At 45.7% G+C, this 63,800-nt stretch overlaps 6 protein-coding genes, 1 long non-coding RNA gene and 1 pseudogene across 7 annotated transcripts; 5 read left to right on the top strand and 3 right to left on the bottom strand.

The window, feature by feature from the left end:
* Positions 1-2,603: 2,603 nt before the first annotated feature.
* Positions 2,604-7,823, top strand: LOC124652838 (annotated as a pseudogene).
* Positions 7,824-15,301: 7,478 nt separating this feature from the next.
* LOC124652947 (U11/U12 small nuclear ribonucleoprotein 35 kDa protein-like) lies at positions 15,302-18,351 on the top strand. Its single transcript, XM_047191996.1, has 8 exons — positions 15,302-15,539; positions 15,664-15,761; positions 15,853-15,904; positions 16,321-16,391; positions 16,499-16,589; positions 16,672-16,747; positions 16,838-16,916; positions 17,400-18,351. Exons 1-8 carry the CDS (start codon positions 15,386-15,388, stop codon positions 18,159-18,161), a joined length of 1,383 nt encoding a protein of 460 aa, XP_047047952.1. The 5' UTR covers positions 15,302-15,385; the 3' UTR covers positions 18,162-18,351.
* Positions 18,352-19,368: 1,017 nt separating this feature from the next.
* Positions 19,369-22,325, bottom strand: LOC124653827. The gene is made up of 2 exons (XR_006988039.1): positions 20,759-22,325; positions 19,369-19,678 (listed from the first exon to the last, which is right to left on the bottom strand). It is a non-coding gene; the product is annotated as an uncharacterized LOC124653827 (long non-coding RNA).
* A 1,570-nt stretch (positions 22,326-23,895) lies between these two features.
* On the top strand, positions 23,896-24,507 carry LOC124657330. The gene has a single exon (XM_047195900.1). The coding sequence runs from the start codon at positions 23,896-23,898 to the stop codon at positions 24,505-24,507; it is 612 nt and encodes a 203-aa protein (XP_047051856.1).
* A 2,712-nt stretch (positions 24,508-27,219) lies between these two features.
* Positions 27,220-33,802, top strand: LOC124653000 (probable E3 ubiquitin-protein ligase ARI5). The gene is made up of 15 exons (XM_047192049.1): positions 27,220-27,412; positions 28,521-28,642; positions 28,933-29,035; positions 29,121-29,211; positions 29,751-29,923; positions 30,055-30,156; positions 30,259-30,347; positions 30,853-30,960; positions 31,080-31,170; positions 31,341-31,430; positions 32,131-32,178; positions 32,391-32,462; positions 32,567-32,660; positions 32,732-32,870; positions 33,258-33,802. Exons 1-15 carry the CDS (start codon positions 27,245-27,247, stop codon positions 33,436-33,438), a joined length of 1,671 nt encoding a protein of 556 aa, XP_047048005.1. The 5' UTR covers positions 27,220-27,244; the 3' UTR covers positions 33,439-33,802.
* Positions 33,803-39,862: 6,060 nt separating this feature from the next.
* LOC124652114 (glycine oxidase) lies at positions 39,863-47,013 on the top strand. Its single transcript, XM_047191138.1, has 10 exons — positions 39,863-40,227; positions 40,319-40,471; positions 40,862-41,076; positions 41,164-41,234; positions 41,440-41,599; positions 42,130-42,322; positions 42,527-42,682; positions 43,046-43,134; positions 44,093-44,186; positions 46,586-47,013. Exons 1-10 carry the CDS (start codon positions 39,927-39,929, stop codon positions 46,588-46,590), a joined length of 1,437 nt encoding a protein of 478 aa, XP_047047094.1. The 5' UTR covers positions 39,863-39,926; the 3' UTR covers positions 46,591-47,013.
* Positions 44,831-48,170, bottom strand: LOC124652112 (calcium-dependent protein kinase 22-like). Its single transcript, XM_047191137.1, has 6 exons — positions 47,315-48,170; positions 47,069-47,221; positions 46,807-46,922; positions 46,548-46,715; positions 45,883-46,113; positions 44,831-45,563 (listed from the first exon to the last, which is right to left on the bottom strand). The coding sequence occupies exons 1-6, from the start codon at positions 48,168-48,170 to the stop codon at positions 45,441-45,443; spliced, it is 1,647 nt and encodes a 548-aa protein (XP_047047093.1). The 3' UTR covers positions 44,831-45,440.
* Positions 48,171-52,375: 4,205 nt separating this feature from the next.
* Positions 52,376-53,580, bottom strand: LOC124654265 (cytosolic sulfotransferase 12-like). The gene has a single exon (XM_047193279.1). It carries the CDS (start codon positions 53,510-53,512, stop codon positions 52,505-52,507), a length of 1,008 nt encoding a protein of 335 aa, XP_047049235.1. The 5' UTR covers positions 53,513-53,580; the 3' UTR covers positions 52,376-52,504.
* Positions 53,581-63,800: the final 10,220 nt, after the last annotated feature.

Consider the following 63,800-nt stretch of genomic DNA (forward strand, 5'->3'; position numbering starts at 1 on the left):
GCGCGGCTGCTGATTTAGAGAAATGGAAGGCAAGCGTCCGTAAGAAAATAGAGGGCGAGCCCAAGCCAGTATATTCGACAAGGAAAAGCAATGGGCTAAGTCATTTTTGAACACACCGTCCCAAGCCGCGAAGAATCTGCTCGACGACTATTTACGTGAACTTCGTAGGCAAGCACTCGCGTTCAAGAACAGGAAAGAGTTGGCGGAGAAGAAAGCCTTGAAGGACGAGGCCGAGTCAAAATTAGAAAGGGGGAAAGAAGTTGCCCAGCTCGGGGAACAAAGTAAACAATCGATCGCCCCGCTCATAGTGCAAGCCGCCGGTCCGGATGCCCCCGATATCATAGCAGCTGCGGCAGCACATGGATTGACTCGTAGAAAGTGCCGGAAAACAAGCGGCCGACTTAGGTATCACTCTTCGTGCAGTGTTAGGCCTTGATGAGGCGCCAATGAAGGACGTAGTATTTACATATGTGAAGAATGGCCCTCTCATCGAGCCTGCGCAGGAAGAGGATCTACCTCGACAAATGAAAGGTCTGCTAAATTGGTACAAGGGTTACATAAAACATGAAAACGCCAAAGACTATATCTATGCGGAAGTTAAATATGTGCATCACTTCAAACGTTACTGGGTACAAATTCCTCTGAGTGAATTGTTCCAGCTGTTCAATCTGCGCGAGCTCGACAAATCTATCATCAGTTGCTACGTTCTTTAAGTGATTTATTAATTTCTACCCCATCTCGTTCATTGCCTGCACTATATATATATATATATTGTCCTAACTATCTTGTTGTGTACGCTATATATTATGCGAGAATGAAGAAGCGGGAAATGCGAATAAGGAACATCCATGATGTTGGGTTCATTGACCCACACATCGTTAATTCATATGTGTTAGAACACCACCCCGCCGACGTGGAGGAAGACTCGTGGCGGTTTATTAGAAAACAGCAAGAGAAAAGTGATATTCTATTTCCTTACCATTTTGGGTGAGTGTTTCTGTCTTGAGCACATTCTCTTTTGTTTACTCCATGCATGGTATGTGGCTAATCGATGAGTTATGCATGATCGTGCATGTATCGTGTCCGCAGGTTCCACTGGATTCTTATGGTAATTAAAGTTCAGACCTCCTCCGTTCTCGTCCACGACTCTCTGAATATGGATCCGGCGCTTTGGGGCGACATGAGAAAAATGATGCAAAAGTAATTATTTTCATTCATTTGCGCTCTATATCGATCGGCCTATTTCGTTCATCATTTCCTAATATCAAGTAACTAATTAATAACTCTCTTGTTTATTTAATTTTCTTTGCCTCGTAGGGTTTGGAGACGGTTCGTAGATACCAAGGTCGGTGAATTCAAAAAAGAGCTACATTTTAAAATGGCGAGTGCCGACGATCGGGGATACTCAGCCACCGGGGACCAATCTATGTGGATACTATGTTTGTGAGAGGATCCGGAGATACCGCAATGAGCGGGACCGGACGTGTGAGAACAACATCCCGAGGAATAACCTCCGGAAGACGCTTAGTCCGAAGCTCGCTTCCGACCACTTCAAGAGGAACTAGCTGGATGGTTGGCGAGGGAAGTCATCGATCCTAGAGGAGAACACTATTACGATGACGTAGATCTTTATGTGCACCGGAATTTGTAACTAACTTGTTCAAAATTGTATATGGTCATCCGATATTGAATATATATTGTATATGGTCATCCGATATTGAATATATATTGTATATTCCTCTTGAATTCTTTTTGGTTCTAATTTCAAATTTGTTTGAAATTGTACATTCATATGCATGTATGTATACAGTACCATAGAATATGTGAAACTCCTTCAAAATTAAAACCCAAAAGAAATAAAATAATACAAATTAAAAAGAAACCAGATTTAGGGCGAGGGGGGGCTAAACCCTAAACCCTGCGGAGGCCTTTAGTCGCGGTTGGCCAGAAGAACCGCGACTAAAGGTCCTCCGCCCTGGCGCTCGCCTGCGGCCCACGTGGATGGGCCTTTAGTCGCGGTTCGTAAGGAACCGCGACTAAAGGGGGGGGCCTTTAGTCGCGCTACTTTGGTCGCGGTTGGGCCACCGCGACTAATGGCAGTTGCCAACCGCGACCAAAGCCCCTTTTTCCACCAGTGGGAGGTCTGCGCAGAGAGAGGATAATATCGTTAAGCCTGGAGTTGAATAGTCAAATGGACCGGGCCATCAATTTGTTGTAAACTAGTATTGGGCAAAACAGGGTTGGTAGAATTAAACCAGTTGCCATTTCAGCTGGCCCATGTCGTTCAGCGAACAAGTATTTAAACCCCTCTCCTCCGAGTCTCCCACCCACGACCACCACCACGAGAGGATCCGTTCCGCCAGCTCGTCGCCCGCTGCTTTATTCTCCTCTTCATCTCGCGGGTGCCCACCCAGCCCAGCCAACCTCCCGGTTCAGGTGACGCTTCCTCCCTTCTGTCCTCCACCTTCCTCCCTGGCTCCCTTCCGTGCTTCCTCAGTTCCTTCCACGCGGCGGGTCTGTGCCTGCTCACTGCTGGTATAGGATACTTCACTTGCAGAGGACAGGATGAAAACCTCGCCTTGGTTTACCAGCCAGAGCACATGTAATCGTTGCTCCACGGATGATGCATGCCCACAATCTTATGCAATAGTTTTTCTCACTGGAAAGTTTCCATGATGGCTATGGCCTACGGCTGTCCTGATTGAGATTAGTACTCGTACTAAACATCTGCATTGACCTTTATAAAAAAAAGGAATCTGCATTGATGCCAAAATATTCTTGTGTTTCCCTTAGGATTAATCAGAGGCATATAGATAGGAATAACTAAAAGGAGGTCTTCATCATGTGCCGGTGGTTTTGCGGCAGAAATTTTCATCCTTCACAAGGTCATGGTGAATATCATGAACGTGAAAATCAATCCCGTTCCCGCCCGGATGAGAAAGAGCTATGTAGGCGTGGGAAGAGGAAAGAAGGTACCACTCAATCCTCTATTGACTTTTTTTTGCTGTTTAGTGTAATTTAACCTTCCTATATTCAATTCCATTGAATTTGAGGCTCTTAATGCCACCGGGGAATGGGTTTGCAACTCTTTTGGAAACTTGAGGTTTAGTTGCTTGGTTTAAACATAGTCGTTTTGGGTTCTCCAGAATCATATCATCCACACTTTCGGTGATTTTATCTTACATATATCCAGGGCATCACGGTGTGCTGAAAAAGTTGTGGTATCTCTACTTTTTTCGGGAAAAAAAGATATCGTTGACTCATAGGGAGATTGCAATAATCGTTTCATACAATTTGATGCATGATATCTGCTGGGAAGACTTGCAGGGAACCGGTAAATTATTAATTGGAGATTAGCACACTCTTAAACACGATCTGAAAATATGTAGCAGGCAGAACTAATGGAACCGTAAACTTTAACTCACGGATCGTTGCTGATGTCGGAAGGAAACATATCCATAAAACATATACGTATAAATAAGACACGTCTACCTCTTTATAAAGACACACTGATGAGGCTGTGCTTTATGTTAACCAAGCTTAATCATAAGCGACTCGAACTTTTTGTACCACTTCCAAGTAGCTTGCTTCAAGCCATACAAGCTCTTCTTCAATCTGCACACTTGCTTCTTATCTACAATCATGAATCATTTTGGTTGCTCCATGTATATCTCCTCCTCTAGGTCACCATGTACAAATACTGTCTTCGCATTAAATTGTTCAATTTCCAAGTGTATGGGGGCAGCAATGCCAAGCACAACTCTGATCGAAGACCTCTTGACCACCAGAGAGAATATCTCATCGAAGTCAATACCTTTATTCTGTCTAACCAATCTAGCGATACACCTTGGATGTGAGGTACACCCACTCAGTGCTTTCTTGCCCTTTTGAAAAGACACCAGCTCAAAAGTGTCATTCTCATACTAGGATTTCATCTCATCCTGCATGGGTTCTGACCATTCATTCTTGTGCTCATCAGACACTACCACTTCATAGCATGAGGGCTCATCTGCATCAGTCATCAACACATATTGATGTAGTGGATATTTGGTGGAAGGTATTGGATCTCCTCCACTTCTATCCAATTGTTGCAACGGTGGGGAATTAGGTGGATTATCATAAACTTCATCACCATCTCCATCAGATGGCTGGTCATGTCCTTGACTTATACTGCCTTCATCAGTTGCATCATCACTATCTTCTCTTTCTTCAATTTCTTCTCTTTCTTATCCCTTCGTTTTCTTTTCCAATAGAGGCTAACATGGTTTTTCGTCACTCCACCTAGTGGTGGCTCGATGGGAGGTTTATCCTCTCCATTCCCTCATGTGCAATGTTCAAAATAACCATCGGTCATAACCGACGAAAAAAAATAGTACGCTATTTTTGTTTTTTAACGGCGCTATAGCGTATTTAGAGAGTGAACACTACACTATGCATATTTGTCTCACTACGACTCTAATCCCACTATTAGCGGCACTATGCATGCTATTTTTCATAGCGTTATAGAAGCGCTATTTTTCGCAGAGAAATAGAGCAGTCAATTAGCCATTTTAACCTTTCAGCCCACTAGTTCTAGACTATGGTTGCTGAATTGTTGACGTTACTAGTTAGGCTATAACAATTCTTTGTCTTTCATTGTGATATGAACTGTTTCATTTGATTTATTGATCATTGCCATTTGAACATTTAGTTGCCAAAATCCTTCGTATACATGCTATATTTATCTTTTTTTTGTGAAACTCTAGTTTGTTAAATAGCGTGCTATTAGCACATTATAACGTGCATAGCGTATTTTGGAATGCCACGCTATTTCATTTAGCGCGTTTTTTTTCCTTGGTTATAACCCTAACGGGTAGTGGGAATTTGCACTTGTTTGAGCCGCTTAAAAGGCTTCATAAGGCCATCTCCTCACAGCCCACATGAGGAGAATACCCAACAAGTCCTTCCCAGGTATTCCATGAAATGACTAGCAACACTTTACCATCTTTTGTCAATTGATTTAGAACAATTTAAGCATGAGCACAAAATTTTGATCTATGATCTTTAATGTTACGACATACTCCCTCCGTTTGAGATTATAAGGCCGGTGCGGATCCCTTGATCATCAATTTGACTAACATAATATGAATTTTAAGGCACACAAATTATATCATTAGAAAGTAGAGTGCTTGAACTTTTTAATCATATATATTTTGTAATATATATTGTGTATTACGTTGATCAAATTTACAATCTAGGTATACGTGCCGGCCTTATAATCCCTAACAGAGATAGTACAAGCAAAGCGAAATATATGTATTGTGTAATGCAAAGTCGCACATTCTCGACATTGTTTTTGACACCTTTTGTGATTATCTTACCTATCAGCTGAACCATCTAACAATTTTTCATGTGTTAAATATTTTTATTTAATTTGTGTTTCTTATGATAAGTGCTTTGTTTCTAGGTATCCTATAATTTTCTGCTGTGCTTTTTTTGTTCGGGCCTAAAGTTGTATGTAAACATATGGTTAACAGAAAATGGCTTTGTTTCCAAAAGTGAGACAACAAAAGCACCTCCTCCCATTGAAGTACCTGAAATTTCACTTGACGAACTGAAAGGAAAGACAAAAACTTTGGGTCAAAAGCTTTGATCGGTGAAGGTTCAAACGGGAGAGTGTATTATGCTATTCTAGACAGCGGAGAACCTGTTGCTATTAAAAAGCTTGATACTTCATCAGACCCTGAGCACGATAATGAATTTCTTACACAGGTATAACATGAAGCTTTTGCTACTTATGATAGCTTTACTCATGATTAACTTCTTTTTTTTTTTTTTTTGGTTGTAGCTCTCGATTGTGTCAAGATTGAAACATGAAAATTTTCTGCAAATGCTTGGCTACTGCGTGGAAGGAAATCAACATGTGGTGGTCTATGAATTTGCTACAATGGGTTCCCTACATGATATTTTGCATGGTACGCTTGCTATGTCTTGGGAAATGATTGCATGTTTTTTCATTAGACCTACCATAATCAAAACAATTCATCTTGGAGACTGGTCTGATTTGAAATTGTTTCTGCTTTTTAATGGCAAACAAGGAAGGAAAGGTGTCCTTGGTGCACAGCCTGGCCCAGTACTTGACTGGATGCAGCGGGTCAAAATTGCTGTAGATGCTGCTAAGGGGATTGAATATCTCCATGAGAAGGTTCAACCTTCGATAGTCCATCGGGACATACGATCTAGCAATGTCCTTCTATTTGAGGACTACAGAGCAAAACTTGCAGATTTTAATCTTTCGAATCAGTCTCCTGACATGGCTGCTCGTTTGCACTCCACCCGTGTCCTTGGAAGTTTCGGCTATCATGCTCCTGAGTAATTATTCAACTTGAATACTTGAGAACATCATATGTATTTGCAGATTAGTTCCTTTCGAGCATAGAGATATCACCCCATAATTTTTTTTAAACCATGTTTATTTTCTTTCATATTAGGCACTCGTGAGTCGTGATAGAATGATAGTATTATTCAGAAAACATTCAATAGCTAAACAAGACTATCATTTCAAAACAATATTTATGGTGGAATGAATAGCTTTAGTTCCACCTCCTCTTTATTTTTACATATGCAGATCTGCCATTGCACTAGGTTTGATTTAATTATTAATTCACACTATTTCTTGCTTCATTTACGAAGTGCTCTTTATTGACAATGCAGGTATGCCATGGCTAGCCTGCAAAGCCAGAAAAGTGATGTATATAGCTTTGGAGTTGTCCTTTTAGAGCTTCTGACAGGAAGGAAACCAGTCGATCATACAATGCCTAGAGGTCAGCAGAGTCTAGTTACATGGGTGAGTATTTCTGTATTTTGTTCCTAACAATTGATCTCACAATATCGCAATACTACAGTATTCAATATACGATTTGTTTGCCTACTAGTACAACTTAATGGTAAAGACAATAACTTCAAGTAAAAAATCTAAATAAAACGAAGAAAACAGCAACAAGAATCTAGGGTCTAAAACACCGACAAAATTACCCGGTTTGAACTTCTGGGAGTCTGAAATTAGACTCCTGCAACATAAGTGTAAGGTAAACGATCATCGAAAAAATGGGCAGAATTTGAATCAAAATTTGCATATTTCTGAATGGTTGATACTACTTTTTGTGGACACAGGCAATACCTCGTTTGACTGAGGATAGAGTGAAAGAATGTGTTGACCCCAGGTTGAAGGGCAAGTACCCCCCAAAAGGCGTTGCTAGGGTCTGCCTCTTCTTCCCTCCCTTCTCTGTGCACGCACGCACCCTTACACTGTCACTACCTAAGAAACAACTTGAAACAAATTTGAACACTGAATGGTTTTTTCCTGTTGATTGCAGCTTGCAGCGGTGGCAGCGCTCTGCTTGCAGTACGAATCAGATCATAGGCCTAGCATGAGCATTGCCGTCAAGGCACTCTCTCCCCTTTTTCAGCATAAACCTCAACCTTCATCAGCTGTTGCGCCTAATACAACAGATGACTTTTGTAGTGCCGATACATCCTTTTCAGCATGAGTTCACAGTACCCCTCCTTTTACCGAGTTCAGCAGCTGGCTTCTGTTCTCGTTGATTTTCTGTGTGGTTTTGCTGAATGATGTGTTGTCGCATTCGTTTGGCCCAGGCGTGCGAGATGTGTTTTCTTGATGATCACCTCAGTAATCGTGTTCTGGGTTATATATAGTGTACTGTGGGGATTGGGGAAGGATCTAATAATTGGTTCATGGCTTGATGTTCCTGGGTTTTCCTTTATATTGTGAATTTGAGCTGATAGTGCACCCACCGATTGTATAAACTGTCGAACCTAATTCTTTTGCGAGACAATGAGAAATGCCCACATTCTTGTCCATTTTATTACCCTTTTCTGTTATGAGTTATGTCCGAACTCCGTACACCGGATACTATTGTTGGCCTAAGCGGAGGCAGATATCTAGGAACTGTGGTAAAATCTCCATTTTCCAATTAATAAACTCATGTAAATGGGTTGAATTGTCCATGCAATTCTGTGGTGAGAGATGGTGCGGAAAATACCTTATGATGCATATGGGATGATAATGTGATATCTAGTTCTGTGATTTTAATAGGTTATGAGTCTCTTTGGTTCAAAGGATTTCGAAGAAAATTTTGTAGGATTTTAATCTACAGGATTGCCTATAGAGTATATTTGGTTCAAAGGAATAAATCCTCAATAATTACTATGGACTAATTTTCTACACTACAATTTCATATGATTGCTAGCAAGAGATAAACCTCTTATAAAATTTTCCTACGTGTTCATAATAACTATGATATGTACTTAATTAATATAGAAACTCATGTAGAATTCTACATGTGATCATGACATTCTAGTCATGTGTTTCTTCTATCCATTTGTTTTTCATATTCTGCAAACCAAAGAAGCCCTAAATCTTCCTAATGTGTCGTATCTTTGGGTAGATGATAGACATGCTAAGAAGGTTTATCACTAGGAGAATCTCTCTGTTCTAGAAATGGCCAAAATAAGGAGAGGATGGGTATGAATCGGTTGACGGTGTCACCTTGATGAGACATATTGAGTTAATAAACGATTTTTATAATAATAAAAACTGAGCAAAATAATAAGCTGTCTGAAACTGAAAGCCTGGAATTCGAAGCATGTTTCACTACGCGCACCACACTACATGCCTCTTTGATTCATATGATTCTACAAATGTAGGAATATGAAAAACGCAATATCTTAATGTCATGCACATTTCAATCCATGTCATCAAAGTTTGTTTTATTTCATCACAGAATAAACAAAGGATTCCAAGAAATAGGCTCGAGTGGATGTCAGATTTCCTATTAATCCTACTACAAATAATTCCTTAAAAAATCGTTTTCAATCCTATAAACTAAACAACCACCATAGAAACATTTGAAAATATTTAAATCCTCTAAAATCTCTATGAAAATCCTTTGAATCAAAGACGAAATACCGTAAAATCGCAAGGAGTTAAATACATGGTTAGTAATTTAACTTGTCACGTCGGATCGAATTAGTCACCGTACATCGGAAATACGCTGTGGCGGTAACGGAATACGCACAAAATGTTTTCTACGGTCACTCCTGCATGTAGAGCCTGTGTACGAGCTGAGCTGGCGTTGATAGGGGTCCACTTGACAGAAGTTTTGTGTCTGTCCTCGAGCACTCCGCGGGAACATTGCAGAAAAGACCTTGCACTTCGAAACGCCGCGCACAGATCAGCCCCTCCACCTCCTCCACTTCAGCCCCGTGCCACCTCCGCCTTTGTCGTCGATCACGTCCGCCACCAACGCGCTGGTGTAGAGACAGAGAGGTAGAGAGGCGGCGGTGTTGTTGTCGTGGCGACGGAGGCGGCGGTATTGTCATCGCGAGGGAGGCGGCGCAGCTCCGGCGATGACGCCGCGCCGGCGGTCAGATGGTGCTCCACCGCCCGTATACGGTACCGCCCTTGTCAATGTACTGTCGATTCAAAGAATTTTGCATTCATTATGTATTAGGGTTGCGGATTTGGTGTTTGATTTTGGAGTTCATGCGGTTGGTTGGACAGAACAGAGGATTCGAAAAGCACTTCTTTTTTCTGATGGAGTTCATGCGGTTGTTTAGGGGGTTAGTGTAGGGTTTATGAGATCCAAAGGTTCATGCTTTTATTTGGATGATTATCACAGGTCCTCGAAGCAGTTATTTTTCTGTTGAAGTTAATCATGGCGGCTACTTTCTTGGTGAAGGCAAGAACAGAAGTTATGCCAGTGGTGTGTCTCAATGGATTGATCATGTGGATAGTATGACCTGGTCTGCTCTTATGCTTGAGAATTTGATTGAAGAAATGGGGTATGAGATGTCAGGGAGGATAACAGTGCATTTTTGTGATCCCTTTCGCTCTGTTAGCACTGATGGACTGAGGAAAATTAGTGGTGATGAGGATTGTCAGGCCATGCTCTATTTCTTGGGCATGGGGCAACATTTCTTCAGTCTTTACCTTGATCATGATGACAGTCTTCTGGCTAGGAATTGGGATGATGTGGTCCATTTTCCAGTGATTGACTTGCCACCTGTTATCAGCCCTGCAAAACCAACAGGAAACAGAGATGGAGATGAAGTTGTACGCATCGAAAATTCAGACCTTCAGCCTGTGCCATTGCAAGTGATATCTCTACTGCAGGATAGCAATGTTGCTGCAAGAACAAGGAAGAGGAGGCTTGTTGCAGTTGAGGATGATGAGGAGGCAGAAACAGAAGATGATGCTGACCAAGATTCTGACTTTGATCCCAGTGGCATTGTTGATTCAGAGCTAGATGTCAGTGATGGTGATGATGACCTGTTTGAGGACAATGTAGACAATTCAGAAGATGAAGAAGTGAAGGTGCCAAAAGGGCAAGGCAGAGAAAAGGCCAAGGCAGAGAAAATACAAGAAGCAAAGAAGATGGCCTTTAAAGAGGAGGATTCAGAAGATGATGAACTATGGGGGCCGGACACTGACATAGATGCAATTCACACTAGGTTTAAGATGTTCAGAGAGGAAGATTTGCACAATCCCAAATTCTTTGTTGGTCAGTGTTTTGAATCAGTGGAAATGTTGAGGAAAGCAATACAAGTATACAGCTGCATCAACAGGCAGGACATCAAGCTGCCAGTAAATGATAGAAAGAGGTTGAATGCAAAGTGTTCAGAAGGTTGCAAATGGAATCTGTGGGCTTCTATGTCTAGCATCAGCAAATGCTTCATGATCAAGAATTTCTGTGGTGAGCATAGCCACAGTTGCAGTAGGACATTTAAGGTGCATGCATTCACTTCAAAGTTCCTAGCTGAGAGATATTTGGAGAGCTTCAGGGCTGATCAAGACATGAACATGAAAAATTTCTCAAGAATCATTAAGAAGGATTGGAATATGACTCCAGGAAGATCAAAGTTGCAAAGGGCAAGGAGGCTGGCTATGAAAGTCATATATGGTGATGAGGAAGGTCAATACAACCTACTATGGGACTATGCAAATGAAATTAGGAGGAGTAACCCTGGAAGCTCTTTCTTCCTCTCACTAGATGAAAATTCTAGGTTTCAGAGATGCTACATGTGTTTGGATGCTAGCAAGAGAGGGTTTTTGCAAGGATGCAGGACTGTGATATTTGTGGATGGCTGTTTCATCAAGACAAGATACATGGGCCAGTTACTTACTGCTGTTGGAATGGATCCAAATGACTGCATTTACCCAATAGCAGTTGCAGCAGTAGAAGTGGAAGATACTACTAATTGGACATGGTTTTTGGAATCATTGAAGCATGATCTAGGCATTGTCAATACTCATCCTTGGACTATCATGTCTGACAAGCAGAAGGTATTTTTTATGTACATAAGCTTCTTATATTCTTGCACATTATAGTTCTAGTTTAAAGGCATACACTAAATATAATCATGGAAACTTCAGGGCCTAATAAATGCGATCAAGGCAGTTTTTCACGAGTCGGAACATAGATTTTGTGTCGGACACATGTGGCAAAACTTTAGCCAGCTATACGAGAGGAGATGTTCTGAAGAACCAGCTTTGGAAGATTGCAAGGAGCAACACAGTTCAGAGATTTGAAGCTAACATGGCAGCAATGAAAGTGCTCAATCCTGAGGCATGGGCTTGGTTAGATGAGTTGGATCCAAGAACCTGGGTCAGAGCCTTTCAGAGTGACATACCAAAGTGTGATGTGCTCCTCAACAACAATTGTGAGGTGTTCAACAAGTAAGAATTTTTATGTACCTCAATTGTTCATTCATCTAGGGCATTTGTGTTAAGCCTCGACTAGTTAAGGTCGTGATCGTTAAGCCTCGGCTTGGTAAGGTTGTCATCCTTAAGCCTCGACTATGTAAAGGTCGTGATCGTTAAGCCTCGACTTGTTAAGGTTGTCATCCTTAAGCCTCGACTATGTAAAGGTCGTGATCGTTAAGCCTCGACTTGTTCGAGGCTTAACGATGACGACCTTTACAAGTCGAGCCTTAACGATCACGACCTTAACAAGTCGAGGCTTAACGATGACGACCTTTACAAGTCGAGGCTTAACGATCACGACCTTTACTAGTTGACGACTTGTTAACCTAAATTTGTGCATTTGTCTTTGAGTGAATATGACTCCTTGTACAGGTACATTTTGGAGGCTAGAGAGCTAGCTATTCTATCAATGCTTGAGAGAATCAAGGCACGAGATCATGACAAGGATTTATAACATGCGAAGGAAGAAATGAGATGGACAGGTCTCATTTGTCCTAAAATCAAGAAAAAGTGGACGTGAAATGTGGATTTTGCAAGCAAGCTGCTTTGTTGATGGAGCGAGGAGATGGCCTATTCTCGGTAGCTGAAATGCATGGTGCCACACCCACTACTTACATAGTGGACCCGAAGACAAAGACCTGCAGCTGCCAAAGATGGCGAAGTCGGGTATACCATGTCCCCATGTTATATCTCGCAATCGGGGATGAGAGAATTGACCCCTATCACCTGGTTGACAAGTTTTATTCAGTGGAAATGCACAAAAGAGCATATGCCAATATTGTTTACCCTTGCAAAGATAAAACTGAGTGGCAGAACATGAATGGCCCTGCTATTCTTCCTCCTTTGTATAAGAAACATGTGGGCAGACCAACCAAAAACAGGAGAAAAGCTCCAGGTGAAGTGGACTGCAGAGGTGGAGGGAAAAGGATGAGCAGGAGGGGTGTGATCATGCATTGCAGCCATCGTGGGCAGCCTGACCACAACAGAAATGGTTGTTACTGGTACAAAAATGGACTGAGTCCACCTGAACCCTCTCAAGCTGCTCCTACAAGTACAACAACTACAACATCACAGCAGATTCCTCCAATTACTGCAGACCATCCCAGTAGCAGTCAGGTGCCTTCTTACCAAGATACTGTGGTGGAAACATTGGCTCAGCATGTAATTTATTTCTATCATTCCTTACTCACATTCCTACCCAAATTTATTTGTATAATTACTGTAAGTTGCATTGAAATTCCAGAGGACAATAGTGAGGAACATGGAGACAGTTCCCACTCCAGAATCCACTTTCATTGCTTCAGCCGCGAGAGGAGCTACCCCACCCTGCTGCACCTAACACTATGAGACAAGGACAGCTTGCTCAGAAGTTGCTAGCTTTGCGGCGAGGAGAAGATGAAAGCTCGGAGGAGAAGAAGCAGGCAATTCTAGAAGCTAGGCTGGCAGCTCGAGTGAAGAAAGCGAAGATGCCTGCAGCCAAGAGAATTGAGCAAGAGAAGAGAAAGGAAGAGCAAGCGAGCAGCTAGAGCAAGCCGAACAAGCAGCCAAGAAGGAGCGAGAGGAGAATTGATGCGAGAAAACCGAGAGAAAGGCAAAGGTCGAGACCGGGAAGTTCATTGAGGAGGTTAGGAAGGAACAAGCAGCCAAGAGGAGGCGGGAAGCACTGGAGAAGAAGCAAGCGAGAGAGAGCAAAAGAGAGGGCTGCAAAGAGACAAGAAAAGCGACAAGAAGCACAATACAGGGCTGAACTAATGGCTACACTAAGGTCCGCTCAATCCGAGCAATGATGAAGTGGATGAACATGCGAGATGCTTTTGTCACCCAACCAAGTGCAAAAAGTGAACATGTTTGATGAGTTTAGGCCTCCTAGGAGGAAGTAGCTCAATTTGCTGTAATATTTGAGATCATTTGCTACCTGTGGCAATGTGCACTATGTACTGTGGTTGAAACTATGCACTCTTCCTTTGCTACCTGTGAGAATGTGCCTACTTTTGGTTATGTTATGGATGGATATCATTCCTAGTACCATCCTTTTGGTTAAGTAATTATTCCTGCATTTCTGCAGTGTGCCAATATTGTTTACCATGTGCCAATGCACTCTTATTTCTACATATGCCAATACTGTTTACCCTGTGCCAATGCACTCTTATTTCTGCATTTTTCATTCAGTCACATGATCATAAACATGAACACAGACAATGCCTGCCTATGATCATCATTGCTACATTGCATACATTGGATAGCCCACAGTCACACATAGTCACATGATCATCATAAACTTCAGTCTAGACACAGAAAACACACATCATTGCTACAATGGATAGCTCACAGATATTGCAAGCATTTACTTACTACCAGATTCACAGAAACACACATAGTCACTAAGTACCTAGCCGAACTACAGATTGGTACATTGGATCATAGGCAATGCCTGGTTATTGCAACCATTTAGTTCTTCTTCGTCACAGTAATTGCAAGCATCACAGACAAGATGCACGCAATGATCATCAACAGCAGCTGCACCTTCTTCACTGCATCAACCAATGCCTGCATATTCTTGACGACCTGATGCATCTTCTGATCATGCTGTCTCTGAACCCTTGCTGCAGGTCCTTCCCTTATTGCTTCATTCTCTGCCTTGATCAGCTCCAGAGCTTCCCTCCTATCTTCAGCCCAGCCAATGGCATCCACTGCAGAGTCTCCTAGCAGCACATCATTGTCCACAATGTACCCCACATACTCAAGCTCCCAATGCCAGAAGTTGCAACCATGCTGCCAACCAAAATCAAACGGCACCGTCAAAGAAACAGACACCAAATCGAACGAGACAGACACCAAATCGAACAAAAAAGACACCAGAAATTGCACATTTCACTTACCCCGTGCTTCTTGCACTTGTAGTACACCCACCCATGGTGCTCCGCCGTGCTCGGAGACGCTACGGCTCACCGGCCTCCCGCGATCGGGGCAGGGGATCGTCGGAATGAATGGGCTACGACGGCGCAAAACGCTGGTGCTGCTAGAGCTCGCGCTACGCATCCCGGCGACTGCAGTTGATGACGACGAGTGGAGGAGGCGCGACGCCGGAGACCGACCTAGGGTTCTTGCCAGAGTGGGGAATTGGGGGCAGCGTGGGAAATTTGCAAAGAGTTACTCATTTGCAAATAAGCCACTGCTTAAATCCTTTGTCAACAAATGCCGCCACCACGAGGAGTGACCGACCTGCTCCATTCGACAAGTTCGTGGACCGAACTACTCTGCCACGTGGGCCCACGACTGCCAGCTCAGCTCGTGCACAGGCTCTACATGCAGGAGTGGCCGTAGAAAACATGTTGTGCGTATTCAGTTACCACCACTGCGTATTTCCGATGTACGGTGACTAATTCGATCCGACGTGACAAGTTAAATTACTAACCATGTATTTAACTCAATCGCAAGAAAAGTCACGAGTACGGTACCGCGGTGCTACACTGACCGAGTCTACCTGACGGTTCAGCCCGGCCCAATCTCTTTTCTCTTCCCCCGCTCCCCTGAGCGGCTCTCTCCTCACCGGCGGCGGCCACCAAGCGGCGTCCGGTTTGTCAGCAGGTAGTAGCAGCATCCGGCGGCGGCGGAGGCGAGATGAGAGTCAGCGGAAGCGGCGGCGGGAACGCCGGCGCGGTGTTCTACGCGGACAAGTACCACCCGATCCAGGCGGGCAGCATCGACGGCACGGACGTCGCCCCCCACGACAACGCCGTCCTCCGCGCCCTCCTATGCTCCACCGCCGGCCTGTGTGCGTGCTCTCTGTCCCTCCGCCCCTCCTCCCCTCCCGTTTTACTCCTCTCCCATTCGCGCATCAACGCGCTGCAGGTCCCTCATTCGGTATCTGATTTTTTTCCGTCCCATTCCTTCTCTAGATGATCCGTTCGGGGACCCCAAGGCCGCCGGAGACCCCTACTGCACGGTGTTCGTCGGGCACCTCTCCCGCCTCACCGACGACGAGACGCTCCGGAAGGTGCGCGTCTCTGGCGTGTGCCTCTGTGCTGGGTGTATCCTTTCCTGTCTGATGGTCTGAACTGTTTCTGCTGATTCGGTGTGGCGAGCAGGCGATGGGCAGGTTCGGGAAGGTGAAGAGCATGCGACTGGTGCGGGATATTGGTGGGTTAAGCATTTTGCTCATTGAATTCTACCATTTGTTACTCGAGAATAAATAGCTTGATTGGGGAACTTTGGAACCGTACAGCACGAATTGCATGATGCTACTGTAGTGAAGATAAAATCAGTACAGTTTATCTCGGTTCAAATTGGAGTGTTCTATGTGGCATAGGTAACACAGTGGAACGTTCTACTACCTTCTGATAAGCTTAAATGGGGAGTTTTATCTTGCTATCAAAAACAGTGTTGCATCAATCTCCAACTTTCAAGTCAACTCGCTAGGTCGTTAGTGCCTTAGCAGCTTCGTAGCTGTCTTTGTTGGTACACAGACAATTAGCAGTATTTCATTAGCGCGCAACTGATTTCATACCTCGGATCTTTACATTTCAGTTTTACTGATCAGGCTACTCAATTTGCAGTTACTGGTGCTTCTCGTGGTTATGCATTTGTGGAGTATGAAACGGACAGGGAGATGCGTCGTGCCTACGAGGTATCAATCAACTTTATAATATCTTAAAGTCCTTTTTTGCCTGCCTGTTTCATGCTGCATTCTAGGCATATATTTGAAATCTATTTGATACTGCCTTTGGCCTGAAGGATGCACACCATTCCATTATTGATGGCAGTGAAGTGATTGTAGACTACTACAGGCAGCAACTTATGCCTGGATGGATTCCAAGGAGGCTAGGTATGTATCCATGCTTAAGTATAATGTATAACTCAGCCTGCTTGAGCTCATCTTCATACTACTTGGGGTTGTCTTCTTATAGGTGGAGGCCTTGGTGGAAAGAAAGAATCTGGCCAGCTTCGATTTGGAGGTCGTGAGAGGCCATTTCGTGCTCCCTTGTATGAATCCAAACATTTGTTACATTTTTTATATTCTTACGAGATGAGTCGTGAGACTTGAGTAACAATGTGTATTTCTGTAAAACACAGGCGGCCTATTCCTTATGACGAACTGAAAAAGCTCGGGATCCCACCACCACCTGAAGGGCGATATATGACACGTTTTCAGGTAGTTTCATCACTTTTACCCTGTACTGCTAAAGGGGAGTGCTATTTAATATTTACAATAGGTGTCACTGCTACATCAAATGCTAGAGCCTGTTGCATTTTCATCTCTTAATAGCTAAAAAAATGGAAGTGCTAATTCATGGTTTCTTCCAGTGACACCGTAGAATAAACTGGTTGTTGCCTTGAAAGATTAGGAAGAATAGAAGAATATTTCTCAGTATGATATTAACTTCATATTCACTCATCATTGTCATTACTAAAACCTCTCATGAGTAGCTACAGACATTAACACTGGCAAGTTAACCACGGCAGTGAGTGTGTTCACAATGAGGAACCATTTTTTTTATTTACTCTGCTATCCTGATCTTTTGGATTGAATATTAGTTTCTATCCTATGTACCTTATCTTTTAGAGTGGTTTGATTATTCCATGCCTGCTTGCTGCCATGGAGTGAAATAACATTATTGTACTCCCACTGTGACAGGTCCCCCCACCACCGAGACGAAAAGGTGGAAACGTTGACAGGGAAGAGTCGCCACCTCCTAGGAGAAGATCCAAGGACAGGGCTGATAGCACTTACAGAAGGCAAAGTCCAACTGAAGACGAAGGCAGCCCCCGCAGGCACAAAAGCAGCCGTGACCACAGGGAAGAATCACAAAGTAGGATAAGATCATCTACTTATAGGGAGGCCAGCACTCACAGTAGGCAGAGAAGCCCGACCGAAGACGACAGAGACCATCGCAAGAAGAGAAGCCGACGAGAGCATGGAGATATCAGGAGCTATGATAGGCATGTAAGTGCAGCCCAAGACGACAGAGATCATCATCAGAAACAGAGAAGAAGCCGAGAGCACAGAGATATCAGCAGCCACAGTAGGCAGAGAAGTCCAACCGAAGACGACGGTTATCATCACCGCAAGAGTAGAAGAAGAAACCGAGAGCCTGGAGATATCAGTAGCCCCAGTAGGCAGAGAAGCCCTGCCGAATATGACAGCGGCCATAGCAAGCAGAGGAGCCGAGAGCCCGGAGAGGTGTCTCCAGGCAACGAGGATGACAGGGTCAGAGGAGGAAGAACCTCGACGGAAGCCAGTCGCAGCCCTCGTCATCGATCTCATTGGGGGCAGAGGCACTACAGCGAGCAGACTCATGATGATGGCGGCAGCAGCCGTTCCCGGGACGGTGGCCGCCGTAGTCACAGTGACCGTGCTCGCTCCAGGAGATCCGAGAGCCGAGATTACAGCCAGTAGATGCCAGTCACTTCCCATCATGCGGAAACTTTGTCTACTCGCTACTTGATTTGATTATGTGTGTAGGCTCTGTACAGTTAGTTATTGGGCAGATTTTTTGACTAAACTTTGCAGTGCCGTTGGTTTTACGTGATAACTAGAGCCATAAAAATGTCGGAGAAATATATCCAAGTGAGATCTAATTTTGAAAGCCCTTTTTGTGTTGAACTCAATCATGAAATATACTGTAAATCAGGTACGCCGATAGAGGGAAAAGAAGACAGATGAAAAGTTCGATTGGTATGCTCTGCAAAAAAAGCTCCTGTCCTAAAAACATACTATCTTTTTAGTCCGTGTTATCTGGAAATTAAAAAAAAAAAGCCAAAAGGATATGTAGCCATAACGATGAACCAATTGAATATTTACCACTGTTCAAAAAATCGTCCGATTCAGTGATTAATCGGCCGATTAATCGCTACTCGGTGGGTCACCGATTAGCCGATTAACTCATTTATCATCTGATTAACTTATTTATTAGCCGATTAGTTAGCTGATTTGCTTATTAATCGCTAATCGTCAGCCGGCCGAGTTAGCACCGATAAACGATTTCCTCAACATGGATATTTACCATACTATCTTATTTATCCAAGGAATGACATCCATTTAATTAATGCATTATGGTAGACTGCTTTGTATATCTAAGTCTTTGCCAATATATATAAGTAGCACGAGGCTCGACTCAAGCACAAGAGGCGTTTTCCTCGATAAACAGCTTTTTGCCTTTGTGGATCTATTGTAAAAAAAAACAGCTTTGTCGATCTAGTAGTGTACATATACAGATAATCTATCAACCATGAGGTGCTACAGATCCGGCGGCCTGACGAGAAACGAGAAGGCAACACTGATTCTATTCCTCGTGCTCATCCTTGGATGCCATGCCTTCTCCGCACATTGTAAGTACTAGGAAGTTTCAGCGCGGCGACACGCCGCGCCCGTTAAGTTAACATTTTTTATGATGAGATGTCGATTTGTTTTTTCATCGAAAAGGAAGAAGGCCGAGGGGATAGCAGCCTTCCTTCGGGCTTTGCCTGCTGTAATAAAGAATTCCAGCAAGGCCCAGGAAAGGGTTGGCAACAATGATGAGATTGTGAGGTGAAGAATAGAAGATGATATTGTCTCAAAAAGAGAAAAAAACTTGAAACATAGAAGTTACACAAATCAGCTGTAGTTCAAAGGGAAAACACATAACACTTCCACATCGATTACAGGCTGTAGAACATAACTGCCAGCCAACGTAGGAGCAAGCCAAAACACTCAGAAACAACCATTACTGATTTTGGACTTTCCACTACAAAAAACTCATGCGGACACAAGCTACAGCTGCTACATGATATAAGTAGGTCCAATCAATTCTTCGAATACTGCCATCACGAAGTTGAAAATTCCTAACCAAGAAGAGCACCTTATATACCTCAGCATGCAAGGTCCCTCGATGCTTCTCCAGCAACATGATTTCCGAATGTAACGCGAAAGCCACACTGTAAAAATATTAGTAAGTGCTGAATTACTAATCAGTATTATTCAGCAAAATATAAGTTGTGATCTGACACAGGAAAAAATGGACACGCGAGAAAATACACACTAAGACATGAGTCCCACTGTAAGACAATTAAAAGAATCCTAAGAAGAAAAACATCATGGCAAATGGCAAATGCATCCAAAATAATGCTATTACAACACCTTTTTAGCCGCAGAGTGGTCCTGCAGATGAAAAATAGTCAAAAGGAGCAGTATTTAAATTGGTCTGGTTGTACGGTTACAGGAGAGATATGAAGGTAAACTTGTTAAATTGCTTAATTGCAGCTTTACTAAATCGAAGTCAGTACCACTTGAAGATGAAAGTACGAATTTTGTTCATGAAAGAGGAATGGAATTAGACTTTAAACATTACTCATAAAACCGTAGTAATAGATGGTGATGCATATATTATGCACAAACAAATCAATGAGCACACAAATAAGTACACAAACCTGAAACAGAGGACACACAAAGTGAACATACATGGCATAGACTACCATGAGCTAACTTCTAAAATAAAGAACGGCAGGAAACTGAAACACCTCATCAAAAGGCAACCCAACAGAAATGCTCTCTAAAAAATAATGGGTAAAACTCTGACCGCATCTTTTATGCAACAAAGTAAATATACTTTAACTTGCATCTATATGGAAGTGAGAAATTCTGCTAATGAAGAGATAAAGAATGACACGTGGTTTCTGTCCGCATTGATATATAATATTACACTATGTAGCATATGAGCAAAGGATTAGCATGTCAAATATAAATTTATTCAAGCATATGACTTGGCTAATTTGATCAACACAACTTCAGACATGAATCGTATATATAGAACTCTTAACGAATAAGTAGCCAACGTTAATGAAAGGCAGTTTTATCCATTGTAATTCACCCATCCACAATTGCATGGACCGTCACACTGATTGGTGATAAGGTTGAATGCTACTTTGCAGGAAAACTCCGTCCATTAATTTCTCAATAGACCAAAGTTTTCTTTTACTCACGGATAAGATAACTTTGATCAGAAAGAGATAGCATACCTAGCTTTCATCGCAAGGGACCAAGAAGCCATGGGCAATGTCTTCCGCACAATGTATATATAGAATTAGAGATGCGACGGTGACCAACCGGATGCGCCTGACTATACTAAGATGATACCTCACCAAACATTTTAGCACATAACTGAAAAAGGAAAGATATGAAATTATCCTTTGAGCAAAATGACCTGATGTGCAGAGTCTAAATTTACTCCCCACGGTGATTACAAATCTATGAAGTCGAAGACACCTGCACCAAGAACTGGAGAACTCACCATTGAGCATATCACTTTCAAACAGTTAGCTGCAAGACAAAAGCAGAAAGTAAAAGAGCAGTGATGCTAGATAGCTACCAAGAAGTAAGGAACTAATAAATTCATTCAAGAAATGGAGTCTATTGGAATAGCCAGGCTGCTATTAAGAAGGTTTCTGATTTTGCTCCATGAAAATGAGTAGCAAATAATACCGACTAAATTGCATATGTCAGCACATGCTGTACAACTGAACTAACACTGTTACTTGTTGGCGCCATCATATTAGTTCTTATTCAGACCACTAACAGATGCATCATAGTATAGCCAGAAGGCCATTAAATAAGCAACCATATGTATACTTTACAGCCCTGGCAGATGGTGCTCCATGCTTTGATGTTCTGAATCAGAAATATGAACAGACTTCTAAGTCAGAACATGCTGGTTGAAACCTCAGATGAAAGAAGCAGCATTACATTAATAACAGGAAAATGAGCAGCCATAAGTAAGCAGATACGACATATTAAGTAGGCCAAAGTAAACAAAATATAATTAGTACTACTCCTACTCTCACCAGAGCAATGCATTTTTAGACCAAATTCTGACTAATCACTGAAATAGTCACCCTATTTAGTCGGCTAAGTTCATCGTTTGATTGAGCAGACAGTTAGCCTGAATGGACGACTTAACTGATTAACTAACTGACTGGCACCACATAGATCCAACATATAAAATGTAGATCTGCTGAGGCATGAGCTACTCTATAGAGCTAATTAAAATGTTTGGCGAGCATGAAGATTTCTGGAGTCAGGTCATGACTTTAGCATCGATTACTATACCTCGTAGTTGGTCGGGCTAGCTTGGTTCAGAAAACAAACTGACAACCTAGCTCTCAAAATTATGATTCGGTTTGATAAATGAAGTCACAAAATGATGTTGGTAAGTTTTGCTTCAGCAGATCGGGACACAGCTGTATCAATCATATGTAAATTTCTGGAAAACGTGAAAAAAATTCTTCATGTACAAACGGAGTGGTATTCTCATTTCCAAATTGTTCAGAAAACCATGGATTCCTGGAGGCCTACAGGCCAAGATACGTTGAGGCTCAGTCGGCAGAAGAAACAGCCGACACAGCCCTCCGACAACGCCCTCCTCCAGGAGCAGAAGAATTTCCCCATGCAGGACCTGGAGGCGTACCCGGTGCACGACCTGGAGGCCGACCACGCCTCGGACGCGCATCACCAGGCGAGTGCAGGCACGACGTCTTGAGCATCGAACAGGGGCGGGCAGCGCGGCAGTACTCTGCCGCAAATAGGTGCGGCTGAGCTGAACAGGGGCGTGGCGGGACTCGCGTCCAGCATGGGTGGCCCAGAGCTGCGCGCGGTGCGGAGGAACTCCGCAGCGAGCAGGGGCGGGAGGGAGCTTTGGGCAGCGCGACGGAACTGCGGCGACCAAAGGCTGCAGGGAGCTTGGCCGCAGCGAGTTAGGCGTCACGTACCTATGGCGCGTCGCTGGCGTGCTATCCACCGAAACCTCCGCGCCCACCGCTCCTGGGTCGACTTCGTCGTCGACGGCTGCTCTCACTCCCTGGAGGCCGACGACACATCAAACGCGCATCGCGATGGCGGCCAGGGATAGCGGAGGCCGGCAAGCTTGACCGCCCCCACTCCAATCCGGCCGCTCCGCCGGTGACCACACGCACTGTCTATAGCCAATACATGAGGTCGGGGAGAAGAGGATGGCGGCGAGATCCTCATCCACGCCGGCAGCCGCCTCTGGACTCTGGAGGAGGGGAGAGCTGGAAGCTCCTCCACTGCGCTGCCAGGGAGAGAGAATAAGGGGGCGCCACCAGCAGCACCGCCGCCTCTTCGGCCGCCGACAGCAATTATCGCTTTCACCCAGCGCCAACCCGGCCGCCGACCCTCCCAGCGCGCCGCCGTCGATGCCTCCATGGGCCATGGCCTGCCAATTCCTCTCGGCTGAAGCAGCACGATGACGCGGCCAAAGCTGCAGGGGGCTGGGGAAGCCGGCCCGCCTCCTGTGCCATGGCCTCTTGCCGGTGATGATCTGTTCAACTGGAAGGTCCTGCGGCGCCGTGTTTGTGGGATTTGGGGTCAATAGATTGGTGGAGAACTCCACATAGAGACACGACGTGGAGACGGGAGAGGTCAGGAAATCTCCGGAGGATCCCGTCAAAGCGGTGAGGGGATGGTAACCACCGCTTTGACTCCCAAAACTGGTGCTGTTAATTTGGTACTGTAGATGGCGTTTAACAGTAACCCGGATCCTGAGGTTTCAGCAAACTTGTTCAAATTTATTACAGTACCCAGTGTATCTACAGGACAAAATTTGTACGTGGCTAATCCTGATTTGATAAACCGTGAAGTGAACAGTAGCCAAATCAATCTCCTTTTAGCAAAGAGGGTTAGCTTTGATATATAGTAAATATAAATATACTCAAGTCATCCATCAGCTCGAGATTTCCTTCGTGGTATGCTAACACGCATCTCCTCGTCTATTCCGCCGTGTGCAGGCTTAGATTTTCAAATGTGTGTTTTCTTCAGTGGGAACATATAAAAATTGACTATCAAAAACTAATTACACGGTACAACGTGGGACCGAAGGACTTTCGCAGTGCTCGCGCACCGAACACGTAGTCTGGCAGCATGCAGGTGCAGAGGACCGTCACTGCGGGGTTCCAAATGCATTACTGCGTTCGTCACCCGAGCAATCTGGCAGCTTGGTCGAGGAGCCATTACTGGAGTAAATTCTCCGTCTGGTATTCTCCAAGCCTGTCATTAAGAGGTTGTCGCGAGAGCTCTATATAAAGAGCTAAATCCGGAATTTGCTGAAAACAGGCACACTCATTTCACACGCAGATCCTGATCGATGGGGCGCAAGCCGCGCAAGGGCAAAGCCCGCCTCGTCGGTGCGATCTGCAAGTGCAAGGCGAAGCTGGCGGCGACAGAGCGCAGGCTGCGCAAGCTGAAGAGCGCCTCGTCGTCGAGCACATGGACTACCCCGACGAAGGGGCGACTGAAGCTCAACTTCGACGGGTCGTCCATGTCTAGGAGCTCCAGCATAGGCGGAGTCTACCGCGACCATAGGGGACGGTTCGTTCTTGGCTATGCGCAGCGTATCGACAAGGCGACGAGCTCCGTGGCCGAGCTCCTGGCGCTCAAGCGCGGGCTGGAGCTCGCGGTGAAGAACCGGTGGCGGAACATCTCCATCGAGGGCGACTTCAAGACGGCCGTCGATGCCATCGCTAGCCGCGCGCGCGTCCGGGCCAAGAAGGACCTGAAACAGTGGAAGGGGATCGCCGGGCTGCTCCCGCGTCTCGGCAAGACCACCGTGTCGCATGTTGTCAGGAAAGGGAATAAAGTTGCCCATGGCTTTGCCAAGCTCGGGTACGAGGAGGCGGCGATGAGGCAGCGGGTGTGGCGCGACGTGCCGCCGGAGGAGGTTCTCCAGTACCTCGAGCGAGACGCCCAAAGGAAATAGTAGCACGCGCGATCGCTCGTCCTGAATCCTGATCGATCAGTTCGTGACTGTGACTGATGTTTGCTTGGCGAAAAGAAAAGCAGAAGATTGTGATTGTTGGATGACTTGTACTCCGTATGTCATGTTCGAAATCGTGCGTGATTGTTATTTTTCAGGAATGTTTCGTGGAGCGCAGTCGACTTCACCATAGTTCACATCCCTTGCTCCCTTGCGCATGCGACTGTTTTTTTCAACCTTGCACACACCACAAACATGAAAAGAAAATCAAAAATATTCATTCACGTGTTGGCAAACAAAAACTCACACAAGTATATCAAATTTAGGCTACATTTGTGAGCCTAAACTGGCACAAGTATGTACGTGCAATTTTGGGCGTCAAAAATATTACAAACTAAGGAACTGCACTTTTTAAGAAAAAAGATTGCACTCCTCCAGGTTGCCCACTTTCAAACCTGAAATTATGAAGAAAATAACGATTATGTGCAAATTTAGGTTTTATAGAGCAAAAGTATATTTGGAATAATAAAGTAGCACAATAATGAAGTGAAAAGCTACCTAGTGATCAAAAACAAATATAGGTACCAAAAGTAAATAATGAAACCCTAGAAAATAAAAAATACAATACCGTTTACTTTTTGTACACAAACACATCGTATTATGTCGTTTTGTGCACTAAGCTAGGAGGCTCCAAGTTAAATCGTGTTTAGACATCAAACTTCCTAGGATCACACTCTTTCCTTTTGCTTCCTTGAAGCAGATAACTTACACGAATCTTTGTGTAACATCAGCGGTCGAAAAATGGACTTTGAGTTAAATCGTGTCAGAATGGGAAGAGCAAAACGGCCTAGCGAGGACAAAATGATCATCGAACAAACTAATGGTGGTAATGGGCTTTCGATCGAGATATGGTTTATTTAGTCAAGACCTACTAGCAATGCATGCATGTAACCGCAATGATATTTGCTAATCGAAAACACCCTGATTTGAAATAATAAAGCCATGAACAGTCATCAAGAGTAGAAGATGTTGAGAAAATCAACCTACAAGGAAAGAAACAAAAAGCCAGCACAAAATAAGACACACCACTTGCTCAAAGGCCTCGCTAGCTGCAACGGACATTAACCGAAGGTGAATGTACGGTTCAGATGACCGAAGGCATCTCAATGATCTTGCTTAAGACAATCATTCTTAAAGAACGCTTTAGAGTCTGGAGTGGAACAGAGTATACAACTAAGCTATTTGGGCACAGCGTGATGGTAAATGCATCAGAATGTGTTTGGAATTTCGGGATTCCTAGAGCTCCATCACGCCGGCCAATTACATAGTAAAAGATACAGCTGAACAAAGTTTCAGATTTCTCGGATGAATATCGTTCCCCGAATGTGCCATTCCCTTCGGAACTATTTTGTTCTTTGATGGTGTTGAAGAGATTGTGATAATTAGAACATATCCAAATGACGACGATGATTTCACAGTATGGTATACCGTATACGAAACTATTTTGTGATTATTTTTAGATGTGGTCCATTTTGAGCCGAAGTTTCAAAAAATGACCATTTGTTCTTTTTTCCCTATTCTCACTTTATATAACTTGTATATAAAGGACGACTTATTTTACCATGATTCGTTTCCGTAGCTCTTCTTGTCTTCCACCTTGGCACATGTACCCGGCACAAACGGATGTAAAGTGACCATTTGCGCCTGCGCGGCCAAAAATGGGTCTGCACCCCAGCCTAGTTGGCTTTCCGCGGACGCAAACGTGACCTAAATTTACGCTGTGAATGCGTCAGCGCGGACACAGTGCGGATGCAGTGCCCGTGCCCGTGCCCTATCGCCCGGCCTCTTTGCTTCCGCGCCTGCGCGGAAGCCACAACCTTCTGCGGCCACCATCTATGACACGCTACATCTTCAGCGGCTGCACCGGGTCTGGCAGGCAGCAACTAGTATTCTACGCCGCCATCAATGGTACACGTCTTGGATCGTCCTTAAAAAGGGCACCGACAACATCCTGCCCTTATTCCCGGCCACATTGGCTCCCAACACATCGATAACCAAAACGCTTCGCCGCCTCGCCATGGAGAAGAAGAAGAATGACCACGCGACGACCTTGTCGCCGGTGAAGAAGGAGGAGAAACCTCGGATGAGGGTGAAGGAGGAGAAACCTTTGTCGCCAACGTGTTCCACGAGATTCAGATGGCACTGGAGGAGGGCAGGCAAATCGAGCTGCCGGAAGAACCGAACTAGGAGGAGGCGACGAGGCTAGGCATCCTCATATCGAAGCTGCCACCGCCGATTTCCCGGTACGCCGTCGAGCACATGTCGACGATGTCGCTTTTGGTGACTAAAATGCATCAAGGCGATGAAGATGTCTTTTTTTTTTGCTTTTTTTTTAGATCATCTTTTTTTTTGCTAATAGAGAGGACGTCCTTACCTTAACCAGCACTACGAACAAAGCTGGGATCATTAACTGGAAGCCCCGAAATTACCGCCCGGTATCGCTGTCACAGATAGATTCATCTCGCTTTTTTCCCATCCTCGGGCCCACCGCCACGTACCACACACGCACGCACGCACACGAACCAAAGCGCTTTCTGCCGTCGGCTTGACTCCAACAAGGAAGACCTCTCCCCTGCCTTTCTTTCCACACCACCCCAAAACCTCAATCCCAGAGGTCAAAAAAAAAAAAAAAAACCTCAATCCCCCACCCCCGATCGCCGCCGATCTCCGCCGCGCCGCGATGGACTCCGACGACGAGCTGCGGGGCGCCAGCGACTCGGAGATCGTCGCCGTCGGGGACTACTACTACATCAGCAGCGACACGGAGAGCAGCGCCGACGAGGAGGAATCTGACTGCGGCGGCGACGACTACGAGGTCGCCCATGAGATCGCCGACATGCGCGAGAAGGTAAGCGCCATCTCCCCGCTCCTCCCTGCTACTGTCTTCTTGCTAGCGAATGCGCGGAATCTCGCGGCGGGGCGGGGCGGCGGCCGCGTTCTGGATTGCCGGTTGCCCAATCGAGGGGGACTGGTCTTCTTGGGGTTCGTTCTTGCGGATGAACTGTGGGGGCGGGTCTTGTTGGCGGCGGCGGCGGCGTCGGCGTCCTGGACCTGGAGTGTTTGTGCGAAATTGTGGGGGCGAGCCTTCTTGCTGAGGAAGAGTTCTGTTGAGTGAATGGGTCTTTGTTTTTTTTTTAAAAATTTATGCTGGTCGGTTCTGGCGCAGGGGGCAAATAGGCGGGGATCCGAGCGCACGCTCTGTATCTTGTATTCTTGCGGTCGGTAGATGCTGCGAGATCAGGCGTGATGACGGGGTTCCTCCAATGCGGTAGGTTGCAGCGCGTTGTCGCGGTATTTTCGCCGAGAAGCGGCTTATATTGTTAGGAATAAACCGATATTTTACAACTAGTAGGTATTTCAGACAGCATTGTGTTGCACCTTGATGTTTGCAATCTATACTAGGTGTTAGGCATTGTCGGCACCTAGTGGTCCAAGCGTAAGTCTTTAGGCTTCACCATTTTTGGAATGCTGGCTGCTAAGCATGGTGACTCATTGTTACTTGTTAGCGGTGTCGCTACTTTCTACGAGCGTCAAAATCCCGCCGAAAGTAGATAATGAACACCCGTTGTTTAATTCAGGCCACATTTTGTCGGAACCTGATGTGTGTAACCTGTGCTATACGTGGTCATTGTTGTCCGTTCCCAAGCTATTTTAGGATGCCAATTGCTAAGCATAGCGACTCGTTACAAGCAGACACTCACCATGAAGCTTGGGAAATAAGATGTCTTTTTTATAGTCGTAGCTTCTTCTTCACTCAATATTACTAAACGGTGGATAGCTTTCGAGGTTCTGCAAGCAGTGTTATTGACTAATTGTTGATAGAACTATTCGTTAGATCATAGGATGCCTGTGTATGGTTCTTTCCTCAAATGTTCATTTGCTTTTCTGTTCTCTTTTTCTTCATCTTACTTCTGAGAGTCACTCAAAGAGCATGTCTTCTTGTTCTCTACAAACAGAGATACGTCATCTTAACTGAAAAAGATATACATGAACGGCAAGAAGATGGCATAAAACGGGTATCTTCAGTATTTTCAATTCCAAGAGAATCAGCATGCATCCTCCTTCGACAATACAAATGGTCAGTTCCACTTCCAAAAAAATTATGTAACTTGCAAGGTTAAATGTACTGTAAGGAAGTTACATGTTCCAGTACATCTTATTTCTGAGCGTGTTCTAATTTTGTTGTAATGAACATGAAAATTTCATCTTGAGCAAATTTCTGAGTTTTACTAGATTTAGTGGACATAATGTCTTAACAATTTTCTATGTAAATTGTGCTAAATGCATATAAGATCCTGTTTTTAATTGTTGCAAAGTTGAAAAACTTGTGAACTAAAAGGGTAGATTCTCTATCTTGATTTTGTTCAGGAATATTAGCAAGTTGAGTGACGAGTGGTTCGCAGATGAAGAACGTGTCCGTAAATCTGTTGGCTTGCCTGCAAATGGGGTTCTTCTTCCTGACAGCCAGACGGTACCTTTTCTATCAGCTCTGTCATATCTGGTTAAATGTGTGACTTAGCTGCATGTTTTGGTTCTGATGGTTCCTTTGGTTGCAGCTAACTTGTGGAATATGTTTTGAAGGATATTCCACAAGTGCACTGAGCTCTGCTAGTTGTGTTCACTACTACTGTCATGAATGTTGGGAAGGTCTCTCTCTCTCTCTCTCAGCATATCCAACTTGATTAATATTAGTAATATAAACCATAGATAAATGCATAAGGTTTAAAAGGCGGATTTTGGGCATGTTACTGATGTTAAATAAGACCGCAAATGTCCATACCGATGTCTCATCTTGTGATGTTGGTACATGTAAGCAGACACGTGTTTGTGCATGGCACACTCATTTAGGCAGCCTGCTAAGCATTTTGCATGTGTGTAATATGCTATTTGCTTCGATGTAGTTTGAAGCACGGCTTGTCACATTGTGGCATAGCCTACCTAACATAGGTAACAGGAGTCTAAGGATTGAAGTTCTACCTTCCAGTATTTACCCAAAAAATATATAAAAAAATCTCTCCAAAGAGGCTAACTAAGGACAGTCAGTTCAATTCAACATTTTTTAGCTTCATATGTTATGCTTGTCGACATAAATGCAAATGCTCTCTCGCCCACTTTTTATATTCTGCGTCCTCCTTTTTTGTAGTGAACTATGGACTTTCTAGTGCTAAAATAGGTAATTATTGCAGGGTACATTAGTGCTTCAGTAAATGATGGCCCAGGATGTCTGGCTCTGCGGTGCCCTGAGCCATCTTGTAGTGCCATGGTTCTTGAAGAGACCATTAATAGATTGGCTAAAGATGAGGATAAAGTAAAGTACAAACAAATATTATTACGCTCGTACATTGAAGATAGCAAGAAGGTAATTCCCTGAACCAGCCCAGCACTTGTCTTGTTTGTGGGCAACTGGTTAATTTTAAGAGTGCAAGAGTTTATTTTATATCATTTGCATGCTATGGATTATTTTATTTATGATATTATGTTAATTATCAGATAAAATGGTGTCCAGCCCCTGATTGTACCTGTGCAGTGGAGTTTCTTGGTGACGGGAACTATGATGTCTCGTGCATGTGCAGATTCAGCTTCTGCTGGAATGTTGGTATTTTATTTTGGTTTAAGCTTTTACAGTATCTGGTTGTATCTATATTATTACTCCAGAATTTTGTTTTACAATGCCACCTTTCCTATTATATGCAGTGTACAGAGGAAACTCATCGACCAGTTAGCTGTGAGACTGTCTCAAAATGGATATTAAAGAACAGTGCAGAATCTGAGAATGTGAATTGGTTCGTTATAGCACATAGTTTCTTGTTTCCATAAGATATTTCAGTTAGTGCTGTTTTATTGGACGTCTTGATTCTTGAACCTACAAAAGTTTGTTGTCTCCTAGGTCCTAGTACTTGAAAACAAACATTTTAGTCTTAGTGGTTACATGAAGTGAAGTCACTTTGGTCCTGCTAGTCCAGGATTTAGAGGTTCACTCACGTGGTACTTTCACCCTTGCTTGGCACAACAGTGAAAGTGCTATGTGGGCAGTTAAAGGTCATCCAACCTTGTTACTGGTTAGAACATCTGGTGACTCGCTTAATGCAAGATGACAATTAAAACATGCAGTTTGTTAGTATTCAGAACCTGTGACACAGCAGTGGAAATTTGAAGACTATACCTTGCACTTAAGTCTTCATTGTAATTGACCCATTCCATCTTTGATTATTCCTGGTGTGTAATACTTCGTATTTCTGCATACATAAGGAAACATCAAAACTATCTCTGAAGTGATTCATTTTCCAGGATAATAGCTAATTCAAAGCCCTGTCCTAAATGCAAAAAACCAATAGAGAAGAATCATGGGTGCATGCATATGACGTGCCGTCCTCCTTGCAGTTATCAGTTTTGCTGGTATGCTCCTGTCTCCTAAGCTTATTTGTTTGCATACTCTCTGTTTTGCTGCTGAGAAGTGGATACTTTGCTTTGAACTCATGTGATTTCTTTGGTCTGGTGTACTTGCATGATCACAGGTTGTGTCTAGGTCCATGGTCAGAACACGGAAGTACCACAGGTGGCAACAATGCTTGCAATCGCTATGAATCAGCAAAGGAGCAAGGCTTAGTATGTTTTCTCTTGGACATTATCCTTCTGTGTGTTGAGAAAGAATCACATTCTGCGGTTTTATCCAAAGGGCAGCTTGTTATTGCATGCTACTCAATTTTGTAGTTCCTTGACTCTGCATTTTGTTGTTGGTCTACCTTTTTATTTCATCTCATTTTCTTTACTTTTAGTTTGATGAAGCTGAAGCAAAGAGAGAACAGGCTAAAAACTCAATTATGAGATACACGCATTATTATGAGCGCTGGGTGTCCAACCAAAAGGTATGTTCTTCAGGATCCTGTCATCTCATTATCCGAAATCCCTTTTTCTTACGATATTCATCATTGTACATTGCCCTGTATTATTATAGACAAGTCCACATTTTCAACCCTGAACTCTAGCCAAGGTCTGACTGTACGAACCATTCACTTCACCTCCTCGATTTTGGACTGTCTCCACGCTACATTGGATCCTCATTATTAACTGAGTGCTAGTCAGCACTCAGCACTGGAGCACACATTCCATTTTAATACTTCCTATATTATTAGAGGGTTGACGACTTGGCATGTTACACTAACTGGTCGGATCGAGTTTAGGGTTGCACATTTGACATTTCCTTAATATTATTATTCAAACATGTGTGATGTGCCTAACTCCATAAAGTTGGCTGTTGTGGAGAGGTTTTGTTTCTCTGAAAACTGGCCTAAACAAGTCGTTACAGTAATAATGTTAAGATAAGAATCTCAGGATATAATTTTATTTCTCTGCTTGAAAGTATTAGATCCGTCTCTCATGTCCTTACCAAATTGATTTTTTCATTTCATCTAAACTCTTGTGATTATGCAGTCCTGTTAGTGATCACAGTTTATTCTATATGTGTGTTTACTACAAAGCACGAATTGTTTGAACTGTGAAGTATGAGCATGAGTTTTTGTGTATGACGCCTTGGATTCTTACTTTTCGGGTCTTGCCTGTTGACAGTCGAGGCAGAAGGCACAAGCAGATCTGCAGAAGTTCGATATTAAAAATGTGAGTATTTAAAACCTTACATTGTGCCATGCTTCCCTTCCTCTTAAAATTATGTCAGAGCACAAGCCTGTTGTTGCTGTGTTCAATTAAATGGCAAATTTGACTGACAAGGGTGAACGATTGCCACTCTTGGGCTCCTGCAGTTCAAGTCTTGTTTTATTTCCGTTTGCACTCTTTATCAAGTTGTGGCTGACTTTTTATTCTCACTATAGCTTGCGGAGTTAAGTGATATCCTTGGAATACCAGAGTCCCAACTAAAGTTCATACCTGAAGCGTGGTCACAGGTTAAATTATATGTCATCTTATAATGGTCGTGAACTGGCTTTGTAATTTTGACAAGTACTTCATATTTCTGATGCACCTACCCTCTCATCCTTCACTGCGACAGATTGTAGATTGCAGACGAGTGCTACAATGGACATATGCTTATGGGTATTATCTCGAAGATAAAGTCAAGAATGAATTTTTTGTGTACCTCCAAGGTAGAATTATTTTAGCTTGCAATTTAAGATTTATCGTGTGCTTGACACAGCCATAAAATCTGATATTATAGGCGAAGCTGAGTCTGGTTTGGAGCGCCTTCATAAATGTGCCGAGAAGGATATTCATGCAGTTTTACCTAATGCAAACAACCTTTCTCCTACATTAAAAGACTTCATCGAATTTCGCGTTAAACTTGTTGATCTAACAAGGTATTTCCAAGATGTCTTTGATCACTATACATTTGCAATTACATGCAGTATATGTTTGGACAAAATTACTAACTTTGCTAATTTAGCCTTTCTTGCACTCTATTTGATCCTGTCAAATTCCTTATTAGCTGGTTTTTGGGCATTTTTTCCTTCTTGATTTGTGGTGATGATTTTGGACTGATCAGTGCAAAGATCCTATCATGTGATGTAGAGTTATGCAGGCTGCAAAGCATTTTGAATTGGTGTTTAGGTCAATGTTGATGTTCCATACGCCTCTTTGTCACTTTTCATTTCACTGAAGTGCATGCATGATGCCATGTACCAACATCTTGTGACAGCTCAGGTAACTTTAAATTACAGTGGCTAAGCTTTTTTTTTTTGTTACAGAGTAACCCGCACCTTCTTCGAGAACCTTGTTCGAGCACTGGAAGAAGGGTTGGAGGATGTGCATGGTGCGGACCAGTCGACTTCGAAGAAAAGATCGAGGAATAACACTGGTGCTAGCTGCAAGAAACCAGCCGCCAAAAGCAAGTCTGGTAGGAATAAGGTGGCAAGAACATCCCGCTAGCATTCAGATGCGCTGCTCTTGCGCACTTAGTCAACCCATTTTCGCAGAAGTCTGCGATGGTTGGGGTTAGCAAATAGGAAGTTAGAGATTGATAGGGGAATTGCAGAGGCTCCTCACCAGAATTTGTATAGTGAGTCCTGATGCTTGTTAGGTCCAGGGAGTACGCCATGAAGCGGAGCTTTCAGAGGTGCGCCGGTGTACAGGTAGCAAAGGACAAACAGCTGGGGGGAGTCTTGGCATTAGCTGTGGTGGTCTACAGTAATCGAATATTTTCTTTTACGTGTCTAATGCAACAATACTATTACAGTACTATTTATAGTCGCAAAAATAGTAGAAGGTTCATCTGGTTGATGTCAGCCGGTTTGACTGTTGTCGCGTTCACTGTGCGTGAGTGGATCCCCTCGGTGTGAAAATATGGTCAATGGAAAGTAACTTTTTCCTGTGCAAGTATCATTTTTCAAAATGCAATACTCCCTCGGGTTCTAAATATAAGCCATATAATTTTTGGCACAGAAACACACATTTAGGAAAAATTACACCATGTTTGGCTGGGATTAACCCTAGACAATTAACATGAGCGAATAGAGCACTTTGCATAAGCTAAGGAAACATAATTAATCACTAAAAATATTTTCCATACAAGTAGGACAACGTAGTAAACCTTATATTCTGAAATTTTTCTCAAAACAGTATATGGCTTATATTTAGGGAGGGATTATCATTTTGCAATATTTTTTTTATTAAATCTGTTAAAACACGTAGCATTTAAAAAATGCAAAATCGTTTTGCAAATATTTATATTGAATCTGTAAAAAATTGTGACCTATAGCGAAAAATGTTGTGACCTCCGGACACAGCAATGTAGCAAAGAGACAACCCTGTTAGTATTTTTTTTCTTACAAAGAGACAATATGCTAGTTAGTAATGTGCTTCTTTCTACTTGGGCCTCGGGATCAGGCATCCCTATTAGTTTCCGGCCCAGAAAGGCACGCAATTCTCCAACGGGCTCTCATGGCTCCTAGCGCCCCTCGTTCCCCATGTCGGTGGAATTTTGGTAGCGCTTGCTCAAACTGTTCTCGTAAGTCGTAACCGCAGGCAGAAGTGCCATTTTCCGCTTGATGATGCGTGCTGTCGAGGAAGATGGAGCAATCTACGGATAGAGATCAGGTGACATACAGCCTAAATCCAAATTTAAACATTGCGAAAAAATTTGAAAAAAATCATGCATGTTCACAACACATATTAAGATAACCCCTAAAAATTTCAGATCAAAATTCGAAACATACATCGAGAAACAAAAAAGAGAAATCTGTCATGAATAGTTCCCGAATTCAAATCTAAGTTTCTCTGTACACTATTCACATCTGAGTTTCTCTTTTTTGTTTCTCGATGTATGTTTCGAATTTTGATCTGAAATTTTTAGGGGTTATCTTAATATATGCTGTGAACATGCATGATTTTTTTTAAATTTTTTCGCAATGTTTAAATTTGGATTTAAGCCGCATGTCACACGATGACATGCAAAAGGTGCATCTCACCTGATCTGTGTCCGCAATCTACTTCGTGCTCGCGTGACCCTGGTTCGTTTCGCTTCTGCGTGCGTGCCTCTCTCTCTTCCTCTCTTCCCAGTGGTGCCCGTCTCCGTTTTGGAAGGAAACAGAAAGAAAGTTGCGATCCATTTCAATTTCATCCATGAAGCAACAGTAGGCGAGTTCTTGGCACTGACGGCGGGTATTCATGATGATTCTTTCATGTGGCGTTGAAGCGAGGGCGCCAGATGTGACGGGGATGGAGCAGGTCTTGTCAGATCTGCAGGCGCTCAAGGGGCTCTACGGGTTGCTTCACACGGGCCAGCAGGCAAATGAAAATGTAAGGAAGTTTAGATTGCATCTTTGAGATCTCTTCAACTTCTTTTGTTCATGCACAGAACACAAGACTAGTTCAAGGGAACTCCTGAGAAACCTTGCAGAATTTGTATCCTATCTAAGTATTTAGATGATGATAATCAGTTGATTACAGTGCATTAACGTCTTCAGTTGCAACTCTCTAATCCTGCCCAACATTGTCGCAGTTGGACGAGGCATCGAGATCTCTTCTAATGAGGATGCTAGACAATGCTACGCAAGAAGCTCTCGTAAAACAAGCAAAGGAAATTCGTTTGATTCAGTTGCAAAATTCACCACCTATATATACTGTATATGATAATTCTTGGGAAAATGCTGAACATTGTTCCGTACATTTGCAGCTGGTGTCAGACCCCCTAATGTCTCCCGCTCTGGAGAGAAGGCTCTCGATCCAACCATGGCGCCCGCCAGCTGGCGAAGTAGCGAGGCAACGCCTGAAGCCACTCGCGTCACCCAGCCCTCAGCCTCCACGCCAGCGAGTGGCCCTGCCAAAGCTCGGCGAGAAGTCCAGACGGCCGCCACGACTACGACGATCGTCGCCGCCGTGGGAGGGACGATCGTCTCCTCCAACCGCTCGTCAAGAACCGTAATGTCGCGGCTCCATCCGAGTACTCCAGAGCAGCGCCTTGCCCGCCTCGGCTCCCACCGTTCGTCCAGGGCCGTCGAGCAGTTGTGCGGCGACGCGAGCGGCAGTGCTTCGCGTGTTGGCCGTAGTGGCAGGTACAGCAGGCTGCGCGGGGGATCCGGACGCGGTGATCGATCATCGTCTTCGCCGGAGCGCAGCAGCACGCGCCGCTCCGTGTCCCGTGCGCGTGCGCCGTCGACGACGCGATTGCTTGGCCGCACCACGGCGCGGGAAGCGGGAGCGGGTGGCTCGTCGACGAGTCGTCGCGTGGGGAGGCTGGACTCTGGGTTCTCACGCCGTGGCTCTGAGCGAGCCGCCGGGCGCGGCGCGGCCACGACTAGGTGGTCGTCATCGTGCAGTGACCGGCCGGGGGCTGTCACGATACGCAGCCGCGTTAGGCCGAACCGGGAGCTCCTTGATCGCTGCGTACGCCGGGCTGAAGAAATAGAGGAACTCAGCCTGCTGCGGCGACAGAAGAAGGCCGGCACCGTTCGCAGCGGCAGCGGCAGCGGCGTCAGCATGGGCCGGTCGTCCAGCCGCCGTCCGCGGCGGTGGGACCGGATCGACTCTGGCAGCACGTACAACAGCGGGAGAAGCAGCTCATCAAGTGCCTCTGTCCCGTCCCCCTCGACGATCCCCGCGGCGCCGTCGACGCCGGGCGCTTCGGTTTCTTCCTGCTCGTCCTCGTCGGTGTCAGTGTCACCGCGGCGAGGCGATGCGCGGCCAGAGTGGTCGAGCGCGTCGAGGAGTCGCCGCCGCCGGGAGCGGCAGGAGAGACGGGAAGGGCGGCTGCGAAGGTTCAAGACCAAGCTCGCCCTCGTGTTCCACCACCACCACCACCACCACCACCACGTCGGGAGCCCCGGCAGCCCACTGTCCAGTCCAGGCACGATCGCCGCGGCAAGAAAAGCAAGTCGCCGTGGAGCTACCTCGGGGCGATGTTCCAGCACCCCACTGCAAGACAGGACCTTGGCAAGAAGAAGAAGAGCAATAGTAAGACGGTGGCGACGGCGAAGCAGCGCGGTGGCGGTGGGCACGCGCACTCGCTGTTCGACGCGTTGGTGAGGCACAAGTGGGGAGGCCGAAGGTCGCCGGCGCGAGCTGGGATGGTGCGCACGCGCAGCCTAAGCACAGTGCAGGTCAAGAAGATGCACTGGTGGCAGCAGCTGAGGCGACGGCGCGGCCGGGCGGCCGGGCGGAGGGTCGCAGCAGGCCACGTCGTCGTTTAGGACAAGGGAAAGCGGTGTAGTTTCAAACGCAATCTGAGATGTGAATCAGCACCCTAGTCCGCTAGTCGATCTGGGAAGTGGAAATAACAGGAACATAAATGAATCAAAATCGTTTATATCATGTAAACAAACGGATTGAATGGAGGCTCTTCTGGAAATCAGCCTCCATCTGCTCTCACCCTCTTCTTTTGCTTGCCTAAGCCTTGCCGATTTAGCTGCCAAAGACATCATGTTTCAGTTGATAGATAAAAGGCATTCTTTCATTTCAGCTTCATAGTTGACAGTGCCAGTCCTTTCTATGGCAAGTAATGGAACATACTTTGCCAATTTAACAAATCAAGCCAACTGCATGCTTCACTTTCTTTTCGTGATCAATTTTGCGAAAAAGTCCACCCATCTATCGGTAAATATCCATAGTAGCAAAAGAAACAAAGAGTAATAAAAAATACAATAGGTTCTTAGACCACTTAGGGCCGACTACGAACACTGGCACGAGCCGTCGCTCGTACATCAGTGAAGCCATACAAAGCTCATTATAGTAGAGCTTGTTGTAGTAAACAAATGTTAGCCATAGTGGTAAGCCAGAAGGACTAGCGCACCAGAGCGATAACTATTGCCAAAGATGAGACCCATAGATTGAAAGAGCCAAACCTAAAACCTCACCAATGAACACGAAAACCGACTAGATCCTAAGAGATCTTCGAGACACACAACTGCACGTGCCCTTCTTCGGTACTAGACGCACCACCCAAACGAGGATAGGGAGAGGAGGACCTTATTCCAACTTTAATGTGTAGCCATATAATCATCTCAAAGAAGACACTAAAAATAACCTAATTAAAAATAGGAACCCTCCCACCGGCGAGGGGTCGTGATCCGACACGCCTCGAAGGACCCAAGGCCACCGAACATGGAGTGGACCATCAACGTCTCCGGTAAAGGGGGCGAAACCCTAGATGGGTTTTTTACGACCACTTGATCGCCTCTATGCTTGGAGCATCACGTGCCACTACAGCTATGTGGGCACGTTTTGTGTGTTATCTTTCCGTGACTTGTTGATGCATGTAAATATGTAAAACATATTTCTACTCAACAATGGGATTAGATGATATGTCCTATCAAGTAACGGAGGCAATATTACCAACATCTTCTTCCGAGAGATATATTCATGGAATTAGTATGATAAGCTCAGTGGATGCACGATTTAAGGAGACAATCTAGCTTTATAGACTCGTCACTAAAATCTTGATCCTGATGGTTGAGTACGAACTTTTATAGTTACGTGAATTGTACTTTTCTTTCTTGAGTGCTTGTTTATGACATTTCTCACGTGAGGTACTTAATGACGCAATTCGTGCAACATAGTGAACATGTCCCTACTTTTTTTTGGACTTTTAAAACATGGATATATTGATAAACACAAGGGAAAGTGTTGGCAAAGCGGAAATGTTGGGAAACTTGGGCGGACATGGAAACTCCACTTTGGTGGTGCATCGACTCCAGAAAAAAAAACAATCTAGAATTCCTTCCTTTCGCAGGCAATGCCGTTGATCTGCCCCGCCTCCGGTGGCTTTGCTGCCTTGGAGGTGTGGCAGACCATAACCTCTCGTTGGTGGAAGTTTTATGTTTTTTTATAGATATTTGCAATGTTTTCTTCATGATGGTGAGGCGGTGGCTATGTCATGAAGTTAGAATAAGCTCCTCCCCGCCATGCACCCGTTCCGGTGGTGTGCATAGTGCCGACGGAGGGCGTGTGTATTTGTCTTCCCGTCCCTGGATAGGATCGGTGTTCGTGTCAGTTGATGTGGTTGCAAGTATGCCCCTTTTGATTTATGGTTCTCATATTTGACGATGGTTCCTGCTCTAGTTCGCTGGTCCTTTGAGGCTTTAGCAAGGCAACTTCCCCGCTCTCACAAAAAGCTTTACTACGACAAACTTTGCTTTACTCCAGTAAGGGAGGAGCGAAAATGTGACGCGCCTTCGGCTCGCTCTAGTGTTTGTAGTTTTTGCTACGTGGTCCAATGGCCCATCTATAATTTTTTATTTAATTTTAGAAACTTTTTACTACTCTTAATGATTTTTAATAGACTTGTGAACTTTTCACACAAAAAATAGCGAGGACTCAATCATTATATGTACTAGTTGATATTAGTTTAGTTGACAAAAAGATCAATTATAAGATCTTTCTATTTTGGTAGTGTTGGTTTTGGTTTACACATTATGTGTAAATTTGTTGTCCGTCTAATTTATCTACTTTACGCACCTTCGAAACCGGCTAGCCGGTAGAGGTTAGAAGCAAAGTATGCGCGTGGCTCGGGGTGACCGATCGCTGCCGCAGATCAGTCCCCTCCGAGCAAAAACGTTTTACGTTAATAATTTTTAGTAATACCTCTTTTTTCAAAATAATTCAAAAAAGTTTTTAGAACTCAAAACAATTTAATTTACGCATGAAGAATATCTGCCGGACCGAATTGGTATGAACTATGAAGAATGGCACGGAGGCCCAACGTAGATACGGCCCACTCAGCTGGATCGTAGGGACATATGATGCCACGTAAGCGTCACGTTACAAAACAATGACCGTTGACTTGCGGCCCCTCCCTTCCTCCGTCGTCTCTTCCCACCTACCTCTCCAGTCTCCAGTCTCCACTCTCCACTCTTGGAGTTCACCACCTCCGGCACCGGCAGTGCAGTTGCTCGCCGGATCGCCTCTCCTCTCCGCTTCCGATCATGGACGTCGCCGCCTTCTCCACCTCTGCAAACCTCATCCCCTCCCCATTCACCTCCGGCACTCCGTCCTCCCGCGCCCACCGCCTCTCCCTCCGCTCCTCACGGCGGCGGCGCCATCCGCTTCCGGCCGTCCGATCCCATCCCTCCGCCTCCGCCCCCGCCTCCGTATCGCACCACGATGTGGTGGTCGTGGGCGCCGGGATCGTAGGGCTCTCCATCGCCCGCCACCTCCTCCTCCACACCCCGCTCTCCGTCGCCGTCGCCGACGCCGCCGTCCCCTGCTCCGGCGCCACCGGCGCAGGTACCCCTTACTTCGTCACGCGCGCGCGCGTAGTTTGTGGATGCATCCCTTCCCTAGGATTTTGATTCCGGTTCGGCTGCCGCTGCTGCAGGGCAGGGGTACGTGTGGATGTCGCACCGGACGCCCGGGAGCGACACGTGGGAGCTGGCGGTGCGCAGCAAGCAGCTGTGGGAGGACCTCGCGGCCGAGATGGACGGCCTTGGCGGCGGCGGCGCGCGCGAGAGTCTTGGGTGGATGAAGACAGGTACAGATAGTGATCGATAAGGCGTTGACTCGTTGTGATCGAATTATGCACTTCTTCCTCTCAAAATCTAGTAGTAACAGACTACAAATCTATGACTCTGTAGTGGAAAAATTACAATTACAATAGCAGTATAATTTAGTTTGAAATGGCAGTAAAAAGTTAATGGCATAGATTTCACTGTCAGGACTGTGTTAACTAATGCTACTTTAGACTCCGGACTTTCTGATGCTATGTGCAGCTGCACCTACACTGCACATAGTTGGCGCTTGAATTGACTATGCTTGTTCCATTAGATGTCCTTTTGTTTACTCTATATGCTCCATGCCATGTTATTCATTTCTCAGTCACGGCTAGAGTTTAAACTGAAAGTGGAATGCTTGTTTTGTTAAGGAAGCTTATTAGTTGGAAGAACCTCTGAAGAGCTTGCTACACTGGAGGAAAAGACCAAGGTTCTGACTCAGGCGGGCATAAATGCAGAGTGCTTGGCCGCCACTTCGCTGCATGCATTAGAACCTGCACTCTCTGTCGGAAATGATGGTGGTGCTATGTTCTTACCTGATGACCGCCAAATTGATGCGTTCCAGGCCGTATCTTTGATTGAAAAGGTTTCTTCTTTATAACACTTTGATCTATTATAAGTGCAATTACAAGAATCTGGCACATCCCTAACTGTTAACATTTTCTCTTTTTAGACCAATAGCTCATATTCCCCGAAAGGGAGATACATGGCGCTCTACAATGATCCTGCCATGTCATTGATTAGGTATGAAGATCTCTTCTTTACTGGCAACTTTTGGTGGTTAAGCACACGGGCACTACAGCTACCATGCTACTAGAATTGCAGAAAAGTAGCTTGTATGATGAGCTTGATGATGATGTTGTCTACTTGTCTGTTGGGATGTTTTTTTATTGATCCCAGAGCCATTTCCATTTTTCTGCATTATTGATGTTGGTTTTATGTTATACAGATCAGAGGTTACTGGAAGAGTTGAAGCTGTCCAAACTTCTAAGAACATCTTATATGGCAGAAAAGCTATTGTAGTTGCTTCTGGTGCTTGGACTCGATCCTTATTGCATAGTTTCCTAGGACCAAATTCTACGTTGGATATTCCAGTCAAGCCACGGAAGGCATGCAATATTCTTACAACTTCTTGGGTTAAATTTTGATGTGAAAGCTTTTGATTGACTTCTCTATCTTCTTTCTGACACTTACAGTGACACTGTTGTGTACTTTCCTATCTTTCTGATTTCTGCTTGTAATTATTTTTTTGCAATATACAATTTGCATATACTAGGCATGTACCCAACACTCAAAACTAGTCTACGAAAATGACATACTCACTCCAACTAACAGTAAACTATGCCAAACTATTGACCACATTTCTTCCCTAATGTAGTTTTCACAAGTTGTTCCTTTCTGTGGTATTTAGAACTGGTTGTTCCGACATCTAATAACAATAGAAGTGTGATATTACACTTCTGTTCACATGTTATTAGATGCCGTTCCTTTCTGTGTGGTAATGTAAATAAAAGTGTGATATTTACATTAACCATTCCAGGGTCATCTATTTGCCACTTCTATTCACATGTTATTAGATGTCGTTCCTTTCTGTTTGGTAATGTAAATAGAAGTGTGATATTTACATTAACCATTCCAGGGTCATCTACTTGTGTTGGAGAAATTCGAAAAGCTTAAGCTGAATCATGGCATAATGGAGCTAGGATATGTTGACCATCAGGGTGCTAAGTCAAATAGCTTACCTTTGTCTTCAAAATCAAATGAAGATGAGGATGACGCTTCATCCATATCAATGACCGCAACATTAAATACAAAGGGCCATTTAGTTCTAGGTAAGCTATAGTCCAAACTTATCCTTCCGTTCCACCTTTTGCTGTCCCATTTGGAGATTTCCCATGATAAATCTATGGATGAGCAGAACAAGTTTTTTTAGTAAAGATATTTTTGATTCAGACATTAATATCTTTCCCTTTCAAATTTTGTCAGCTATATTAGAAAAAATTAAATCCTTGTTCACCGCATTCCTATTTTTACAGGAAGCAGTCGCGAGTTTAAAGGATTTTCGAGGGAGGTTGATAAATCAATATTGAAGAGTATATGGGACCGTGCAGGGAAATTTTTTCCTTCCCTCAACAATATTCGTCTTGATATTGATGAGGCCAAAGAAATCAGAATTGGGCACCGCCCTTATAGTAAGTTCCTTTATGTTAGAGCAACGCAGAAATATATAATGTGATACTACCTCCATCCCAAGGCTTAAGGCCTATATTTTTCCTAGAAAGTCAAACTATCTTAAATTTGACTAAGTTTTTATCAAAAATTATTAACATGAAAAGTACAAAATCAATATCATTAGATAGACAATGAAATATATTTTTATATGGTACCTACAAAATATCATATTTGTTCATAAATTCTTCTACAAGTTTGATCAATCTTTAATTCGTTTGACTTTCTAAAAAAATATAGGCCTTAAGCCTTAGGATGGAGGTAGTATTATTAGCTTTTGCAGTCTCTTTTGATACTAACGGAAAGAAATGACTCATCTGTTTCAGTGCCTGATGGGAAACCAGTTATTGGCTTTGTTCCGGATCTGTCAAATGTTTTGATTGCGACAGGACATGAAGGAAGTGGACTTGCTTTGGTAAGTGGATTGTGTAAACCTTCTTCAGTTGATGTTTTTTCCTTCTTTGTGCTTTCTATTTAGTTAGGCAGTTGAGCATAAGACATCTGCAGGCTCCTGGACAACAGGAGTTAGCACAGATAGCCCATCCCAGCCCCCATTCCTGGGAAATTTCCCATTCATTACGTATAAATAATTTTGAATTGTGCTACCCTGATCGTATTTTTTGTACTTAGTTTAAGAGATGACCAGTAGAATGACCCTGCACGTGGACATCATATTCGAACTGAGATGGATGAAACTATATGTCACAACACGCTCTGCTTTCTTTTGATCCCTCTGCACTGCAGTGTTGATCTTTTTCTTAATGACTTCTGAGTTTCCATATACATATGCTGGAAGCCAGAAAGGCTAGTGCTATCTAGAGCAAAGATAAAGCTTTACTGAGATGCATACTCTGGTGGTTTTCGAACACCAGAAGGCTAAAGCCTAAAGCGTTGTCTTGCTGTACGTGAGCAAAGCCCTCTACTTTGGTAATGTGTCATTACTGGCTAATATTGACACTCTGAACTGATCGACCTACAAATAGCTCAAAAAATTGTTGATATCTGCAGAGGCATCACGGAAGTTTGGATCCTAAAGTGTACACATCTTCTCTAGACTACACACTTTACTTAACATAACATATTTACCATTTTCGATATAGATATATGTAATTTTCTGTTTAAAGTACGTTCCTTTCTGCATAAGAAAATCACTGAACCTGCTGTATGCCTTCGTCACTCTCAGAGTAAGCATGGCATTCCTATGAAATCTTGCATCCTCGATTGAATAGAACAATAGTTTGCTGATATAGGCAAATAATTACAATTAGGAGTTATAGGTTCACATTCTTAATTGTAGAGATCAATTTGACTGGTATTTATCGTTTTAAGAAGTTACGAGAATTGATATTCTTCTTGTGCCAATTTTACTTCAGTCATTAGGTACTGCTGAAATGGTCACGGATATGATTCTTGGTAATGCTGGAAGAGTGGACTTCACGCCTTTCTCCATAGAAAATAGATTTTCAGGTAATTCAGATGAATGTCATGGTAATTATTTTGCGATTAAATTGCTCATGTGGTTCAGCACCACGACAATTTTTTCATGTCTGCAACTGTCTCAAATTAGGACTGATATAGACGGAAATCCAATTCGGCCCTCGGGTGCATATGAACCCATTGTTTGAAAGCACTTTTCAAAATCTCAGCAAATTCAGGAAAAAATATTCGCATGTACATACGGACATTTTAGATGTGCACTTTTTTGATATTTTGAAAAAAAAAATTGTGCATTTTTCATGATAGGTTCATATGCATTTGAGAGCCAAAACACCACCTCCTGATATAGGTCCTCAATTTTTTTCAGACAGACCTATATAACATAACAACTCGATTTACCTTACCTTCCAAACCCCTATTTATATGTGTCTTGATGTTCTACTGGTATTTTTCTTCTGAACCTCACAATTCTCACTGTAGCTCATCGCTATTCCACATGCCGCATGTCGGTTCATTACACAAAGTATAGTGGATGGAAATTACCATGCTTCTTTTGGCAAATCATAATGCATATCCATTCAAATTTTGTTTTTACTGGATTTACCTTCTTTTAAAAGTTGACGCAGTAGCAATTAAAATGTCAAAATTTGGGAAGTGAATTGCATGTTTTCGAGGAAACGCAAAAGCCTCATGTTTCGATTCATTGATAGAGAGGAGTAAAGTACAAGCCCGGAGGGGCCACACCCGAGGATACAACTCCACACCCTACAAACTAGGCCGCTGGAAGTAGTTTTGTAAGGCCCGACGCCCCTGCTTGTCGCCACGCCCTGGCTTCTGCCTTGATTGTGTCGAGCAGACCGGGGATGTCGGGTTGCACGCCGTCAAAGATGACCACGTTGCGCCATTTCTAGAGGCACCAAGCTGTGAGGATGGTCACCGAAGAGGTACCCTTACGAGCCGCGGTAGGGGCTGAATGGACGGACATCTGCCACCAGTCCACAAGTGAATTGCATGCTGGTTCTTCCCTTACATCTGTCAGTACCTAAATCATTAGTATGTATCCTAGGTGCAAAATATGTTGGTTTTAGTACAAAGGACGATGCCACAGGGTTTGCTTCTGCTTAAGGAACTTTGTCATCCACGCAACTGGGTTATGGGCTATCCTTTCACCCCTGATGTCCTCCAAAACCAGTAGTCCAATTTGACTTTTAGGTTAGCTACTGATGCTTTCTTCTAGTCGATGCACTCAGTGGGTAACTGCTGATCCTTCTTGTTACATAATGGTCATTGGCACAACTTATGACTGAGGGTGCTGAAATTTGATCTTGAGAACCGCCGAGAAGCATTCCTCCAGTCTGATCCAGATATCATCATCACTTCGAACTCCTGATAGCTAATGCGGCCATCCTGTTGCATATGCATGTAAAATGTCAATTATTCTTTTTTTGTGTGTAATTGGGATTAGAAAATCCCATAAATGCCATGGTTGCTGCATGGGTTTCTTGTTATATTAGAACTAGGAAAAAACTGTGCAAACATATCAGCAAATTATGGGGACTGTTGTTGATTTTCGCTTCTTCCCAAGTGTAGTAATTTCACTTTGTCAAACATTAGTTTGCACTTCACGAAAACGAAAGAGGGGAAAGTGATAGTTTCCTGGCATGATCTTTCACTGGAAGCAACTTGAAACATGGTCCTTTTTGATTAATTTGTTTTGTGAACTGACCTTATCCGTGTCAACATCACGTATAATGTCTTTGACCACTTGCTCATTAGGACCTAGTTCATCATCACCTAAAGCCTCCATCAACTCCTCCATTTCAATATATCCATTGCCATCTTTGTCAAAGTATTTGAAAGCTTTAGGTAGGTACTCCTCATTACTCATCTTTTTGATGTGAAGTAAGACTGTCACAAACTCCTCACAGTCTAATGTGCCATTTCCATCTATGTCACCCTGGAAAAGGAAGAAAGTATGTTAGAACATAATATAGACTTGTGACGAATACTTGGTTGTAGTTGCATTTAGACTCATGCCAAAACTGGGAAAACTAGATATGTCCACTACCCAGTACTCGATTATGAGATAGGCCCTGTGTAATTCCACTTCTGGAAAATGGCACTGCTAACTTGTTGAGATTGTTCGGATCTCATTATAAATGAAATACCCTCTAAATGGAAGAAAATGGCCATCGGAATATCTCGGAATCGGGTACTTTGCAATGGCATGTAACTTGATTTCCAGTAGCATGTCATTTTTCATTGTATTTGTACACCTTCCATTTGATTTATTTTAATCTAGTTTCCACTATCGCAATAATCATAACTATCTTTTTCACATGACAGCAATGAAAATATCGTGATATTGAATTGCATACAGTAGGCACTCACAGCTTCTAACAGCATTTGTATCTCTGTTTCTGGAACAGAGTGACCATTTATCCGCAGGCCCTCCTTGAGCTCCTCAAGCGTCAAAGATCCGTCCTTGTCCTTGTCCATCGTGTGGAACATCTGAGTGTAGTTGTCGATCTCCTCCACTGGTAAACTCTTGGCAACGATCTTCATTTATCATTGGCAAATGATTCATATCGAAGAATATCACACCGGAAGAAAATCAAGAAATAATGTCACCTAGTTCTGTACAACTTACTCCAAGTGCCTTCTTTTTGAACTTGTTCATGGATGAGAATTGCTTAAGTCTAGATCGAACAAGCTCCCCAAGCGACACATTTGGAGCCTTATCGGCGTTCTTGAGCCACGGATGCTCTGTTTTGTAGGAGGAGGAATGCTCTTAGTTGTGCATCTCTGGACTTCAAGTTTTCCAATATATTATCAATAAATAATAAAAATTATTGCATACTTCTAGCATGTGGGTTATGAATGTGTATTGTGTTTGTTTGGTATGTCATTACCAACGACTTGCTTTGCTGTCAGCCGGGTAGAAGGGTTGGGATCAAGCATCTTCTTGACAAGGTCCTTTGCAGCGCGGGAAACCTTGGGCCATGGCTCCCTCTCGAAGTTGATTTCACCCCGGATTATCGACTCCGCAATTCGCTCGTCGGTGTCTGCACTCGATCCAGCGGGCATGAGCATCGGAAATCGTAGCCATGCTGAAGAGGATGAAGATTGAAGCAAGCAAGAAAAACATATATATGCACCTCCCCAGAAAGGAGGGACTCCGCACAGGAGGATGTAGAGGATGATGCCGGCGCTCCAGACGTCCACCTCCGGGCCGTAGCTCCTCATGAGCACCTCCGGCGCCATGTAGATCCCGCTGCCGACCACCTCGGTGAACTGATCCCCGGGCTTGAAGAAGACGGAGAGGCCGAAGTCGATGGCCTTGAGCGGCGAGTCCTCGGACTTGCTGGCGAAGAGGAAGTTCTCGGGCTTGAGGTCCCGGTGCATGACCCCGTTGTCGTGGCAGAGCTGCACGACCTGGGCGATGGTGCGGCCGATCTTGGCGGCGGCGCGCTCGGTGTAGTGGCCGCGGGCGAAGATGCGGTCGAAGAGCTCGCCGCCCTCGCAGAGCTCCATGACCAGGTGCACGCCCTTGGGGTCCTCGCATGCCTCGCGGAGCCGCACCACCGGCAACTCCCCGCCCTCTTCGAGCGCCGACATGCGCCGCAGGATCTCCACCTCCCGCCGCACGTCGTCGGCGTCGGCGCGCCGGCGCAGCCGCTTCCGCTGGATCGTCTTGCACGCCAGGGCCTCCCCGGTGGCCGCGTCGTCGCACCGGCGCGTCACGCCGAACTCGCCGCGCCCCAGCTCCGCGCCCAGCCGGAACCGCTTGGCGAAGCACTGCCCCGACGGGCCGCACTGGTCGGCCTCGCCGAGGATGGGCGCGCTCCGCCTCCACTTGCCCTTGCGCTTCTTCTTGCCGTCGCCGCTGCTGTTGTCGGGGGAGCAGCGGCCCGGCTCGTCGCTGCCGGGCGCGGGGAGGATGGCGGCGGCCGCGCGCCTCCGTTGCATTTGCAGCAGCTTGGAGGCCGCGATGACAGAGTAGCAGCCACCCATGGCGCCCTCCGCCCGGACGCCGCGGGAGCTCGCTGTCTCCGCCGCGCGCGCGCGCACCCCCTTCCCCTCCTTGGGATTGAATTGATTCGCGCGTGTTTGCGCGCGTGCGCGGGGAGGGGGAAGGGAAAGCCACCGGTGGAGGAGGAAACCGTGGCTGGCCGCTGGTCTCGGAGTCGGCGCGCGCGCGCCACTTCTTGCATGGCAAATCCAGGCCACCCGTACAGCCGGCGTACGGAAGCAAGAACGCCGGGCCGGGCCGGGCCGCATAGGCCCATGCTTGCTAGAGGCCTTGTTGCAAGGGATGATGATGCTAGTGCAATGCGACAAATCGAACCTTACTAGTAGGAGGATCATGATTCATGAGTTGATGATACTTGTTCCTCAAAATAAAAGATGAGTTGATGACACTAATGCAATGAAGCAACAATCTCGGCGCGGTAATCATACTCGGTAACCCCAGGCACAGTTTGGTCTCAAACAGGCAAAACCGCCTGCCTAGTAGGCACTGCACCGAATCACCGATTTATGCCGGGTTGAGCTGGTCTCCTGCTGAAACCACCAACAATGACGCAGACCCGGAGTTGGCTGCCTACTGGCCTCCATCCCGCCATCATCCACGCTGCCAACAGTAGCTAGGCGGAGTTTGAAGTATGTTTGTCGTGCAAAAATTTCTTTCTCTTGCATTGCACGGGCGTAGGCATGGACATTAACGATGCATTTACGAACTTAGCAACTGCATATGATTACGTAGATGGGTAGTACAGTCGAGTTTTTCTACGAAAATATCTTCAGATCATTATCGGACTATGTGGTTGTGTTGTTGTGAACTATTCATATTTATGGACAATAATTATTTTATTTATCTCTATCACTTTGTTGAAAATATGATGATCAAATTTTAATGCCAATGGCCAATTGGCCAGGTCTGGCCAAAATGGTTAGCGTGGATACAATGGGTTGCCCCGCATGATGCACTGGCCTGGTAGGCTGAACCCCCACCCAAAATATGTCCGTAGGCTTACCCAACGAACATAATCGAATCAGACGTGTCGCCGGTTTGGATCGACCCGTTGGAGATATCCATACCCTAACCATATTTTTTTTTGCCATCTTCCGGACATGGCATAAAAGGCTCACTTGGCTCCACCCGTGACTCCCACCACTAGTAGAAAATGGAGCATCCATCTAAGCCTTTGGTACCGGTTCCCTTACGAACCGGTACCAAATGGGTCTTTTGCACCGGTTTGGAGGCTCAGGCGGGCGAGGAGCTCTGGCACCGGTTCGTGAGGGGCTTTCGTACCGGTTCCACGAACCGGTACGAATTTCGCGATGTGGTGAAGAAGAGGAAGAAGAGAAAAATGAGATGAAGAGTTACGAACCGGTACCAAAGGGTGCCACCATATCATCACATCGCGAACCCGTCCCTGGCTCTTCTTCATCTCATTTTTCTCTTCTTCCTCTCACACTCTAAAATTTTTTGCACCTCTCACACTCCAACAAATCTCTATTTTTTCTCCACCATTTAAACAAGATTAAGTGCACTCATCACGCCCATTTTTTTTGTTTTATCTTTTGTTGGATGAAATTTGAGCAGTTGTTTGTATCCTAATTATGCAAAAGCTAGATGTAATACTTAAACCTTTAAGTAATATAAAATGTTCTTTAGCAAAATAAAATATGGACAACATCCCAGCAACATCAGCTACAATACCATGCCCGGCGAGGTAAAATTGATAAGTAATTGGATGAACTGTGTGGCTGATGTTGACAAGAAAACCCACATAACTTTAGTATTGCAGTCCAAGGAAATATTATGATATCAACCCTGGGAAAACAGGATACTTGATGTTGAATGAACTTTTGGAAATTTGTAGTTTTTCCAATAGTCATTTAATGATTGAGAAAGTATCCATATTTTGTTTCGAATCTGTTGACACCTTATATATGGCCAACTGGATGTAAAACAAGCCAAAATGTTGGACATGGAGTTAAATCATTCTCACTCATGTTATTAATAACTTCTTACATGGAAACCCTTTAGAGCATCTCCAGTCGCGTCCCCTAAAGCGTCCCCCAAAGCAAAAGCAATTTGGGGCGTACCGGACCAAAAAACGGTTCCAGCCGCGTCCCCCAAAGCCCAATTTTGTCCGGCGCGCCCCGATACGGTGTCCGGCGCCCCGAGCCCGTCCCCGCCCCACAGGGGACGCTCCGGGCACGCCGGACACAACGAAAAGCGACGCGAAGCAACACGGGCCCGACGCGTCAGCGGCTCGGAAGGCTAAAACCCCGTCGCCTACCTTTGGTCAAGCGACGTTAATGGCGTCCCTGTTTTTCCAGGCGACGCAGGGACGCGTCTCGTCGTGCATGGACGCGTGGCCGTCCGCGCCGGCGTTATTGCGTGCAACCACCCGCTGCCGCAGACGCCCTGCAGTTCGTCCCAATTTCTCACCGCTCACAAACCTTCTCGTCGCCGCCGCCTCCCCCCTCCTAGATCTTCTCGCCGCTCCAAAAAATGTCGACCTCGTCCTCCCGCAAGATCGCCGAGGCGAACGGCTTCGGCCGCGGCATCCTAACCGTGGCGGAGGCGTGGGCGCTGTACCACGCCCGATATCCAGTACCGCCGGACATGCGGCTGCCAAGCAGCGGCGGCTGGAAGATGGTCGTGAACGGCATTGGCGTCCCGCCGCCGCCGAAGTCGGGCACGGACCAATGGAGGAACGACATCAAGGCCCGGCGGGCTCAACTCACCGCCGAGGAGCGAGCGGATCCGACATGGGCGGCCAACAACAACGACGACTGGTGGAAGACGTACTTCCAGGCCAAGTGCGACGTCGAGATGTACAGCACCCACGGGCTCGTCGGTGGGCCCAATAGCTGGAACAAGGACGGTCGCGCCCTATTCTGGGGCGTTCCGGGGCGCACCCTCGAGAACGTCATCTGCGGCATCCGCAACGGCACTCCAAGGTTAGAGACGCCGTCGTCACCGCCACCGTCTCCTCGAGGAGGACCACCGCAATGGAAGCCGAGGAGGACAACGTACTCGTCCTCCTCGAACTCTTCTTCCTCAGGACCGGCCCGATCGACGCCGTCCTCGTCGTACCGCTCAGCGCCCTACAGCGTCCCCAAACGCGAGGTGAAGGAGGAGCCGGCGACGCCCGTCAACACGAGGCGTGGCGGCAGCAAGAGAGGCGCGGTGGCGCCCTCCTCATCCCGAAGCCGGAGGTGAAGGAGGATCCGGAGGAATCGGCGCAGGCGGCGCTGCTGGCGGAGTACGAGCGGCGGCAGCCAGCTCATCGCCAGGCGGCGACGACCCCGAGAACTGCCCAGGGCTGCGGGCGGCGTGCTTGGCGTCCATGAATGACAAGGACGCTTGGAGGGGCGACCTCGACATGGCGATCGCCATGTCCATCCGCGACTCCGGCAAGCCGCTCGTGGACCTCACCGACGACGGCGAGGCAGGACCAAGCGGCTTGGTGAAGGACGAGCCCGTCGACGAGCGCGTCAAGCAGGAGGTCATCACCGACGACATGTACAACTTCCAGCAGTACTACGACGCCTCCGGCCGCCACAAGTACTTCTAGATTAGGTACTTCTAGATTAGGTTTAGTTTAAATTTAGTCAAATTTCGTTCGAATCTATGTAAGTTTGGACAAATCTAATCGAATCTCGCTTAAGTTTAAAATTTCCGAAATTTTGTTTGGGGGACGCGACTGGGGGGCGATGTCCCCCAAACGCGGCAGAACGGAACACGTCCCCCAAACGCTCAAGCCGGCGCGTTTTGGGTGACGGTTTGGGGGACGCGACTTGAGATGCTCTTAATATTTTCAAATAAAAATGATCAATAATTCATCTGATGCCTCAGTTTTCCTATCAACATTGGTCGTCGGCAAACGGCATGTTCACAATTATAAATGCAAACGAACACAAGTGCATGAACAACAATCAGTTGAAACTTCTATAATTTTGCTTGATTTCATATATTAAGGTTGTGTGACACGTGCATCATGCGTGGTAAACAAAGTTTACAAATATTGTATAGAACAGTTTTTTTTTTCAAGCTAGGTTTCCCCAATTTCAGTTTCTAGCATAACAACGTCTGATGAAGACAAGAGACAACCTGAGGAAGCAAACAAACGGGAAAACATCGAGTTTGATGAATGATATGGAAGCCCGGTGGCAGAGCGCATCCCCAACCCCAATCACACTAAAATAACGACTCGACATTTGATGTTTATTACAAGTTCCAGATTCAGCAGACTGAATTAAGCAAAATAAGTGTTACATCGAAAAGGTCGACACGAACAGTATAAGTGTACAACGATGAGGAAAGAAACTTAAAAAGTGAGCCCAGATCCTTCGAGCTTCTGTTGGACGATAAGATCCAACGTTTCGCCCATCTCTTGGCTCAGGTGGTTCGACCAGTCCCCTGTTACCCCCTTCCTAAAAAAGGCAGAACTAGGCAGGTGCACATGTCCAAGACCCTGCACATATCGATCGAAGCCACCAACCTGGTTAACTGGAAGGCTGGTAAGCGTCTCAAAGCTGCATAGCCGCACGACCTCCTGGGGCACACCAGAGCTTTCCTCCTCTTCGCTGAACGGGGCGCCGAGGAACCTCGCGAGCTTCGTCACAGCTCGCACCGGATCCGACTTGATCTCTTCATACTTGAGGAAGATGACCTTGTCTGGCCTCGCTTGGCTCTCCTTCCAGTACTCGAGGCAGTGATCCCAGAAAGGGCCACACTCCGAGACCCCCTCACAGAACATGGCGAAAGCTTTCTCCAGCTCCATGTTGAAACCTTTTCCTAGTATTTTGTTTTCAAAGTGCCACCTAGACACCAGGGCGTCTTTGGGATCTCTGCACAGGTACACAATCCGACACCCAACCGAGCTCATTCCATGTGGGAGCATCGACAATGGCAGGTGTGTGGCAAGGAGCCTTGGAGAAGGGAGTGTGTCTAGATATGCATGGCCTGCGTTAGGAGGAGGGATCTCAATGAATGGCACAAGGCGTTGAGGGTGGAGAGTGAGGAGGGGGTGGTCGCTGAAGCTTTGGATGCCACGATTGATGATGGCGAAGGCGAGGGCCTTGAGCCAGGTCGTGCCGCACTTGGGCTGCGTGACGAGGATCATGTCGTCGCCGCGGGGAGTGAAGGTGTCCTGCACCTGCAGGATTTCCTCAAGGATATAAGGTCGATGCCAGTACTTGCTGTATTCGATCAGTGGTGTCGACCACCCCTCTCTTGTGGGAAGTGTGGAAATGAAATCTTTTGGCCCTGTGGATTTGGATGGAACAGCCGCGTATTCAGGCCTGGTGGCACTCTCCTCTCCCTTTGATGCCATGGCTGCCTTGCGCCCTTCTTTGTTCTTACCCAATACTCATCCATTGCGGGGTTGGATACTTGGATATATTTATATAGAGGAGGCTTCTCGCCCTGGTGACTAGACCAATTATTGATACTAATGATTGTTAGTTTTTCTTTCTCAAACCGCACGTAGTCTAGATGAGTTGGAGGAGAGGGAAGAAGAGAAAGAAGGAAGGTGAGCTCTCATGCAATAGCCTGCTCTTAAATACGCTCATACGCACTTTATGAGAGTGAAGATGGACCATATGTTAGTACATGTTAGCTATATGCTAACTACAAATGACATGTCATTTTCTTAATTATAGCCAGCAATCAGATGTACTATTGGAATTGTCCAAGTGGCAAATTAACCCAGCTGCCGCTACAATTAGTAGATGCAACTGGTATAGCAGATAATTATATGTTCGAGTATGCGGTAATTGGGCAACATCTTCGTAAATATACTCGTAGTGCAAACTCAAGCTTTCAACTAATCACATTTGCACTCATGAGTCTATCAAGAAAATATGACTGTTCATAATCCATTAGCACTATCCATTTAAGGGCAGCCTTGACGGCGCCATTCTTTGCCGAGTGCCAGCTAACACAGATACTCAGCAAAGATATGTCTTTGTGTAGTGTTCTCGTAATAACACTCGGCAAAGATCATCTTTGCCCTCTGTCATACCGTGGATCTTTGCCTAGTGTCAAAACTTGACACTCGGCAAAGATGTTAGGTTTGGACGCTTATTTTTCCCTCTCACTCGTGCCAAGGGAATCTTTGCCGACCGCTCTTTGACAAGTATAACACTCGGCAAAAACTTTGCCGAGTATTTTTTTTGGCTTTTGCCAAGTATTTTTTGTACACGGCAAAGAAGCTGTCTCCCATAGTGATATATACAATAGTGCTCACCCAGATTCCAAACATATAACCTCTAACACACAAGAACAAGTTAAGAGAAACCAGTAAAAGAGGTATTGAAAGTGTTAGCAATATTAAGTATTTGGTCGAGCCCGGCCACTTATAATAATTCGATAATCCCTAGTGTAAATCCTCAAAGAGGTGAGACTAAAGGTAAGTCATATAATATACTAGTCCACAACGAGTTGGTCGTCTTACAAGTGAGGCTCTTTCACTTGCGATATGAGCATTAGATCGAGCAATCTAAATGCGTTTCTCCTCTACCCGCGGCGCCAACCACGACAGGCAAAACCCAAATGGCACGAGCATGCTCTTACACCCTAATTTGGACACAATGCCAAAACCCAATTTCAATGTACTCAATTGAGCTCAAACTTGCTATCTTATACCAAACCTAGCTAGTGGTGAATTTATGGGATTGTCTGAGTTGTGATGGTCATTGGCGCTTCATCTTTTTTTTTTTTTTTTTTTTTTGCAAAACTTACATTACCAAGTGTCTTTCTATGAGTTATTGATGATCTAGGTGTGCTACCACCTACCAGCAACCCATTGGCGCAGTAATTTTATGTTTGGTGCGCTGTGTTGTCGGGAACGCTATGATGCCGCTCACGTCGCGCTCTAGGTGTCCCTACCAGCGACCCATTGGCATGGCCAAAGGTTGCTTAGCTAAACCTAAGCCTCCCCATGTCCATGTCTTGCTCCAGTAAACCCCACAGTACCACTACTGTACCTCCAGCGCGACCACGGTCGTTCTTATCCCCTCCTCTCCCTCCGAGCCACACGTTTTGACATCTGGATCTCCATCGAAGCCATGCATCCACCAACCTTTCCGGAACGTTCTCGCGTTCGACAGCCCATGCACATGCCCTGCCTACCCTCTTAGGGCATCTCCAACGGGGTGACGCAAACAGACGTTTTTTTCCGTTTGCGTCTGCGCGGATAAAAAATGCGCTCTAGCGGCTAGACGCAAAACGTCCGCAACGTTCGTCCTGACGCAAACGTGGACCAAATATGCGTCAGAAATGCGTCTGTGCGGACGCGTCCGCGCGTCCGTTTGTGTCCGGTTGGGCTGCATGCAGCCCTCTCCCTCCTCCTTTAATCACGTATGCGGTCATTTCTAACCACACAAACAGAATCTCTCCCTCTCTCTCCTCTCTAATCACGCATGCGGTCAAATAAATGCCTCCCTGCGGCTGGAGAAAGGGCTGACGCATGCGGACATACGGACATTTTTTATGTTCGTGCCCGACGCAAACTGACATAAAAATGCGTCGCGCCGCTGAAGATGCCCTTAAACCCTCTCGTGAGTCTCTCTGCTCCGGCCCTGCCCCTGTCTGGTAGGTGCACCGGCCAAAAAATTTGTCGGTGGAGACCGACCCCCCGCCTCTTGGAGAGAGCCAGGAGCCTCTAGCTTTCCCCATGCTTTGCAAACAAAATACGAAAAGGTTTCAACATGGAGCTGGAGAAAGCTTCAACCAATTAGCTGATCGATGGGGCTAACTGTAAAAAATCGAGCGGATCTGAACAGACATCCGAATTGATCGATGGGAATTGATCCGCAAATTAAGGTAGGTGGGGATGTAACGGAACAGATTTTAATCAGGAGTTTATTAGATCCCAAAAACGTGAGGCAAGTGGCGTGTTTGGTGTTTCTGATCCATGTGGAACTGAGGATTATTTCAGCACAACGGACCAGCGATTCACCGGCTCCATTGTTCAAAACCAGTCTACCCAATAGGGACTGGAGACCGGAGTGTTTTCAGCGTGTTACAGAGTGCTGGTCTGGAAAATTACACTCCAAGACCTTTAAAACCTGGCCTACCAAATATGGCTTGAGGCGTCGAGTCGTGGACATGAAATTGGTCTTCAGGCTACGATTAACGGTTTGCGTTCGAGGTGTTTTCAGAGATCCGACGCATGTTATCCGACGAGGTTGGTTTGGGATGTTTCCACTAAAACAGTGCACTATATAAAATAAATTAACCATACAAATAACGAAAATAAAGGTTCAAAATACTTCATTATCACATCTAGATAAATGCCAAAGTCTACATGCATTGACATGCATGAAAATAGATATAGCATAATTTACAATTAACAAAAGAAACGAGATGAGATTAACTACTCATCATTCTCTTCATGACAACCAATGGCCACTAATGGTCAATCAAATCCTTGGAGGCATTTGGAAGCGTTGCCGTGATAGACTTCAACGTTTAAATTCAAAAACTTCTTCCATGTTCCTGTCTCATGGTTTGGCTCAACCGTCTCGACGTCATTTTGTGCATGATCACACAACATGTAATCACCTCATGCATGGTCTGAAGATACCATGTTCTAGCTAGGTGGTGACGAACAATAGTCCACCGAGATTAGAGCACACCAAATGCCCGCTGCACACATTTCCTGCATGCCTCTTGCATCTTGGCAAACCTCTTTTCTTTCTTTGTTTGACGATTACGGATTTTTTTTTTGCGGGGAAAAGAGATTTCCTTAATTGATCACAGGGTTACAATCATGTTCAATCACCACACTAATGTCAGGCGGGCAAACTCCTATCCACGCCTCATTCCTACCCTGGGTTCTGGCCAACTTTGCAAGCTCATGGCTTGCATTGTTCGCCTCTCTATTTATTTTAACTAAAGGACTATCTCTTTCCCGAAGAAACTCTCTAACCATCCTTATCCTAAACGCATATGCCGAGATGTTGGGGCTTGCTCTCTTGATCAGGTTGACCGCCTCCAAGCAGTCCGACTCCACGGTAAAGGCTAGCTGTGTCCACTGTAACGCCTGTTGCGCACCCATCTCAATCGCCATCAGCTCCGCCTCCAGGGCATCGCTGCAGTGGTGCACTTGCTGGCAAGCTGCATACAGGACCTCGCCATGACAGTTGCGCAGCACCATACCAATACCTGCACGTCCATCCATTGTAAAGGCTCCGTCGACATTGAGTTTCGCTGTGCCTTCTGTTGGGGGCGCCCAGTGTGGTCGCTCAAGTTTTCTGGTTTCCGACCTGTTCGTATCTCTCCTGAAGCCTTGGCCTTGATTGATCACCATCTTGCCCTTTGCAATGTCAGAATCTGGGAATTGCTTGACAATCATGAGGGAGTTAAGATAACTTACTAGGAACCTTCTTGATCCCTCGATGGATGGGCATGGTTTGTGATGGGTCATCTCATTATGCGCATGCCAGATCCGCCACAGGGTCATCAAGGTCATCGCTCGCTGTTCTTCCCCGCATGCATGAAGAATCTGTAGTAGCCACTCGTATCCGCTGGGCCTCATGGCCTCAAGGTTGGGCAGGTTCCAGACCTCTGCCATTGCATGCCATAGTGCCGAGGCATGTGGGCAGCGGAAGAATGCATGTAGGGAGTCCTCTTGCTCGCGTCCACATATTTGGCACAGATCGGTATCCGCCATACCCCTACGGGCCATGTTAGCTTGAGTGGCAATTGCATTTCGACAAATCTTCCAGGCAAGAATTCGGACTTTATGTGGAACTGGGCATTTCCAAATCAGCCGCCAGCTCGGTCTGGCTCCATCCGGCCGCGAGCTTGTTGCCCCTCGGTCCTGCTGCATCATGGTGCGGTGAAGGGCGAGGCGATATGCACTTCTAACGGTGAATACACCATTCTTCTCCGGGAACCAGGACACAAAGTCATTTTCATTCCTCCGAGATGGCTTAATCTGTAATATTTCCTTGATGTCGGCCGCCGAGAAATAAAGCTCCAATCGTTGCAAGTTCCAGGATCCGTCTGGTAACAGGAAATCAGCTACCCATCGAAACCGGCATCGACCTCGGCCGAGACTGAGGTTGATGGCCGGATTCCCTAGGGATCCGTGGATCGCGCCATGCCCGTATGCTAGCTCCATTGCCGACTCTCCATATGACTCCCGTCTTAAGTAGCTCAAGCCCATATTCGATTGCATGCCATGTCGATGACCCATTACCCGAAAACACGAGTATCCAAGCAATAGACCATTAGGATAATATTTCGCTTTTAGGATTTGTGCACAAAGTGTATTAGGGAGTTGTATCGGGCGCCATGCCCGCTCGGCTAGCAAGGCTTGGTTAAAAATTCTCATATCCCGGAAACCCACACCCCCATAATCTTTAGGTCTTAGCATAATGTCCCATGAAATCCGAGTGAGTCTTCCTTCGCCCATTTTCCGCTCCCCACCGAGTACCTCTCGATCATTTTTGTTAGTTCATCACATAGGCCAAGTGGGAGTTTAAAGACACTCATCACATAGACCGGGATTGATCGAGCAATCGATTTAATTAGTACTTCCTTCGCAGCTTGAGATTTATGGTTATCATCCCATTCCACAAGGCACTTAGCCAATTTTGCTTGGAGGCTTTGAAATTTATCCCTGGACATTCTGCCTTCCGGAGTTGGGAGCCCAAGGTATTTCGGTTCAAAGGTTTCTTGTGCTATGCTTAGTATCTCCTTTACTTCCCTCCTTCTTGCCTCCGGGCACGCCTCACCGAAATAGATCGAACATTTCCCAGGGTTGATTAATTGGCCCGTACTTCTAGCATAAGTATCCAGGACTTCAAGGACTCGTTGCGCCTGGTCACCCTGCGCTTTAAAGAACAATAAGCTCGTCATCCGCGAATAGGAGATGCGAAACCCCGGGGCACTACGACGGACTTTGAGTGGTTCGATCGCATTTAAGTCAGCCGCATTCTGTAGGAGTGTAGACAACCCATCCGCAACAAACAGGAACAGGAATGGAGAGAGAGGATCACCCTGACGGAGGCCCCGAGAGGGAGAAAATGAATCCAGGAGGTTTCCGTTAAACTTAACCTTGTAACTCACCGAGGTGACACATGCCATTGTCCAGTCCACCCACCGATGAGAGAAACCCATCCTTTGCATCACTTTCTTCAGAAAATCCCAATCCACCCTGTCATAAGCCTTGGATAAGTCGAGCTTGTATGCACAGAAATCCTTGTTAGTATTTGTATTGTGCTCAATAAAGTGAATACACTCAAAAGCCACTAGTGCATTATCTGTGATTAGTCTTCCTGGGACAAATGCGCTTTGATTAATAGAGACAATATCACCCAAGATTGGTCGCAGCCTATTCACCATGCACTTTGCAATTATCTTATAAATGACGGTACATAGACTAATTGGACGAAAATCCTTGAGCGTTTCAGGATTATCATTCTTTGGAATCAGTACAATAGCCGTATCATTTACCCCAGCCGGCATATTTCCTGTCGCAAAAAATAGCTTCACTGCATTTATAACTTGTTCTTTAATAGTGCCCCAATTTCTTTGGTAGAAGCGGCCGGGAAATCCGTCCACTCCTGGCGCCTTCAGTGGACCTATTTGGAATAGAGCATCACCTATTTCTTCATCCGTGAAATCCCTGCACAAATCATCATTCATGGCATTAGTTACTTTTTCACTAGTAAGGCCAATAAGATCATCCGAATTCAGTGTTGGATCCCGAGTAAACAGTTCCTGGAAATATGACAGAGCCATTCTCTCCATCTCAGTCGGTGTATCCTTCCAGATTCCTTCATTATCTTTGAGTCTTTTTATTTTATTCCTTCGAGCTCGCCAAACTGCTTTTTGGTGAAAAAATTTCGTATTTCTGTCGCCTTCTTTCAACCAAGTGATGCGGGACCGTTGCAACCATAATAGTTCTTCCTTGTATAGTAACTCGTTCATCCGATCAGTGGCTTGGCGAATTTCGCGTGGGTCAGCGTTTGCTATCTTTAAAGACTCCAAGCACTTCCTTGATTTGTCCAATTCTCTTAGAATATTGCCAAAACGTTTCCTGCTCCGAGATTGCAGGGTATCCATGACTCGATCTAGCCCTCGCATAATATCGGCCCGAGTCCGTTTTGTGTCCTGCTTCGCCCCATGCCATAGCAACTCTTTACGCAAGATCCGATTCCCTCTCCCACATGATTTCATATTGGCGCTTTGGTTGTCGTTGCGGCATGCGAACCTCTTGTTCCATCTGAACTAGAATGGGACAATGATCCGATACAGGTGACGTTAGATGCAGTACCCTTGTGTCCGCATATCTGTCCCGCCATGCCGGGCATGCCACCGCTCGGTCCAAGCGGACTCGAACATTTGCTCTTCCCAACCTTTTATTGTCATACGTGTATGGTACACCTGAAAAGCCAAGATCGGTTAGACTGCATTCATACAAAACCTCCCGGAAGGCATCCATCCGGTTAACTGGGTCTAGGGGTGCAAGATAAATGCTCCTCTTGCCAAAGGGCTTCATTAAAATCACCCAAAACCAACCACGGGAGAGCAGAACTAGTTTTCAATTGTCGGAGTTTGTCCCACATAAGGTGACGATCTTCTACCCGTGGTTCACCGTAAACACAAGTAAGGCGCCATTGAGGTGCCGTTGGAGATTCACGCACATACGCATCAATATATCTTTCATTAATTGATTGAACCTCTACATTAATTTGATCATGCCAAAAGAGAGCTAAACCACCACTAAGACCATCACTACTACCGCGACAAAACCTCTCAAACCTAACCTATGACGCAAGCGACGCATCTTATTTGTACTTTGCCTAGTTTCACATAAGAAAAATAAACGCGGACTCCAAACTTGGGAAATAGTAGCAAGTTCACGCACCGTCGGGTTATTCCCAGCCCCCGACAGGTTGAACGCTAAACAATTCATTTCTCCTGACGAGGCTCCACACTCGGCCTCGTCAGGTTTCCAGGCGCTACATGCCCGGTGGCGATCCTCCTCCTTGTCCTTGCTGCAACATTCTCCGCCTGCGCATCCTTCTTGTCCCCTTGTACGCCTGTTGTTCCAGCCTTCCTGCCCTTCTTCGGTTTGCCGCCCCCTTGCACAATATGGTTGAGAGTCAGAGATAAGTCCAGCTGTTGACCCGCTTCTTCAGATGTTTCCTCTTCACCCGCAGTTCTCTTGCCTAAGATCGATTCCCCATCCGCCATCGATACATCAGATCCACTTAGGGGGGTACCAAGCTGGGACAGACCCCGCATTGGTGGGATCATATCGCTAGAATGCGGACCAGAGGGCGTCCCTCGACTGTTGCTTGGGATCAACGGCATGCTCGCATGATCCGCATGGCGTTCGGTGCTAGCACCACCTCCTTTTTGCCGCTACCTCCATCCTGCATGGAATTCTTCATCCCTAGCATCATGTCCTTCCCACCAGTAGCCCTATCCTGCTTCCCAGTCTCCTTCTCCTTGCTTAGTTTCAGCTGCAAATTATTCACTGTATCTGCCAGGTCCCTCTCTATCTCCTTGCCAGTACTACGTTCCTGCTCCTCAAAGCCATCATGCGCATCAACAGCTGATGGTATCTCCGGTTCTGGCACACCAGTAACAGCCTGTGCCTGTCGCCCAGCCCTTGGAGGGATTCCCAGCGATGAGGAATTGACGCTCCCTTCCGGCGAATTAAAATTCAGGAACTTCTTGGTAGCAGGTTCGTCTGGCGTGGAAACAGCTCTACTCTGGAACTTCCGTTTTGGCGAGCAACGCAGCGTAGCATCATACTTGCAGTGAAGGTGTGCCCATGATTCTTCTCTCACATTGCTCCTCATTGTGCCCAATGAATCCGCAGTGAAAACAGTAATAAGGAACTCTCTCATATCTCATGTTGTAGATCATTGCCACTTGCTGGCCTTTGGTGATTTTGAAGCGGGATAATAGCCGCTGGTTCAGCGGCCAATCAATGCGAACCCGCAGAAAATCGCTCAACTCCAGTCCTTCCGCATCTACATCTACTGTCACCACCTTGCCAAACTTTGACCCCAGCATTGTTCCATACTCCTTGGTACTGTTTCTTCCATGGAACATCGTAGAAGCGCACCCACAAACGGATCGTGTCCGGGACTGTTTCGGATGGCCGTGCACCGTCGACAAGCGGTGCTATCGGGCACGCCACGCCTTGATGAATCCAGGGGCCGCCCTGCTCAACAAATCTATAGTCTCCTTCCTGATTAAACGTGATGATAAAGAAATTATCCTTTAGAGGCTTAAAGATCATCTTTCCACGGACGCGCCAAACATCGGTAAAGTGCTTATGGATCGCCGCATAGTTCGCCATCTTGAGCGAGTAGTATCGAGCCGAGCATACGCCAAGCTGTCGGCGCCGCCGCAGGAGCCTCCTCTTCATCCTCCTCCTCCATGCAGAACTCATCATTCATGTCGACGTCGCCGGCCATCCTCGCCTCCGGGCCTGAATTCTTCCCCTGCTCTGTGTCTCCATGCCAATTACTTTCCGGGGCGTCATCCGCGCTCATGATCGCCGGGCGCGACTCGGTTTGTACCGAGCGCAGAGTTGGTTCCCACCGTCGGCTTCGGGTGGGCGGGAACCTCATCGGTTCCCCTTGATCACCCCCACCGCCGGTCAGCACCATACTCTTCGTCGGGACGGAGCTCATGTGCGCGCCCGGATCGTAAGTCGCCGTCCGGTGATCGAAGATCTTGATTAGGTTGGATACTCGGCCGTCCCGGTGCAGCTTTTATATCACCTTCCTTCCCGATCCAATGCTGGGAGTTCTTCTTGCCGGTCACGGTTCCAGCTCCTCGACCTTGTCATCGTATTCCTCCTGGACTCCTCCTGATCGTAACCACTTAGACTTCTCAATACGGGGGCGCTCACGTCCATGGTAGGGCGGCGGCGGCCGATCGCCTCGGCGTCGCCTCTAAGCCCTAACCCTAGACGTAGCGAAGACTTACGTCGATGAGACCTCATTTGACGATTACGGATTGTATTCACCAGTGTGGTCCAGACAGGATAAATGCCACCAACAAGATAATTTTGCTTGTCATATGCATTGCCATTTATCTCATAGCTCACCACATGAGTGCCTTCCATAAACCGGTAGAACACCGGAGAGCAGTTGAACACATTGATGTCATTGTGGGAACCGTACATGCCAAAGAAACAGTGCCAAATTCACAAATTATGTGATGTCATTGCCTCAAGAATGACAGTGCCTCCCTCGTGGCCCTGCCATCCAAATGAATAGCTCTTCCACTGCCAATGCATGCAATCAATGCTACCGATCATGTCTCATAACCCTCTAGCCTCATTGATCGACAACAACCGTCTAATGTCATCAAGAGTTGGAGCTCTCAAGTAAAGTTCACTGAACACCATATTCACGGTAAGCAAAACCGGTACATGGAGTCAAGGCAGGTGCTCTCACTCATTCGTAGGTACTTATCGAAGATATCGCCAGACATTCCATACCAAAGCATGCAAATATATATCACCATAATACCAGCATCGAGCTTGCATTGGAAGTAGGGATCGTAGTCTTTGACGCCCCGTAGAATGACGACCATGAACATGTCTCTTGACATCTGTCAGCGGAGCCGAAACATGT

The sequence above is a fragment of the Lolium rigidum genome, chromosome 5 (assembly GCF_022539505.1).
Source record: "Lolium rigidum isolate FL_2022 chromosome 5, APGP_CSIRO_Lrig_0.1, whole genome shotgun sequence".
Taxonomy (NCBI): domain Eukaryota; kingdom Viridiplantae; phylum Streptophyta; class Magnoliopsida; order Poales; family Poaceae; genus Lolium; species Lolium rigidum.

Excerpts from the sequence above, each read along its gene's own strand:
- LOC124652947 (XM_047191996.1), top strand. The coding sequence starts at position 15,386 with ATGAGAGTCAGCGGAAGCGGCGGCGGGAACGCCGGCGCGGTGTTCTAC. Across the intron at positions 15,905-16,320 it reads GCGACTGGTGCGGGATATTG|TTACTGGTGCTTCTCGTGGT; the intron begins GTGGGTTAAGCA and ends CTCAATTTGCAG. Across the intron at positions 16,590-16,671 it reads ATGGATTCCAAGGAGGCTAG|GTGGAGGCCTTGGTGGAAAG; the intron begins GTATGTATCCAT and ends GTCTTCTTATAG.
- LOC124657330 (XM_047195900.1), top strand. The coding sequence starts at position 23,896 with ATGGGGCGCAAGCCGCGCAAGGGCAAAGCCCGCCTCGTCGGTGCGATC.
- LOC124653000 (XM_047192049.1), top strand. The coding sequence starts at position 27,245 with ATGGACTCCGACGACGAGCTGCGGGGCGCCAGCGACTCGGAGATCGTC. Across the intron at positions 30,961-31,079 it reads TGCAGTTATCAGTTTTGCTG|GTTGTGTCTAGGTCCATGGT; the intron begins GTATGCTCCTGT and ends GCATGATCACAG. Across the intron at positions 32,463-32,566 it reads TACCTGAAGCGTGGTCACAG|ATTGTAGATTGCAGACGAGT; the intron begins GTTAAATTATAT and ends TCACTGCGACAG.
- LOC124652114 (XM_047191138.1), top strand. The coding sequence starts at position 39,927 with ATGGACGTCGCCGCCTTCTCCACCTCTGCAAACCTCATCCCCTCCCCA. Across the intron at positions 40,228-40,318 it reads CTCCGGCGCCACCGGCGCAG|GGCAGGGGTACGTGTGGATG; the intron begins GTACCCCTTACT and ends CCGCTGCTGCAG. Across the intron at positions 41,077-41,163 it reads CCGTATCTTTGATTGAAAAG|ACCAATAGCTCATATTCCCC; the intron begins GTTTCTTCTTTA and ends TTCTCTTTTTAG.
- LOC124652112 (XM_047191137.1), bottom strand. The coding sequence starts at position 48,170 with ATGGGTGGCTGCTACTCTGTCATCGCGGCCTCCAAGCTGCTGCAAATG. Across the intron at positions 47,222-47,314 it reads AGTCCCTCCTTTCTGGGGAG|ACACCGACGAGCGAATTGCG; the intron begins GTGCATATATAT and ends GATCGAGTGCAG. Across the intron at positions 46,923-47,068 it reads GACAGCAAAGCAAGTCGTTG|AGCATCCGTGGCTCAAGAAC; the intron begins GTAATGACATAC and ends CCTACAAAACAG.
- LOC124654265 (XM_047193279.1), bottom strand. The coding sequence starts at position 53,512 with ATGGCATCAAAGGGAGAGGAGAGTGCCACCAGGCCTGAATACGCGGCT.